We start from the raw sequence: 51,932 nt of genomic DNA on the forward strand, positions 1-51,932 counted from the left end.
CGTCATAGACGAATTGTATTTGGAGTAACGTCGAGCCCATTTCATCTAGTAGCTACAATCAACCAAAAACATTGGTTGTGTGAATAAGTAATTCTTTTCCTAAAATATATATTATAATTGGCTCTACAATCTTTGCTCCTTATTAATTCCATAACATCTGGCGACCGTGACTTAAAAATAAACCCGAACATGGATTTGAAACGGAAGCGTACCCAATGTAGGAGAGAATTCACCATCCTTCCGACAAAATAGAAAAGGCCATTGAAGGCAAAAGAAGATACTGCGGCCAATTTTTGAGTTATTGTCGGAAACTGCTTCAGAACCTTTGAGGTAGAAGCGGCAGTTAAGGGGGGAGTGGTGCGCGGCTGAGGACTTCGACGAAGCTCTTTTTGAAGCAGACCAAGATAAGTCCATGTTATACAAATTACGTTTGGCACAGGTCAAGTCGATGTGCTCTAAAACCCTACGCGCACAAATAGTGCATCTTCATTATTGTCAGCAGAATCGAGTCAGAAGCCCACAACGGGCAAGCAACGCTGCCTACATTGCCAAAGTTGGAGCTCGTCAAGTTTCGATGGCAACATAAAGTCCTGGCTGCAGTTCTGGGACAATTTAGAAGATAGACGAAGACGCCCACATTGACGCTTGCGACAAGTTTCAATATCTTCTCCAGTCCATGACGGTGAACAGCCCGCGCGACAGCTCGTCGAAAGTTACCCACCTTCTGCGGGAATTATAAAAAGGCAGTCGAAGCTTTAAAGGCTAGATTTGCACGAGATGACGTCCTCATCGAAACGTATGTCAGAGGATTGCTTGAATTGACGCAGAAAAAAGGAGCTGCAAATAATTTAACAGCACTTTACTATAACCTCCAGACGCATCTTCAAGCACTAGAAACACTCGGCGTGACAACTGACAAGTATGCATCATGCTTTTTCCCATGATCGAGTCTGCTTGCCGGAAGAAATTCTTCGTGCCTGGCATCGCACTCACCGGAAACCAGAAATCTGTCCAAATTAATGCTGTTTTTGAGACAAGAAGTGGAGTCGGCGGAAAGAATACAACTAGCAAGGCGAGACTACAATGACGTATCCCTAGTTGAACCCATGCCACCACCGCCTGCTTCGTAACGGAGTTAAACAAGACAAGGATGGAAGGAAAACGGTTCATCATGTGTGTGGTGTGACAAAGATACTCATTCTGCCGTAGAGTGTCATAAGGCGGCAAAGATGACGCTGAAAGAACGTCTAGAGTACATCAAAAGCAAGAAAGCGTGCTCAATTTGCTTAAAAAGCAATCATATTACAAAAAAATGTAAGAGTTTTCCCAAATGCCTGTTCTGTCAAAAAGGCACTTTACAATCATGTGCACAGAGTTAGCGGCGAAGAACACCAACGATACTCAGGAAAAACAGCAAGAGCATAGTAACTTGTCATGCCACACAAAGTCTGCATCATCAACAACGTTGCTACAAACTGTTGTCGTGAAGATTGTGCATGACAAGAAAGAGATGCCGATACGAGCTCTTATCGATAGTGGTGCCCAGCGATCGTACATAACAAGGATTTAGTCAAAAAACTTGGACTAATCTACAAAAAAGGAGGTTCTAACACATAGTTTGTTCGGCGGGATCGAGACGAAAAAAGAGACGTGTCATTTGTATGACATTTCCGTCAAAAATCTCGACGAAAATTTTTATATGAATTTATGTGTTTTAGATAAAGATGTAATTTGTAGTTTTTTACCAAAGTTAAAATGTAACGTATTACTTGGGCAACTGCGTCAACGCGGCATCGTTCTAAATGACTGTACGGACTCTCCTGACGACGTAAGTTTACTCATTGGTGCTGACTATTCTGGCTCACTTTTTACGACAGACTTTGTACAGCTTGAAAAACAATTTGACGGCTATAAAGACGACTATAGGTTGGACTATGACAGGCCCCGTTACGGGAGTTCAGGTTTCATGACAAACGTGACCACTACACTTCATAACCTAACAAGTCTTGACATTTCAGATTTGTGGAGTCTGGAAGCTTTAGGCATTAGGGATCCTGCAGAACAAACACTTAAGTCGACTCGCGATATGGAGGTCATTAAGGCTTTCGAAGAAAATGTCCATATCAACACAGAAGGCAGGTATGAAGTCTGTTTGCCGTGGCGAGACGTCCCACGTCCCACAAACGAACTACGACCTCGCTAAGAAAAGATTAGATTCTGCTATGAGTCGCCTCAAACATTTAGGTAAGATCGATAATTACGATAAAGTATTCCGTGAATGGTTGCAGTTAAATATATCGAAGTAGCACCAGATCAGTCTATCCAAGGCCATTACATGGCGCACCACCCGGTCATAAAGGAGTCTAGTTTGACTACTAAGTTACGTCCGGTTTTTGATGCGTCAGCCAAGGATCGGAACGGAATTTCTTTAAATTCTGTTTAGAAAAAAGGTGTCAATCTTCTCGAAAAAATTCCTAATCTTTTGATAAATTTCAGGAGGAGCAAAAATTGGTGTGACTGCTGACATAGCGAAGGCATTCCTTCAAATTTCGATTGTCCCGGAAGATCGTGATTATCTGCGGTTTCTATGGTGGTCCACTGGCTTCGCTCGCTCGGCTCGTGCGTCGTGATCACAATTAAAACTAACACTCCTCGCTTCGCTCGTTCGTTACCTAAATTTTTCTATATAAATAAGTAAACAACTAGTGCATACTTTATTTATCAACACAATACTACCTCTAAAATACTGGCAGACGTGCATGGTTTTTCACATTGTGCACAGAAATACGTTTGATTCACATAAAAAGAACGGAGCTGATGTTCAAAAGCTTCTTTTGCACTTCTATTTTGAATTCAATCACTAGTTTCGGTTTAAAGATCATTTTGTTGCGACGCCGACATTTTTCACGCGCTAAACAAACACGGCCGGTCAGCTGGTCACGGCCGCCATTGCATACGCAGCGCCACCAGTGGCCAAAAAAGAAACTATTTTACGATGTGCCCGGTATAGAGCTAGGAATATCGACGAATGCGTTGCTCTAATCGATCTGCCGTATTTATTTCTCAGGCACTCGTGATATGCCTGGCCAACGTTTAGGCATATCATGAAATGGGCGGCGTTTCACGATATGCCTAGGAATTTCGTGATCTGGCGGATTTTACGATCGGCCGCCGACATACATACCATTGGAGTATAAAAAAGCTTTTAATAGAACTTAGGTATTTACATTTTATATTACAGTCCGTTATTTGTTAGTCATATGTAATGTTTGACATAACTTTTTTGCTTTGAAACCAGTTATTTTCAAAATAGTTATACAACAAACCTAACCTAACCTATAGCGTGCTACAGGTGAACATTTAAAAATTAATGAAAATGTACGGTTTCAGCGGGATTTTTTTTAATGACTAACAAAAATTATGACAAACATTACATTATGACTTATAAAATTATGGCAGTCGAAAGGCTTTCATGTAGTTATAAATATAAATCTAGGTACATTTTTATTTATGGCTCACATCGCAAGTATTTATATACTTTTGTATTTTAGCCCTAAAACAATTACCTACACAAGTGCATTCAAGCATGGCGTTCTTTCTCTTTCGTAAACTTACTACAATGCATAGCGGAATTTGATATCTCACCGACGGTAAAAATCTGTGCATTTCTGCAAAATTGCAGTCGAAATAATTTTCTGACTAAGCAGTTAAAAATGTTAATACTCCAGGTATCTACTCGTATTTCACTTCAGCACAATTATTATGTTGTAGTATCTTCAAGTCGTTTCTCTGATTAACTTACTCTTTGCAGGACAAATTGGAAAAAGTAATATTTATTAAAGTATCTCCTTATTTATTTAATTGTAAAGCCAGTACGTTATACATTACGTTACGTTATTTTACAGCGCATTGGTGTTTACTGTAATGCTGTATTTTTTTGTTGGAATAAATAAATAAATAGGTAAATATGGATACATGGTGTTACAGCCAGCTCTTAAGCGAGTCAGAACAAACGCGTTGTAAGAGCAAACAATAACAATAACAACTAAATTTGGACGCTGTTATGTAATATTGTATTACCCTGATTAATTCTGCAATGCAATATCGAAAATACAAACGAAACATAGATGCACATTACATATTACACATTTATTACATATTATTATTATATTATTTATTACATATTTAGTGCTAAAAAGACATACATATAATAGGTAAATTTTATTTTGTCATGCATGAAATTGCATTAGGCACTAATTTAACAACACAAAAAAATAATATAGAAATTAATATCAACGTTAAGGGGTTATCAAATTTAACAGGTGGTAGGACCTTGTGCAAGGTCCGCCCGGATTGCTACCACCATCTTGCTCGCTAATCCTGCCGTGAAGCAGCAGTGCTTGCACTGTTGTGTTTCGGCGTGAAGAGTAAGACAGCCGGTGAAATTACTGGCACTTGAGGTATCCCATCTTAGGCCTCTAGGTAGGCAACGCATCTGCAGTACCCCTGGTGTTGCAGATGTTTATGGGCGGTGGTGATCTCTTAACATCAGGAGACGCACTTGCTCGTTTGCCGCCATCCAGTCGAATAAAAAAAAAAAACTACATTTATAAGTGAAGACCGGTATTCACCCCTTATAGTGTTTTAAAGCGTCATAGCATAATTGACAGATTAATAGCATTTTTAATTAAAAATGTCTAGTTTATCCATACTAATATTATAAATGCGAAAGTGCGTGTGTTTGTATGTTTGTCCGTCTTTCACGTCCAATCGCGATTATTGGCAAAGAGATAGTTTAAGGGTCAGAGAGTGACATAGGCTACTTTCTATCTCGGAAAAAATGCACAGTTCCCGAGGGAACAGCACGCGATAACCGAATTCCACGCGGGCGAAGCCGCGGGCAAAAGCTATGTAGTTTTTATAAATATACTTATTGAAATGGGTTTCTTGCCTAATCAAATCTACCTAGTACAGTCAGCAACAAAAATATGGATACAGCCAAAGTGCAAAAATATGTATACACGACCTTATAATGTTCCGGCAATATAAAGTCCTGTGTATATATTTTTGGCACTTTGGCTGTATTCATATCTTTGCTGACTGTACTTACCTATTTTATAAAGTTTTCTTCTACTGCGTCGTTTGTTGTTGTTGTTTTTGGTTAAAATCTTGCAAGTTCATTTTGAGCTACTTCCGGTTGTCGGATTGACTTATTTGGTATAAATATGTAAGTTGGATTACTTGTTTATTGTCTATTCTGCATTGCAAGTGTAGACAATGAAAAGTACAGTCAGCAAAAAAGTTTATATTAAAAATTAAATTTTTAACATAAACTTGCTGTTTACTTGCCATTGCCACTTGGATACATTTACTTTATTTCATAACTAACCGTGACTTAGACAATCGTGGAATATGGTGCATACACATGTAAGACGTGTTTAAGTTTATATTGTGGAAAGGCCAACACTCATACCTACTAATACTTCTTTAATGGTAAAATCATTATTGCCGAGTAGAGCAAGACAAAGGCACGGTCGTAACAATAATTAATAATAATAGTTTTTAGACTTCATTCATGTCAACTATTTACAATTAAATTTAAAAATAAAAATAAAACTCACTACTTTTATACAGTCTTTTGCCCGTGAATTTCCGGTGGAAAATGCGGCGGCACTTTATGTTCGACAATAAATAGATAATCATTAAGGTATTTAATTAATGACAGGCATTAACGCAGTATATAAGACGAAAGGCGAAGACTGCAGACTGCAATCCGAGGAGAGACGCGCTATTGTTTGATTGTAATTAGAAGAACAGTGACGCCATGTTTCTTTTGGTGCTTAGTGTTTTGGTGTGCACCGCGAGTGGGGAACTAGGTAAGCGATATGTTTAAACTACGAATAATTTGTTACCTTTTTATTGTTTTTATTACAAGCTTTTATTTACTCGTTGCGTGCCCTGTTTGTTTCTCTATTTCGGTCAAATCATGGAAGCTAAATTTGATCCACTTCCTCTGGTCCAGGGTTTCTCAAAGTGGGGTACGCGAACCCCTGGGGGTCGCTATTCGACGGGAGGGGGGTCGCGACAAGGTTTACGTGATGGTGGCTGCAAGACTGGCAAGATGATTAAGATTGGTTTTTGGAGTCTTTTTGTATTTTTTATTTCGAATCAAAATTTGTTACTTATTTGTTGTTGTTTGTTTCAGTTTGTATTTTCGTTGGCAAGACGATTCTTACCTATATTTGTTACCTTTTATTGAAATAAATAATATACATTATATTATAATGATGATTGAAATAAAAATAAACTTAGTTTCTCCAACAGTCAATTTTATTACTTTCTTTGGGGGGGGGGGGTCGAGGTAGGGGTTCGCTGTCGTCTAGAAACTTTAACAGGGGTACGTGGAGCCATAAGTTTGAGAAACCCTGCTCTGGTCGGATTGACTTGAAATTTGCCATACCTATGTAAATATAGTGACAATACAATAATTGGAATAAAACCCGAATTTAAATCATAAAATCTTAAAGCACAATTTTCCCACTTAAAACTGAAAACTAAAATTATTTAGTAGGTAAGTACATTACAATTTAAAGACCGTAATAAACAAATAACTCAATTTACTTAATTTAGTTTCTTATTGCACAAAAATACCTTCATAAAGCATTGTTCTCAGGTTGAACTTGAATAATAATTGTATGATATTGAATAGGTCAGTCAGACGACCTTCCGATACTTCCATAATTTCAATAAAAAGTATCGCTCTGTTACAGTTAGACAAACAATTATAAATTGATGATTCTAAGATAAGATATTCTGAAATAGCAAAAAAGAAATTAAATAAGTAAAGTAAAACTAGTAGCTTAAAACTATCCCCCGTGGTCTAAAAGTTTGGCACCGCTTTCTGGTTGAATAGCTGGATATGGTAGAGAGATAGTTGCCGGCCCTTAGGTCTCCAGTGCCCTTAGTGTAAGTTTAGGTTACAAAATTCGTCTCGATCGCGTTCGCGTTAAAATCTCAATTTGTATGCAAACACGAACAGCGCCTCTAGCGGAACGTTTGCGATGTTCGTGTTTCCATACAAGTTGAGATTTTAACGCGAACGCGATCGAGACGTATCTTATAACCGAAAACTTACACTAAGGGCACAGTAGTGTCAACCAGCGCTTTTGCAAATCTTGTAAGAGTCTATGCGCGCCAGGGCCTCATAGACCCAGGCTTACAAAGACGAGAGGTATAAAAATATTAATAAAAATTACAATAATCCATACTAATATTATAAATGGGAAAGTGTGTTTGTGTGTTTGTCCGTCTTTCACGCCGTAACGGAGCGACGGATCGACGTGATTTTTGGCATAGAGATAGTTTATGGGCCCGATTTTTATCCCGTAAAAATGCACAGTGCGCGATAACCGAATTCCACGCGGGCGGAGCCGCGGGCAAAAGTTAGTTTGGAAATAATTGGCCAATAAGAGAAAAGATTAAAACCGATTTCACGCGATATACTTAGAAACCGAGTGAAGCGAGTGGTACAGTCACTAGCACCAAAGTGTATCTGATACACCAAAGCGCGCATAATAATCTGATAGGTCGGTAGGCCACGTCCGATATTTTTGTTCTGCTGTGGCATTAGTGCAGGTTTCTGTTTAAATTACGGCAATCTGAAGAAACCCCTCTTTCCCAGCCCCGTTTATAACGCCGTGCCGAGCGTCAGACTCAGCCTGTATGGTGGCATCGGCGATGAGTGCGACGCCGGTGCTGGCAGCAGGGGTCCCCCAGCTGGGCCTGAGTCCCTTGGACCCCATGACGGTAGACCGGGTCACGTCTAACCAAGCCGGGCTGCAGCTACAGATGACTGACACAACGGTCAAGGGACTGAAGAACTGCGTCGTGATGTCAATGAAGTAAGTGGCTCTTCTGCCTTTCGGGTTTGAGGCTTGTTATTTAAAACATCAGAGGGCTGCTACAAAATTCAAAAATCGAAGTTCGTATCGCACCGTCTCTCTCACTCTCGTATTTAATAATATAAGCTTCAGCGGGACGGAAGATACGAGGTTCGTATTTTGCACGCCACTGCTTTTGAGAGCCAGTTCTGCGCTAACTGCTTCTATAGTAAAAATTACATGCTTTCAATCACGTACACCAACGTTTCCTGAACTAATGGAGTACATTAATTTCTAAATTATTAATTGCCTGATAGATTATTTATTGATTATTTAGTGCTAACGATCGCATCGATTAAGTCATAAAAGTAAAGGGTTATTGAATGGGATAAATATAATAATACTTAGAGTATTAACACCGACCACATTAGCGATGCATCACAAAATTACAGAATCATTTAGGATGGTACGATCATATTTAATTGAAAAGGTTTTCCTGTTAGATAATGTAGGAGTTAAGGAATCAATAAACTTGTGAGATAATGAGTAATGACATTTAATGTCAAAGACAAAAATAATAAACTTCACTTCCTTCTCACATTTTTACGCGCATGCACTCCTAACTTTAAAAAGATCATAAATTCATCACCTACATTTTTTCAGTATTCAGTATTTATTTATTGCAACACCTATTTAAAAAATGTAAAAAATGATGCCCTGTTGGGCGTGGCATTTTAAAATTAACTACATTAATTAACTTATACATAACATATTATGCTATTTTAACCTCATGTATTTTTTAGGAAGAGGTTTAAGGAACACTTATAAATTAACTTTATATAATTAAGGTATCTAAATAAACTACTTATACATTTATCTAGAAATAATATAAACTTAGAACTTTTGTGGTATCACAGAATGAATAGATAATAGGATTTTATATTAGATAGGTAAGTTAAATTAAAAATAAATATATATAAAATAATATTTATTCACAAAGCCTAAAATATATCATAACAAAATACAATAAAATTAAAACAAATTTCGCACAATAATTCCGAAAAAATTAGAACGTATCCACTCTCTACATGTGATAGGTTGTCACGCGTTTTTCAAACTGATAAAAAGAAAATTGAATGCAGCCATTGTTTTGAAATACAGGATCCCAGAATGAGATCTCACTGTCTACAGGGCACAATTAAAATCCACCTATTACCGGCAATTACTTGCAAATGTGACATTGTTCCAATGCTCCGAACAGTTATTAGTTATTACATTTTATTTTGAAAATTGTACCAATTTATTCCAACGCCGGTCACGCGATAAAAAAAAACATTACATCATTGTTTCAAATCCTGCGAACCGTTTTTAGAGTTCCGTAGGCCTACGAGGAACCCTTAGGGCGCCAGACGTGAGCGTTATTTTATGAGTTGTGAGTCGCGTAATTTCGGTTGCGTAATTTCGGTTTCAAAATCAAATCAATCATTTTGTGATTTTTTATTTGGTTATCTCAAGAAAAATATGCTGACGTACAAAATTGAACAACCTTTTTCCTCCAACCCCAACCCAATCATGGATCGTTTGATGTTTGATTTTTAGACAAACTTTTATTTTACTCAGCAATTTATTGGTATACCTAATATATGGACGTATTCGTCCGTGTTTGTTTTTAATAAGCGAGAGATGCGTGCGTGCCAATACCCAGAATTGCGACCGCGGACGTCACAACTCGTGGTCGGAAATGTTTATGCTTTTTGTATAAAAAATGAGTAGGTGTAGGTACATATCTGTTATTTTCTCACGTACTACGCCAGCACGTGAGAAATTGCCATTAACGTCACACACAACGTTACAGTAACAGGGAAATTCATCCAGAGAATCATTTAAAAATCCTCGAGACTAATATTTACTTATGACTTTAAAAAAATAAAAAGCCAACCTTTACTAGTTGGAAAGGCACTTAGAGAAGAATAATTACGCACATATGTGTAATTATGTACATATGTGGTTGCAACTTCGAAACACAGACCGAGTCGCGTGCCAAAGCTAGTATCTGATGTGTATAACCGTCCAAACATTTAGGCTACAGAGAAGACCATACAAATAGATGTATATATATATGTATGTATTTGTACAAAATAAAAGAAACAAAACACAATTGACAGACTTTGAGATACTTGCACAAAGGCGGACTTATCCCTTTAAGGGATCTCTACCAGTCAACCGTAACATAATATAATAGGTCTATATATAATAGGTACACTCGAAAAACATAACCCGCCTGCAGAAAAATATACGCGTGCGACGGATTTTACTTGCACCCGCGCGCGCAGGCGTGCGCCCGGTCCGTACATACACTCGCGTCAGGCCCGTTAACTATGAAGCGCAAAAACCCCCGAAACCTTGTCACTTCAAGGTTCATTATCTCAAAAACGGCTGAACCGATTTTGATAAAACATGTCTAAGAACCATCGCTAGAAAACCTGATTTTAATTAAAAAACCGCATTCAAATCGGTCCACCCGTTTAAAAGCTACGGTGCCACAGACAGACACACAGACATACAGAGACACAGGCATACATAGCGGTCAAACTTATAACACCCCTCTTTTTGCGTCGGGGTTGAAAATTCGAACTTCATTATCTGTCGTCCCGCTGACGCTTATTTATATAATACGAGAGTGAGAGGGACGGTACGACAGGAACTTCGAATTTCGGATTTCATAATAGCCCCCCAGCTAGCGTACCGTAGGCCCTAAAACTTTGCTTCCTTCGGTTTGTTACAGACGCAGCGCGAGGAAGACTAATATGGAGCTCAAATGCCCAGCTGTCCTGCTAACAGGGGACTACAAGCTGGGGGGGAAACTGCTCATCCTGCCGATAGAGGGCAACGGGAAATACAAAATCAAAATCCGTAAGTACCTAGGTACTTAACATCTTTTCCAGTGCGTATGTACATCGTGACTCTACCCTCTGGACAAAGATGAGTACAATGTGTTGATTAGGGTATTTCTAGCCTAGTGATCAAAAATATGTGAACACGACTTTATTAATAACGGCGTAGAAGCGTGTTCTTGTTAAGGTATTTAAATAATAAATAAATTGTATCACGGGACAATTCACACCAATTGACCTAGTCCCAAAGTAAGCTTAGCAAAGCTTGTGTTATGGGTACTAAGCAACGGATAAATATAATTATATAGATATAGATACATACTTAAATACATATTAAACACCCAAGACCCGAGAACAAACATTCGTATTTTTCATACAAATATCTGCCCCGAAACGGGAATCGAACCGGGACCCAAGCTTCGTAGTCAGGTTCTCTAACCACTAGGCCATCTGGTCGTCTAAATTGTATTATATTGTACCTATGTACTAAAGTTCCCTAAGCCGCTGTGTTTCAATAGTGATCGGTTTTATTTTTTTCCCCATTTGAATCTTCAAGAAAATGAAGAGAACCGACGAGCCCCGAGCGATATTGACACTAGTTATAATGTTGTTTAATGTCGTTGCAGGTGACTTTGTAGTCAAGATCCAGTATGAGATGGCGGAGGAAGAGCGTGGCGGCGAGAAGTTCTGGAAGGTGATAAGCTGGAAGCACACCTCGGATGTCCTCACGAATGTGCAGTTTCAGTTCCAGAATCTATTCAACGGAAATCAGAATGCCGGTGAGTACACATCTTAGACCTGCAAGAAAAATCTTGCAAGTTGCATTAACTACCGGCACCACAATAAGTAATAGTACAAGTACCGGCACTTGATTGACCGCTTCAAATTCGTTCGATTTATGGAATAGCGATGTAATCCAAAACTTGCACGAGTTTTCTTGTTATATGGAATTTAATTCTACTAACACACAACACATGTAACTTTTGTGGTATATGAGCTTGACTGTATTTTGCAATTTGTTAATTGTTTTTGGTTATATTTAATAAATATAACTGTTGGAAAGTTTTTGAATTGAGGATTTACTCTATAAATCATACACTGTAGGTATAAACACGCTTATGTAGTTCGTTCGATAGAAAAAAAATTCGTTTAGGGGCATACATGTCCAAATGTCAGAAAGTCCAGGTGTCACATTGTCCATGGTCACAAAGTCCGAAGGTTATATGCCTTAATGTCGGATAGTCCATATGTCGAGAGTCCAGGTGTCACATTGTCCATTGTCAAAAAGTTCGAAGGTTATAATGCCTTAATGTCGGATAGTCCATATGTCTGAGAGTCCAGGTGTCACATTGTCCATTGTCAAAAAGTTCAAAGGTTATAATGCCCTAATGTCGGATAGTCCATATGTCCGAGAGTCCAGGGTTTCACTCATTCTAATTTGGTTTTGTTTACACCTATTGCAATCGAATTGTTTTCGACTCGATCGCCTTTACTGTCAAGTCAATAAGAGCTGCCACCACGTAGACAATACGATAACAATATGGAAAGAGACAATGTAGAATGAAGCCCCAGTCCATCTGCATGACTGGATCAGCTGGTCAATTCTTGTCGACTCGACATGACATGTACGAAGCATCATAGATGCATCTGGATCTTACTGAGAATGGGTCTCAGGGTGTTAGATAACAGACTGGAAATAATGCAGATGAGCAATCTAGCTCTTTAATCTATTTCAGTTATATTTATCATTTAGTTGTGTTAGTCATATTTTTATACAATGAGACATTATGGGATTCAGGCCTTCAGAACTAGGACGTTTAATCCTTCGGACTTTTTGAATATGGACTTTTTGACGCTAGGACTTTCAGACACTAGGATGTTTCATCCTTCGGACTTTTTGCATGGACTTTTGACGCTAGGACTTTCAGGCACTATTACGTTTAATCCTTCGGACTTTTTGACCATGGACTTTTTGACGCTAGGACTTTTAGACACTAGGACGTTTCATCCTTCGGACTTTTTGACCATGGACAATGTGACACCTGGACTTTCTGACATTTGGACATGTATGCCCCTAAACGAAAAATTCAGTCGTCTCCGAAAAAAAAAACAAAATAAACCTGTACGGCGTAAATATTGCGCGACAGATAAAAAAATTTGACCTTTTCTATCGCGTATACACTTTTCATTCTTAAAAGAAGAGTTAACATTACTTGGAATAAATTCTGGAGCAATAAAGAAACCCTAAAGTCAAACCTCCCTATAACACTTAAGAAAAAAGTTATGGACTCATGTTTACTACCCTGTCTTACATATGGCTGCCAAACATGGACATATAATAATAAAATTGAAAATAAAATACAAGTATGCCAGAGAGCTATGGAAAGGAGTGTATTAAACATACGAAGAATTCACAAAAAAAGAAACACAGAGATAAGAAAAACAACAAAATTAATAGACGCTCTGGAACACGCGAAAAAACTTAAATGGAAATGGGCAGGTCATATTGCACGCATGAATAAAGAAAAATGGGCACAGTTAGTAACTTATTGGCAAGGTCCAACAAACAAACGAAAAAGAGGTAGACCGAAAGAAAAATGGGAGGATGAATTAGTGAGAAATGCTGGCGAAAACTGGCTTACTAAAGCAAAGGACAGACACTTGTGGAACGAAATGGAGGAGGCCTTTACCCGTTGAGGGGTCCATATTGAATTGTATTTATTATGAAATGAAATGTTATGTAATTTTTTTTTAGTGTATATGTAATAATTGGTATAATGAAATGATTGATTTGAATATATATGCATGCACTTATGATTATAAATGATGATGATTGATTCAAAATGGAAATAAAGAGGCTATAATATAAATATATAATAAAATATACATTTCATTCTTTAAATATGTTTTGTTTTAGTAACACAGAGAAAGTACTTAAAGACACGCGCGTTCTGATGAACGTATATTGACCCGTCGCGCTTCCCCCATATCCACCTTCACCACCCTTCCCCGTTATCCATATTGATTGGTGATTTGCCTGTTCCAGCTGATGCCATCCACCAGTTCGCTAACAACAACTGGAAGGACATCTACCACGAGGTGGCGCCTCCCGTAGTGAAAGCACTCATCGGCAACGTCATCAAGGAGATTGAAAAATTGTTCCAGAAAGTTCCTATCAACCAGCTCGCGCTTGACTAGGCAATTCTTACAAAAAATATAGTAAAATTACATAACTTTTAGCTTTTGATTCTGCTTCTGTTCATATAGAGGTAGAAAAAAAAACGGCTTTGTTTTCCGATTTATGTGTTTGAGTGGATGTTTCCAATAACAGGAAAAATAAATTAAAATAGAGGTAGGTTTTATCTCATTCCTGAACATGTTAAAAGTGGTTTGATTTTAATTGTATTAACATTGTAACGAACATCCACATGTAAAGAACATCATCACATCATCATCATCATCATCATCGGCCTATCTTAGTCCACTGCTGGACATAGGCCTCTCCAGTTGCACGCCACTGAGCACGATCCTCGGCCAGTCTCATCCAGTTTTTGCCAGCTAACCTGCGAAGATCATCGCTCCACCTAGTCTGAGGGCGTCCTACGCCACGCTTCTACTGATATGGCCGGCCCACTGCCACTTCAGTTTGCTTATCCGGTGAGCTATGTCGATGACTTTAGTTCTGTGTCGGATCTCCTCGTTTCGAATTCGATCCTTCAGAGAAACACATCACATAGCTTTTATAAATTAAGGGTGAGGCCAGACTAGCGTAATTTTTTGAGTTGCGAGTCGCGTAATTTTCGGTCGCGTAATTTCTGTTGCATTCGGTTTTATACAAAAGTCCAATTTGTGCCACGCGGCGACTCAAAATGAGTTGTAGACGTTGTATGAAACCAAAACACTCGCGATTTTTTTATCAAATAGCTGGGAAACGAGCATGTGGGTCACATTGATAGTAAGCGATCACCGCCACCCATGATACCTACAGCATTATTAGTTGCCTGCCTAAAGAGGAGGGGGATAGAGGAGGGGGAAGGGGGAGGGTAGTTGGGCCTCGGATCTCCGACTCACCGAACGAAACACAGTAGCGAAACTACTATGAAGGTTGTATTTAATACGATAAAATTCTCTTTAATATAGAGTCAGTTTCGTGTAAGTAACCTTTTAATTTTCAAAATTTAAAGGTTTTTGTCACTGACCCGTATTATTTGACCGCGAGTGTAATTTAACATTTTAACCGGCAACCAAAAAAAACTGAAAATCGTTCCATATGCGCCACGAAATGCCGACATGGCCACTATGGCACTTTTTACAGCTGTCGTGTTTTACCGACCGTGGCGGTCAAAGGGTTAAGGAATGATCCTCTTTTATTGTATTTATAATAGACAATATTTGTGGAATAATTTAAGTATCTAGAATTTTTCGTTATGATTTCTGTTGCTTTATGTTTTAAGAAACAATTAACTTTACTAATTTGTAACGCATTTTCCTATATTGTGATTCTTGTTACAAGCACTATTCAGTTTTATTTAATTTAAAAAGTAAACCGCGTGTCTATTAGTAGTATAATAGTGCCAATAGATGTAGCTTACCGTTGATTTATTTAATTGTAGTATTTATATCACACACGATAGATGGCGCGTACAATACAAATGCACAAGTGAGTCCAAAGCCAAAAGTTGTTCGTTTATGTGCTTGAAAACGGGTTTTAGGTAGGTAGGTGTATATATCACAAGTTGTTATATGTAGTTATGAATGTACCGTCTAACGAATTAAAAACTAAACACGTTTCAAGTTTTTTTATTATTTTGATTTTATATAAACTAGCTGCCCGCCCTGGCTTTACATTACACGGTGTAATAATTAAGAAAGTGAGACTTAACACATTTTTTAAAATGGAGAGTTTAGTATATTTTTTTATTTTCCATGCAATTTTTCAAACACGTTCCGTACAAATTTTATCTTGCAATTACAAGCACAAAAAAACCGGCCAAGAGCGTGTCGGACATGCCCGAAATAGGGTTCCGTAGCCATTACGAAAAAATTAAGTAATTTTTCTGAGGATTTCGTATTTTATACGGAATCTTCCAAGTTTAGGTATTTTTATACCTTAGGCTGCTATTGACTCATAAACTACTAATAATTCTCAAGCAAACTTAGTCGTTATAGTTTTCCTTAAGTTTCATATATTTACTACCATCCTGATTTTTTTCAAATTTTTCCACAAACCGGTTTAGATTTTAGAGGGGGGACGCTCGATTTTAATGAAAATTTTCACTTTAAAGAATATTTCGCAAACAAATCACTGAATCGAAAAATCATCTTAGCAACCCTAATGATTTTGAAAGACCTATCCAACGATACCCCACAAAATAGGGTTGGAAGAGAAAAAAAAACACAAATCCAAAAGAATTGACAGAATGAGTAACTTATACTGAATCGCTAAATTTGACACTGAAGCGATTCAATTCCCACTCAAGTTAAGCGTCATGGTACGAAAACCGCTTGAAGTGAGTGAATGAAAATATCTGTATCGCTGTCGCTGAACCGTGCTTGAACAGAATCGCAAAAGTAACGTCGTGGTACGAAATAGCGATGCAGTTCAGTTTAGAGCCTTCAGATTCAGTCGTATTAAAAGAGCGTGGTAGGCCCCCTGTGTTTTTTTATGTCAATAAATGTTGTGAGCTTGAGTTTGAATCGTGCTGCGAGGGAGGTATTGGTTGCAACAGTCAACCTGCGCAAGTACGACACGGTAATGTTTGTGGATATTTTAGCTCAGCCGGCCTCAGACATGGCGTTGATGCTAGTCAGGTTGGCTGATGTGACAAGGATTTATTTAATACTAGCTTTTACCCGCGGCTTCGCACGCGTAAACTATTCGGTCTGGTAAGTAGTTGCAATTGAAATGTTCGGGATTTTACAAAATTCCCCTGGAAATTTCCAAAATTTATATCGTGGTCTTCATTGAGATGTGTGTTGCGAATAACTGTACAAAATTCAAGACTCTAAACCCAGTGCTGAAATTTTTCAAATTTTTCCCTATCCAAATTCAAATTCAAATCATTTATTCAGTAAATAGGCCGCAATGGGCACTTTACACGTCATTTTAAAAACTACCAGCGCTTTCGGAAAGACCATCATTGCAGTCATTTTTTTTTCAAAATAAAATAATTACAAATAATACTTAAAACTACAGTATACAATTAAAGAAAAAATTACAAAATAAATAATAATACAGGGATTTACTTATGAGGTCCCTTAGTTACAAAACTATCCTGTGGGAATATCGGGATGTTATTTCAGACGTCCAACTACCTACATACCAAATTTTATGACTCTAAGCCCAGCGGTTGTTATTTCGAGATTTTATCCCTATTCCCTTGGGAATATCGGCGATAAAAGTATCTTATGGTGTAATCCAGGTTATAAACTAACTTTTCGCCAAATTTCATCCAAAACTGTCCAGCCGTTTCAGCATGAAAAAGTAACAAACATACTCACTCACTCACTCACCTCACAAACTTTCACATTTATAATATTAGTAGGATCTATTATGAGAACTTGTTATGTATTTATAAAACAAAAAAAATAAATATTAAATGTCAAAATTAATAAAATACAATAAAAGACAACTTAAACTATAACTACCTACCGACCTACCCGACTAACTTATAAATTTCTCAACTATATCACAATTAATTAAATAATAATAAGTAATAAAAAAACAATTAGATATACAATAAAAAAAACACAAAATATCAAAAAAACCTAAACGAAAAAAAAATAATAATAAGAAGCAAACATACATTTTTTACATATAACTGACCTTGATTGATGCCTATCCCACCTGATGTTAAGTGCAGATGAGGCCAAAGGTGTATCTCACTTGGTTCAGTAACAGCCTATTCACTCTAGCCTTGAAGAGCCCTAGATTGTATTTATCCGGAAAAACAGACGACGGGAGCGAATTCCATCCTAAATAAATAATTAAAAATTATTTCCCATAACTTAATGTTGCCAACATAAATTATGTCGTCTTACTCGCGGAACTTGTTAAACAAGATACGTAGATTTATGAGTTTTGAACTAGTTTGGTGTCCTTGATCCTGAATAAATATTCAATGTTTCGTTAATTACTTGCGATGTTGGTAAGTAGCGGTTTGGTTCCGTATTGGAGTCAAATGTCATGTTACCGATTAGATCTGATGTCCTGTGCTGCTGTTTGTCATTTTAGTGACAAAGCAAGAAGTTTTAAATGTATTTCAAAGAAGAATGGCCGAAAAAAAAAACAATATGGATAAAACAAGTCATGCCCAATAAGGGTCAGTTTACACCGAAACCAGGCGACACGCGACGCCACATTTTTCATTGTCTTTAAATTAATTATGGACACGTACAAGCTAATTGAATAATTGAAAAATCTAAAAGTACTGCTTTCTTCAGAATCGAGAGTGGAATCGATTATATATTATTATATTTCAAAGTAGTTTTTTTTTCGGTGCTGCCTTTTAGCAGAAACATTATTCCCAAATGTTTCATTCGCCAAACTGTTTTATTTTCCAACTTTCAATTTTCTCCGAAACCAAAAAAAATGTTTCTCAGTGTATCTTCTGGTTTTATAGAACAAAGTACAATTAGGTTAAGTTTATTTTGTGAAATTTCCGAAAAAAACATGGTTTCAGAGATGTTTCAGAGAAAATCGTGAGTTGGCAAATTAAACAGTCTCGCAAATTAAAAATTTGGGAATAACTTTTCGCCAAAAAGACATGGAACCATTTTTACCACCCCTATTTTCACTGTGCCTAGTCTAAAATGCATATTAGGGTAAGGCTCACAAGCGTTTTGCCCGCCCGTTCCAGTGTGTTATGAATATTGATGCATACGAACGATGGCCCGTTTCTACTAATATAAGGATGAATACTTCATTTCAAAGAGAAACTACTTGTATCAGAAGTTGACGCAAATAGTTATTGTATGCATAATTCATAACACACTGGAACACTGGAACAGGCGGGCAAAACGCTCGTGAGCCTTACCCTTTATATACTAAAATTGTAAGTAAATATTTAGTTTTTCAGATAACGTCAAAGAACAAAGGTTTTTATAGGCATTTGTTTGACCCTAAACAAAACTCGCTTGATGTGCAAATGTTGTAAATTCTTTTTTTGCAAATCAAATATGTAATACTAATGTCCGAGCCGCGTCATTTACTGACCTCTGCTATGATATTTAGTAAACTTTGAAAGCCTGTACACGCCTTCAATGGTGTGTGTTTGAATTTGAAATTCCCAATCCGCACAAAGCTCGCTAGCACAAGTAATGCAACTTAAATGAAGATCATGATGTTTTTAATGTAAACTAATGATTTTATTTTTGGACTAGCCCGCGGCTTTGCCCCCGTTGTAATTTTTCCAAATTTTCTTTCATAAAAACCTTCTCCTAAATTTAGCAAACAAGACAAAAAAAGAATTACCCAAATCGGTCCAGCCATTCCCGAGTGTTGCGCTTAGTAACACATTTTACGATTAATTTTTATTTATTTAGATTACTCATGACAATTTTGTAGGCATGTTATATATATATTTTGATTAAAGAGGAAAACTTCGGATTATATCTGGACATCTTGTGGTTTTGCGCGTAAGAGGTGTCAAATCAACTAGACGTTTGCCTACTTAGTAGATTTTGCTAAGCAAGTTAATATTTTTTTTTTGACATTTTGTAATATGTAGGGTCAAGTGTCCAACAATGAAACACATAAAATTCAAAATTTCATAAATCTTTTGTTTTGACAGATGGGAGTCTGAATTTTTGACCGGAGTTGGGTGATTTTATTGGGTTTCGGGTGACATATAAAGTATTCTTTAAGAATGTGTAGTAAGTCATCAAAAAAATAAAAAGTAAAAATGGGAAATGTTTCACTGTGTCCACAGTGGTAAACAAAATGAAAAATGCATGAATATAATCAAAACAGTTTTAATTACTTTAACTTTAATCAGTTTCATTCTTTGTGTCCCATGCGTAAATGGTTAATTGTTGATTATCTAGGGTATTTTATATTAACCTCGAATTGTTGCCTGCTAAATGGTGTCACTTTAACACGTGATCTAGTCCACGATAATCTACGAAATATGTTTAATATTAGAAAAGTATCAAATACTTATATTGAATTTTTACCGTAATGCAATGAAAATCTACAAAAAATGGTTCGATGTTTACTTTTGTGCCAATAATACTGAAAAAACTCCGTAGACACGTGCTCCTCCACGTGGACGTGAAGCCGATGCAAACAGGAGTACAGTGGGGTTTCTCAAGGGTGTCCTTACGCGATAAAGTGGACGATATTGCAACGTGGCACTTTAGAAATATCGCAATGTTTCACTGTGTACCTAAGTTTCATTGTTGGACACATGACCCTATCTTGAAAAGTGGAAATAGACATAAAAACACGATGTTTCGTTCCATAAGTAAACAGTTTTGTTTACAAGTTGAAAGTCATAAACAAACATTAATCAGTTAACTCATGGAAAGGTTACTCGCCTTATCCAAGGTCTAGGCCGACCACTAACATTCCTACCGGCATTATATCCCATGCCCTTACGATTAGAAAGGAACGCACTTATACTAATTCTATGGCTTTGTCTCGCTCACTCAACGGTAATAGTTTGGTGTAATGAGTTAACTGAACTTGACACAAAGACCTACGTGCCTGCCAGCACACGACAAACCACTTCATTAATCTCCAGCTGTCAAAACTGGAAGCTTCATTACGAGTACTTAGTCAATTAGTAGGCATTTATTTACTCAAACAGTGGTAAGTAATAAAAAAAAACAATTATAAAGGTGTCCCAAAAAGGACGCAAGATTTGAAATTGATGAAAAACAATTTTTTTTTCGTTATAATATATTTGTATATAAAATCTTGAAATACATAAAATAGGGTTATTTGTGGAATAATACGTCAGGCAAATGCCCTCCTAGGCTTTGCTGGCACAACGCACTCTTTTGTAAAAAATTCTATGACCATTTTGCATACATGCGGCTGAATTTATTCAATGCCGCGTCGAACTTCCTCTTTTAAAGCATGCCATTTGAACGGCTTTTTTTTGACGACCAGTGGAATGAACATCATGAATTGATCCACTCTCCCTGAATTTTGCAACCACTCTGCTCACAGTAGTTGATGAAGTCAGGTCAATATTCCGACCATGTTTTGCACGGAATTTTTGAACCGTACACGCCAAACTTTTTGAAATATTGTTCAATAATAAAAACGCGTTGATCCTTCGTATAACCCGCCAGTTTTACAAACCATAGTAAATAGTTTTTTTTAGGGTTGCCAGCACTAAAATTCAAAAATGGCGGCAAATTGAAATCTTGCGTCCTTTTTGGGACACCCGATACAATAAAAAAAAAAATATCAAAAAAATCTTAACGAAAAAAAGGAAATCATAGTAATAATAAGTAAAAATTTAAATAACAAGTTAAGTAATTAAATATTTAACTGAAAAGCAATAAGTAATTTGTTCCGAACCGAGACCATTTCTTTCAATCCTTCTTTTAGTTTGCCCAATCTAAAAAGGACCGAAGCAAGGACCATATATATATGGTTCTTGGCCCGAAGTAATATTTTTAACTCCCGACGCAAAAAGAGGGGTGTTATACGTTTGACCGCTAGGTGTGTCTGTGTGTCTGTGGTTGTGTCTGTCTGCGTGTGTGTGAGCCATTTTTGAGATACCTATTGAACTTTGAAGTGACAAAGTCGAGGGTTTTCCAACTTTTTGTCGGTTAGATTATAATAAAATATGTCATATTGGTGTGATGTAATTTGTCAGGAATTACTTGTCCTGTGCTATAACAATCCTACTAATATTTGAAATGCATTAAAAAAATCAAAATTTAAAGTGTTTATTTCAATAAAAAAATTGCATAATTAACTTAAATTAAAAAGATGAGTCTCTCAAATTTGTGTGTACAATGTGATCATAATTGAATAATTCTAACATTGCTATACTCCATTTATCTTAAAATTTAAAAGTATGTGCGTGCGTGCGTATAAGATGGTATAAGCGTGCGCCGTCCGTGCGTGCGTGTGTGTAATGATGATAAAAGAACACATACTAATGCTGTTACAGTTTGGTATAATAAGTTAAACTTGACTTCACAGAGCTACGTGCCAGCCAACATGCGCCGTACTACTTCAACAATTCCAGCTGCCAAAACTGGAAGCTTCATTTGCAATTAACTACTATGTATTTACAGTTATGGGAAATGTCATAAATATGTATGCTGTAAAGTCTCGCATTTTATCATGTAGGCAGCCATCAGTATCAGGGATAAATAACAAATAACCAAAAGAGTGGTAATACCGGTTATGTAATTGGGTAGTTTCGTGGGGAAAAAATATTATATACTACTAGGTTTTGCCCGCAGCTTCGCCCGCGTGAAATTCGGTTATCACGCGCTGTTCCCTCGGGAACTGCATTTTTCCAGGACAAAAGTAGCCATTGTCACTTCCTGGCCTATAAACTATCTCTATGCCAAAAATCACGTCGATCCGTCGCTCCGTTTCGACGTGAAAGACGGACAAACATACAAACACACACACACTTTCGAATTTATAATATTAGTATGGATATAATCTGTAGTTAAATTATCAGAAAATAAACGGCACGTTTTTCTTTCGTCAAGCAAACAAAAATTTGGAAAACCCCCGACTTTGTCACTTCAAAGTTCAATATCTCAAAAACGACTGAACCGATTTTAATAAAACATGACTAAGAACCACACAGACACACATAGCGGTCAAACTTATGACACCCCTCTTTTTGTGTCGGGGGTTAAAAATTACAAAGATGAAGTGGGGCAAAGTTCGGGAGGCCGTGACGGATGACACGTCCGTACTAAAAGGTGTCGCACGGAGTGATGGCGAATTTTAACTGGTATATTCTTCATCAGATTTGTTTAATTGACAAAATAAAAACAATATGACCAATTTCCTGATAATATAACCAACGGACTAAGTAAATATATTTTTTATTGAAGACCTTTCTTTTGGCAAACCTATCGTTGGCATAACTTCGCATTTTTCTTATTTCGCAACATTTTTTCCCCCAAATGTTTCACTTGCCAACTCACGATTTTCTGCAAAACAAATAAAAATCTCAATGTATTTTCTTATGGTTTTATAGAACACAGCAGGTTAGATTAGGTTTGTTTCATGAAAGTTCCGAAAAAACATGGTTTCATAGAAAATCGTGAGTTGGGAAATTAAACGCAGTTTGGCAAATGAAACATTTAGGAATCGTAAATTGGGAAAAGGCAGAGAACCAAACGTTGATTTGGGAAGTATTTCGCCCAAATACAAATATGGGATAAATAGTGTGTGAGCTAATAATTTTCTAAATAATTATCGCCGAAAAATTAGTAAACCAGCCCATTCTCCTTTTATTTTCCTTTCTATCTGTCTGTTTTGCCGGCTTCTCAGCTGGAAATCTAGTAAATACCAGTAGAATAGCATGTTTTTTGTGAACAACTGGTTTTCGGCTACTGGTTGATGATCAACGAGTTCAATTTGCATGTTGATGTCATTGGTTTTGTTGTGTTAGTTGTTTCTGATGTTAATTTTGTTTATTAGTGCAAGTTATGTCAAAATGGACCAGGCGAGATCTGTTGATGGGTATGTTTTTCAAGTTAGCTTGAATTCGACTGAACACTTTTTGGCCGTATATTCTAGAGGGTAGCGCGAGGTTGCATTGCGAGGAATGTGATAAACCAATAGAAACGCTACATTAATCTATCCTCGCTCAGCGCAGCTCTAGTGGAAACAGCTCGGCGGAGCAAGCCTATAGGTAAAAGAAAGCGTTCCTATTGGTTCATTCGTGGTAAACAAATTTCTCGCAACACATCCTCGCGCATCTCTGGTGGAAACGCTGCCTAATACAGGGAAAATGCTCCTCTGTGTTTTGGATGTCTCGGGTTACCTATAACCTACAGTTTATTTCCATAACAAAGGTATATAAAAATCAAAAAAAAATATCTAAATATGTTTATTTAATACAGCGACTCAATTGTTTTTACAGATACATGAGTTAATTTAAAGACAAAGATTAAGCACTGTTTCTCATTTGCAGAATTACGAGTAATTGACCCGTGTCACGCGTGTCACCTACACAAGGCCTTAGTGTAAGTTTCCGGTTATAAAATACGTCTCGATCGCGTTCGCGTTAAAATCTCAATTTGTATGGAAACACGAACAGTACCTCTAGTGTAATTATTCGGTTACAAAATACGTCTCGATCGCGTTCGCGTCAAATCTCAATTTGTATGGAAACACGAACATCGCAAACGTTCCGCTAGAGGCGCTGTTCGTGTTTCCATACAAATTGAGATTTTAACGCAAACGCGATCGAGACGTATTTTATAACCGGAAACGTATACGTATTTTATAGGTACCTAATAAGTTTTCTCAAACGAAGTAAAGACTAGGTAAATGTTAATCCAGGGAGAACCGCATCCTAATTTCTCAAATGCGCTCAATGTGCTCAGTGACTGATAGTGTTACCTCAGTCAGATGGATCAAAGATAGAATAGATATGTAGATTGATGTAATTCCGAAAATTGGCGTTATCATACGCCATCGATCTCTCGCCAGTCGCCATGAATGATGCGCGGGAGTTTTCCAATCGTGCCACACCACACGTGCCGGACGAAGCGATTGTTGACTATCGTTCATGCTCGTGCTGTACTAATAAAGCATACATACATAATACTACAAATTGTCAACTATAATATGTGTTTATCTACACCCATATAGTAAATCCTCAATTATGCGTTCAAAAACCATAGGTATAATGACCAGCATTACGACATTGGATTCTATTATGAACACGGCTGTATCGTAATAGTCATTAGGATACAGAAATCTGTATTGTAATGAGATTTCATACATCATTACAGCACGGGGGGGCGCCGCGACCACGTGCAGCAGCAGGTCGTCGCGGGCGCAGCTCGTGGGGCAGACATACCTACCTAGTTCTCGTTAATGCAGGTCATTCTCAATGGTTCTTGAACACATGATAGAGGATTTAATATATGGATATAGATAAAATATTGTATGCAACTGTACGTAATTAGGCCTTAAAACACTCATGTGACCCTATTATGAAACCCACACTCGTGTTTTAACGACCCTTATTACGATACAGTTGCATAAAATACTATTTTTTAGTGCCCAAGTACCACCAAGAAGCAGTCGTGGTAGCGTAGTGGTTTGGCTATGACATCTGAACCATAGGATCACGGGTTCCAATTAGGTCGCACCTCTGAGTTTCTCGAAATTTATGTGCGAAATTAATTCAATTCACACTAGGCCCGCATGGGATCTATGGCCCAATCTTTCTCATTTCAAGAGGCCTGTGCCCTGCAGCGTGACGTATAGAAGGCTGAGATGTGTGTGTCTGTTTTTTGAGTTATTTACTAATTTCCTAAAAAGATGCCATATGCAACAGAAATTTATACGTAGGTAGTTCTCTAGAGTAGTCACGTTAGGCAATAGGCCTGACTTAGTAAGCTAGTTGAGAAAGTAAGATAGATACGAACTTTTCCGACAAAAAACGATGGCAGAAAATTGTTCACTACATTTGACATAATGTATTATTATACGCCGTAGTCGCCTACGTAGGCTAGCAACCTGTCACTATTTGTACCATTTTTGTCAAACTTAAAACTAAAAACCGGCCAAGAGCGTGTCGGACACGCCCAAAATAGGGTTCCGTAGCCATTACGAAAAATTTACGTAATAGTTTTCTAAGGATTTCGTATTTTATACGGAACCTTCCAAGTTTAGGTATATTTTATACTTTAGGCTGCTATTTACTCTTAAACTACTAATAATTCTCAAGCAAACTTAACCGCTATAGTTTTCCTTGTAAGTTTAATATACTTACAACCATTGTGAATTTTTTAAAAAATTTCCACCCACCCGTTTAGATTTTAGAGGGGGGGACGCCCTATGTTAACCCTAAAAATTGCTAAAAGTGGTTCCGAAGCGGTAACGTTACTGTGTGTGTGTGTGTGTGTGTGTGTGTGTGTGTGTGTATTGTAGTGAAACTATATTGTGCTTTGAAAAATTAGCTTTCTGTCTGTTTTCTGTGAATCAAATGCATCCTTTAGAATATCTGTGATTAAAACACGTATGCGTCATACGCCATGCTGAGGGCAGCACCGTAAGCACGAGTGATCGACATAATTTCTCGCTCTATTCGGTCAAAGTCAAAGTGATTTATTGCTCACATGTTGTGATATAGTATATCCAACAGAGAGCAGCAAAATCGATTTTAATAACAAGAAAAACTGCATTCATACATTTCAAAAAAGTGTACTTAGCTCGGGAATCGAACCCGGCCGTTTTGAAAAATAAAACTTACATTCTCATTTACGTATTGTCTTAAGTTTCAGACTTTCCCATACTGACCGATCTAAATAAGCCATCCTGTATACCTACTAAGCAACCTGTGGATTCAAGTGGCAAATTATCGTTCATTGTGGCGTTCTAAGGCTTTTGTTCAGCTGTGGACGCTTCTACTTCCGGTTAATGATAAAGGGCCTTCTAAGGGAGACCTTTGTTCAACAGTGGACAGACTAGGTCTTCCGGCTGATGATGCTATAATATGAATACTATAATCGGCATCAGCGCGTGCGCCGGTTTGACCCACACACCTACAGCGTAGAATCCGAGAACGCCATAAAAGCTCGCGCGCGGCCTTGTCGGCGTCAGAGCTTAAACGCGCCTGCGCCGGTATAATCGATTGTTTATCTTTATCATTTAGTAACAATTTATTAAAATTTAAAATGTTAAGATACTTTTGTTTCATGGCTGTGTTACTGGGGGTGCGGTCCGCTTCGGGTAAGTTTATAAGTCTGTTTTAATAAGGTGTTAAAAAGTGCTCTAATTTCTCGCCGAAATTTCTTTTTCCAAATGTGTCGTTTCCCAGCTGTTCCATGTGGACGAACTATTTTTTATTAATGTAAGTAAGTATAATAGCATTGTTATAAAACTAATCTAACTTATAGAGTTCTGCAAGATAGTCCTGAAATATATCCAGAATAGTTTACAGTTTCAGAAAAAAATCGTTCGTAAATCGTTCGTTGGGAAATGAATAGGTAATCTGGGAAAATATTTTCTTCAAAAAGCCAGGATTCCATAGAAGGTTTTTAAAATATGAAGAAATTATATTAAAGAACAATAATTTAATTAAGATTTTTACAGTTCAACTTATATGTATCGCGAGAACAATTCGCTTGTGTTGCTAGACGATACAAAAATTGGTCGCTTTAATTAAATTAATTTGTTTTTTTACATGTTATACTGTTTAGTTCTTCCGTGTTAATAAAGCTTAATTGTTTTTTTATTTATTTATATAACGAAACAATTAAAATTGCAAAGCGTTACTAATATATATTTTTTACATTTTTGTTGACTACACTTAAATTGTTACCAAATTACATATATGTCTAAGGCCTTACCAAATTTTTAGTAAAGCACCCACTAGAAGTGACTGTAATCAGACTTAAAAAAAAAAAGTTAATGAAAGCTTGCAAAAAACTTATAAAAATGGCCAGTACAATTTTAAACCAAAAAAAGTGATTAATGTAGAGTAGAAGGTACAGTTCGATTTTAAACGGCATGTTTTAAACACAATAATTTTAATAATAATTGTGCGACTTAAATAGTACTTAATTGATAATAATATTCTATTCAGGATCATCTCATTTTTTTATAAAAGTTGCTTTTTTATTTAGTTAAAAACAATCATAATAAAACATAATTAAACTATAGATAGAAAATTTGGCCTAAATCGCCGTCAACGGGTAAGGTGCCCAGAAGGCTGGCCGTATTTCCTCGTTGTATAGCGATACTTGTACGCCTACATATTTGTAACATTTGTTATAGCATTCATAAATTAAAGTAAATACGTCAAATAAAAACTATATCTAAAAACCGGCCAAGAGCATGTCGGACACGCCCAAAATAGGGTTCCGTAGCCATTACAAAAAAATTAAGTAATATTTTTCTAAGGATTTCGTATTTTATACGGAATCTTCCAAGTTTAGGTATATACCTTAGGCTGCTATTACTCATAAATTACTAATAATTCTCAAGCAAACTTAGCCCGTTATAGTTTTCCTTGAAAGTTTGATATACTTACTACCATCCTGATTTTTTTCAAATTTTTCCTCTTACTGGTTTAGATTTTAGAGGGGGGGGGGACGCTCGATTTTAATGAAAATTGCATTTTAAAGTTGAATATTTCGCAAACAAATCAGTGAATCGAAAAATCGTTTTAGCAACCCCTAATGGGTTAAAATACCTATTCAACGATACCCCACACTATAGGGTTGGATGAGAAAAAAAAAAATCACCCCCACTTTACGTCTATGGGAGGATTGGGAGGTAGGTACTTACTCTAAAAAATTTTTTTTTTAATTTTTAGTTGTACTATTTATTGGCATAGTTTACTTATACATCTGTGCAAAATTACAGCTTCTAGCATTGATAGTCCCTGAGCAAAGCCGCGGACGGACAGACAGACAGACAGACATGGCGAAACTATAAGGGTTCCGTTTTTGCCATTTTGGCTCCGGAACCCTAAAAATACAGACCTATACAGATAAAGATTTGAATGAACTAAAATAATTTCCTTGCTCACCCGCGACCTTACGATAGCTAAGCTTATGCAAAATATGCGTGTTCATGCAGTTCCTCCACCTCCACACTGTAAGAACACACACAAATCACACAAACCCATCTATCACCACCACCACACTACACTGACGCGTTTCGAACTCAAACAGAGCTCATCTTCAGAGTGACACAACCGTACACCATGCTACCAGTTGTTAGACTCAGTTGTAACAACAGTTGTGCATGAACACGCATATTTTGCATAAGCTTAGCTATCGTAAGGTCGCGGGTGAGCAAGGAAATTATTTTAGTTCATTGATATGGACCTCCGCAAAGTAACGCCTGATTCAATAAATTATTTAAAGATTTGAACATAACTAAGAAAGTCCTAGAATCTTGCTCTATAATTTTGTTTTTCACATAAAAAAATTGTGTTTATTCCTATTTTCGTATATAAAATTATAAAATTTTACAATAAAAATTTAGTTAAGACTCACAAAAATATAAAATTAAGTACTCTTTTAGCCGAGTTAGGACACCGGATACTGCTTCATGTAAACTTTTAGTTTGTGGAATGAAAAAATTAATATTTTCTTTCTCTTCTAATGATAAACCGAAGGCTAACGTCGCCGTTTAATCCCAACCATTACATCTGGTTCCGCGTGGGAACTATAGCCCAAGCCCTCTTGTTCTGAGAGGAGGCGTCTGCCCAGCAGTGGGACGTATATAGGCTGGGATGGATTACATCTGGCAGCGGCTAAAGTGATGCCAGTAAATGTTCACTAAATACAATTCAAAATATAATAAAGGTTTTATTTTATTTTATGTAAGTATTTTAAGTTAGGACAGACAGGTAGTTTTATTAATTCAATGCTTATTGTTGAGCGAGTAATTTAGTAGCTAAACGTGTCTGAACACCAAAAAATTAGTCGAGTGGATTAGTAAGTAATTTAGTCGAGCCAATCCATTTTATTCTATTTTTTTTAGTAGTCTAGTAGCGAGTAGCACCCCCCACCACGCGTCCGTGCTCACTTGGCCGCCGGCTAAACAAGTCCGAACCTGTCGATTTAGTCGAGTTCATTAGTTGACGTGAAGAAGAGTACCACTGACTTGTGAGCTTTACTCGACTGTAATGCGAACGATTTTTAGGCAGTAGCGAATAGTTTAGCTACTAAATTACTCGCCACTAGACTAAAATACTAGCCTACTCCGAACAAGGCTTTAAAATAAGTTTAAAATTAGTACAGTGTACTGAATAATGTTTTGCTATCATATTTCGGCAGAAATGTTCGAATTTATGTTGCGTTCTCGACTAACTCACTGAAGTTAAGATAAAATACGAAGTTATCCGACAAGATACGATGAAAAGATATTGTTCACTAGATCTGTATAATCCACATTCTCTATAAGTAGGGTTCCTTGGGTCCAGTTTCCTGGATTGTTCTTGACAAATAAATTGTTTATTTAGCGTCTGTTTGAGCTGATGTCAGCGTGTTTGTCTGTTTGCAGAGCGACGCGGATATTTATTGTTACTTTTTATATTACTGTGAAGCGCTGTGTTTATCTATATTATAAATAAATATCATCATCATGGGCCAATTGACACCAATTGACCTAGTCCCAAACTAAGCAAAGCTTGTAGGTACTGGATACTAGGCAACGGATAAACATACTTATATAGATGAATACATACTTAAAATCTGTATAAATAAAAATGAATCGTAAAATGTGTTGCTAAGCGCAAAACTCGGGAACGGCTGGACCGATTTCGATAATTATTTTTTAGTTGCGTTCGTTATTGTCAGGAGAAGGTTTTTATGGAAGAAAATAAAGAAAAAATACAACGGTGGCGAAGCCGCGGGCAACAGCTAGTAAATAAATAAAAATAAAAATTGTTTATTAAAGGTAACCTTATTAACATTCAATGAATATCCAGCGGCCCCACACTAGGCAATGCCTGTCACGTGGCGGCCTGATTCGGTTTTAAAATAAATTAACAATAGGAAAAATTACTTAGTATTAGCCGATTACATAAAGTGAAATATAAGGCCTCTAAATATATATATAAGAACTTAGCTATCAGTTTAATGAAGAAGAGATAAAGCAAAAATGCATGTATTGTGTGTGTGTGTATATGAGTGTGTGTGTATGTGTGTGTGTGTGTGGTTGAGAAGTAAGTAAGGCTACAGAATTAGAAGACATCAGAAAAGCTATGTTACGATCTTTAGCAATTCTTCCGTTTGACTATAGTTAAGATCCTTCAACCAGCCAACAATCTTAAATTTTGCTTCGCGTGGGGTGTTTCCCGCTAACCCGCAGGCCTTCACCAATTTATTATAAATAAAGGGATGCAAGAGCTTAAACACCAATTAAACACCCAAGACCCTGGGTCGAACCCGGGACCTCAAACTTCATAGTCAGGTTCTCTAGTGATTACCCGCCGTTCCGCACGCGTAAATAATCAGATCTAGTAGTTGAATTAAAATTCTAGTATTTTACTTAATTCTTATGATAATACCTTGTGCAAGGTCCGCCCGGATTGCTGCCACTATCTTGCTCGCTAATCCTGCCGTGAAGCAGCAGTGCTTGCACTATGGTGTTTCGGCGTGGAGAGTAAGACAGCCGGTGAAATTACTGGCACTTGAGGTATCCCATCTTAGGCCTCTAGGTTGGCAACGCATCTGCAATACCCCTGGTGTTGCAGATGTTTATGGACGGTGGTGATCTCTTACCATCAGGAGACCCACTTGCTCGTTTGCCATCCAGTCGCATAAAAAAAAATTAAAAACGATCTCAATATCACCAATGACCAAAGAAACTGAAGTACTTAAAGTACAAACATATGGAAATTATTTTAAAATTCTGAAACTAAAACTAAGCATCAATCATTGTGATCCTAGCCGTGTCAGAAAATTTGACACGAAATTGTGAGAAAGAAATTAGCAAGCTTTAATCACGATAATATATAAAAGTTATCATTTCAATTAGCGGTTATTGCTGTAATGTTGGCCAACGTGCAGCGCTAAGAAGTTCTGCACGTTTTCCTTGACCGGCAGGAGCGATATTTTTAGTAAATAAGTGTACATTTTGAACCTTGCCGCAGGTGCCGAGGTCGGATCCGCGGTATTGTAAGGATTTCATTGTTACTTTCATTTGTAATTACACTAGTTTTATCACGCGGCTTCACTTTCCCAGTGCAGTAGGTACCATGATTTTTTTCCACGTGACTCACGCCAAATTACAGGTTTCTGGTATTCAGTCTCTAAAGCCAAATTGGCGTTATCACATTGCAAAAGCTAATTAATAACCAACAATAAGTTGGAAAACCCCCGTCTGTCACTTCCAAGTTCAATATCTCAAAAACGGTTGAACCGATTTTGATAAAACATATCGGTCAAACTTATAACACCCTTTTTAAGGTTAAAAAATCAACCGCCGATTTGGAAAACCACTGTTGAGAAGAATCTGGCAAGACAACGAGGTATAATTTACATATTCCATTCTTGGATCCACTAAACGTTTATTTCCTCGTTCCAGCCCCCTTCATCAAACCCTGCAAGGCGGAAGACGCGGCCTGCATCCTCGCGTCAGCGCAAGCCGCCATCCCGATCCTGGCCAATGGCATCCCGGAACTGTCGGTGCCATCTCTGGACCCCATGGTGCTGAAGCTGGTCACCACTGACGAGGCTGGACTGCATCTTGCGTTGAAAGACAACATTGTCACTGGCTTGAAGGACTGCACAGCCGATGGCGTGAAGTAAGTTCAAAATTAACTACAAACAATTACTTTGGTCACCAGCGACAGTGGTGTAAGCTGAAAAAAAGACCTAAATAATTCTTTCACACTTTTGAAAAAAAAATAGGTAAGTATGATAAAAGACATGGGTTCGTTTTTCTGTACAAAAGATCAAATTAGTAACTGATTGTATTCAAATGCCAAAGTTTGTCTGTTTGAATATGTTTTTTTTTATTCGACTGGATGGCAAACGTGCAAGTGGGTCTCCTGATGGTAAGAGATCACCACCGTCCATAAACATCTGCAACACCAGGGGTATTGCAGATGCGTTGCCAACCTAGAGGCCTAAGATGGGATACCTCAAGTGCCAGTAATTTCACCGGCTGTCTTACTCTTCACGCCGAAACACAACAGTGCAAGCACTGCTGCTTCACGGCAGGATTAGCGAGCAAGATGGTGGTAGTAATCCGGGCGGACCTTGCACAAGGTTCTACCACCTGCAAACATATGTAATTTCAATAGGCGCGTGCGCCTAGAGAGAAATTTGTCTGTTGTTGTGTCCGCTACGCTATACAAGGTACGGTACGGATAAGCAGGGCATGAGATCAAATTTTATTTTCGTCGTCTTGAAAAAAGTCAAATTTAGAAAATAAATATGTTTTTTTCATCTGTTTTCATTGTTTTTTTAGCTAAAAAACACTTTTTTTACAACACTACCCGCGCCCTTAATATGCTATGTCTATGTCGGATTGACTTTAAATTTGGCATACTTATGTAAATCACGTGACAATACAATAATCTATCATAGTAGTGCTTGACATCCTGGTAGTCCAGCCAGGATCGTCTCCGCCGGACGGAACTCATCAACGGTTAATAGTATCGACTTGAAATTTGGTATGCAAATGCAGTTTGGGTGACAATGCAAGTACAGTCAACAGAAAGTACAGTCAGCAAAAAAAGCTTGTATTAAAAATTAAATTTTTATGGTTAGGTTATTTAACCTCCTGAGTCCTGACATTTTATAACAAACTTAGTGCCTAAGACCTAGACTGGTTGACCTGCTTTGTTATTTTGGACATTATTTCAATATTATTAGAATTCATTATTCAATGAACAATTTTTACTTTATAAAGTACATTCGGCCGTTATTCTTAGTATTAATTAATCCTTTATAAAGTAGGTAAGTACGGGAAGGCTTAGGAGGTTAAGACTAGTCTAATAGTATCTAACAGCTATTTTAGAAGATCCCAGTACAAAGTTCATCATGAATGTTTATAAATTATTAGTGACTGCACGACATGGCTAAATAAGTAAACAAAAATGCCACAGTAAGGACAAATTCGCTATCTCTGGTATGCAGTCTGAAACTATCGTGATCCTAATTGTGTCTGCAAAATGTGGACCTAATCACGCAATTGTTTGATTATCGACCTCGTCGACGTGACGGCCATGGCGCCACCCATAAGGCTAAGGTTGAAAAGTACTAAGTACCTACATTGGAAAAAAAAAAGATTGTGACGAAGCGAAAACCTCCTTTTTGGAAGTCATTTCAAAATCAGATTAATTCTTGATTCTTGTCTAAAAAGGCAAATAAGTAATTAAAATAAACTGAACCTTAAACTCCAAAGTAAAAAAGTTTTTACACAGAAAACAGGCATCGACCCTAAGACGTTGGCTGGCTAACTGCTTCCTAGTCTTTTGAGTAAGACAAGCCCGAACCCTGGATTCGCCAAAGGCCAGAATCTTGTAGTAGTTGTGTACTTATCATGTCGGCCTAGGTATATAAACCCTGTATTGATATGTTTACGTTCTACTCTACTGCAAGGCACAAGCTGTGTTTTTTAAACCCAATGCTAAAAGAGGGATGCTATATGTATAAACTCTCAAACAGACAGTCCGATTTCGATACGGTTTTTTTTTCGGGAAAGCAAATTTCTTTACGGTGGTTCTTTTTTATGATTCATTGGAATCGGTTCAGCCTTTTTTGAGATCGACTTTTCTAAGTTGATTAACTAAATATAGTTTTTATTCACATTTCTCTACATGAGATAAGTCTTCTTCGCTACTATAAGTACATAGTAGTAATGCATTACTGAAGCTTTATCCAGCTAACTTGAGTTTCAACCCCAGACGCAAAAAGAGGGGTGTTATAAGTTTGACCGTTATGTGTGTCTGTCTGTCGCACCGTAGCTCTTAATCGCGTAGACCGATTTGAATGTATTTTTATTTATTTGAAAGCAGGTTTTCGTTCGATGATGGCGACGAGTCTATGGTTCTTAGACATGTTTCATCAAAATCGGTTGATCCCTTTTGAGATATTGAACTTTGAAGTGTCGGGGTTTTTCAACTTTTTTCAACTCGACAACTCGTTTTTCCGACCTTTAATCATCATATTTTCGCACCATTTATATTTAAATAAAGCTTCTAACTTGCTTTACCACAATCGTAAAACATAGGAGATAATTTACGGTTACCTACTTCATTATTTATTCAATGCGCTTCTCGATTGTATTGTGGTAGACAATGTCATCGGTCACGACGGTCATTGTCATAGCCATAAAGTTCATATGCATGAGGAAAACGGACAGTTGTTTTTTACGGGCAGTTGGACATGTATGTCTCGAGAAATAATGAATATTTTAATAAAACAGAACCAATAATGCGTGACGCAAGTACGAGTCAACCAGCACTTATTGGTGACTTTTAGGAACCTGCTAGGAAAGTGTTCTTTGACGTTCGCTTAGTAAATGCCGACGCTTCTTCCTACAGTAACCTCACATGGCAAAAAACCACACACAAGACATAGCCAAGAAAAACATTCTAAATACGAACGTGTTGCTGACTTAAAAGCGTCATTTAGGTACTCCTTTAGTCATCTCCTGTGACGGAGCCCTGCAAGGCTACTACGAAACTCGAAACTCGAAGTTCGTATCGTGCGGTCCCTGAGTCCCTCTAACACTTATACTGTTTAACACGAGAGCGAGAGGGACCGCACGACACGAACTTCGAGTTTCGAGTTTCGTAGTAGCCGTGCAGGGCCAGTGTTATGTTCCACATTTCCATCGTCACTCGAGCGCTCACGTGTCGATACACGCCAGCAAAAATTTACCCAAATCCAAGAACTTGTTGCCCAATCCGTTGTTCGACCGGTTGGCTGTCTGTGTATCATCGATGTAGTAACCTCGACACAGCCCTACTGGTGCGACCTTAGCTTACTTATGGACACTGAGGAAGTATGGATGCTGATGCGACAGTAGACTTATAGTTACAACTGCTTTTTATGTTGACGACTGCATAGTGAATCAGACTATAAGAGGTTTTGAGTTTGAATCTTGGTAAGAGCCTACTCTAGCTTGATAAATAATACAAATTAATTAACCTGAGTCAAAGATTTACTTCGTATTTCAGTACTGATATATGTATTTATCTTACACTACGATTATCCGTTGCCTTGATTCGTTTGAGACTAGGTCAATAGTGTTCTGGGTAAAAATATTGAGTTTGTATGTATGGGCGTGTACGCGGTCTTTTCCCTAACTTATGTACCTATCAACTTTTTCATACTAGTTGCATAGTGGATACCTACATAGGTTAGGGCACTGACTGTACACGAAAAGCAGGGTCGGTATTTCCATTTCGGTATTATCCCGGCCGGTAAAGAGTGTCACCCCTTAATACGTCAATTAGATCATCAAATATAGTGCCCACGTATTTTTCGTTTTGTAAATCAAACAAAAAATGAAAAAGATAAATCGCTTCTAAATTTGGGAATAGTTATCATCATCAAATCAGATGTAGGACGTCCACTGTTACTGGACATACCAGCCCTGGATCAACGATTTTTTCGAACCGGGCTAAAACCTTGATGGTGGCGCCCCCCCTTCAGTGTTTGAGAAAAACTGTTAAAACTGCCAATGAGTAGCATTTTTCTTCTTTCCTTCTTCATTTCTTGTCTCAAGGATTTGGCGACCCCATGAGACTGCCGCCCGGGGCAAGTGCCCCGGTTTGCCCCCCCCCCTTTGATCCGGGGCTGGGACATACATAGATTAGGCCTCCCCCATAATCAGTTTATTGAATCAGGCGTTACGGAGGTCCATATCAATTAACTGAAACAATTATTTTGCTATTTTGAACATGAAACTACCGTGAGACTCACTCATATTAAATATATTGACCCGGATAACTCACGTCTTAAATCGAGTTTAGCCCGACATGTTTCGGGCTAATCCGTAGCCCTTCGTCTTTGGAGCAACGCGACTCAGCGGCTGCTGCAACACGCGCACTGCGCGCCGCCGCTCTGCTCGCGCGACTACCCGACGAAACTGACACCGGCACACAACTACCCGCGTTTTCATCATCATTTTCATTACAACTGTCAAATGTAGGGTAGCACACAACACTTACATCGCTCTGTAAAGGTACGTTCACACACACCGATGAGGTACCGTCCAACCACTATCCCGGTTAAAATTCGGACGACGACTAATATCGATTGCTTCACGCACTTTCCGCGGAATGAATAATTTCTCTCTCGCAAGTACAGATACCCTATCAAATCTGATATAGTGCGTCGAATCCGAGTCCATTGAGTGCTCGGCCACAGCAGACCCCTTGTCGTCCTGTTTCCTCATACTGCGTATTATTTTGCTCACCCGCGACCGTATGATAGCTACATTTATGCGAGGAATGCTCCCCATAAACCTCCAGTTGCTTCGGTGCGGCCAGCGCCCACCATGAACACTTCATAGGCATAAATTTGTGCTTTTCAGTAAGCTGTATCAAGCTTGTGCCACGTGAGACAAACTAACCTGAAACATTGTCTTGTTACCAGACTAGACTTGAAGAAAGGCAAACTGGTCGTGGTGATTCGCTGCAGCGTCGTGCTGCGGGGAACCTACAAGCTCAGCGGGCAACTGCTGGTGTTCCCCGTCCAGGGAGAGGGGAAGAATACCATTACGATCCGTAAGTTTATTAATTTCCTGACTGTTGAAGATTGGCAGCATTATTTCTAAGGGGGTGGATTCCCAACACTTGCAGCAGAGAAGTGACAGCCGTGACCACGACTGCTCTGTCAAGAGTATCCGACAAAGAAGATCCATGCTTGTAGATTGAAATCTGTGCTTGTAACTATAGGTTTTATTCCATCTTACAATACAATACAATAACTCTTTATTGTACACCACAATATGTGAGAATTGTTTAAGTTAAGCAATAGATGACGAGCTGTCGGTAGGCCTCCAACAAGATGGAGCGACGACCTGGTTAAGATCGCGGGATCGCGGTGGATGCGAAAAGCACAAGAACGGTCTGAGTGGAGGGCCTTGGGGGAGGCCTATGTCCAGCAGTGGACGTCTTTCGGCTGACATGATGATGATGATGATGAAGCAATAGATGGCCTTATCGCTTCAGATCGATATCTTCCATGCAACCTTTACAATACAAAGAAGTAAGAAACAGATAAAAAAACATTAAACAAATAATGTATACTGTAATAAACAACAAATGTAAATAGATAGATTCATGCAAAAGATGATTCTTATTTATGGTTTGGGTCTTCTGGCCGGAGAGGAGTGTTCCGTCATTGTAGGGCAGCGACGAAGACGGCTTTCAAAAAGCCTGTGTAATTTTTTTTTATTCGACTGGATGGCAAACGAGCAAGTGGGTCTCCTGATGGTAAGAGATCACCACCGCCCATAAACATCTGCAACACCAGGGGCCTACCACTTGCAAAAGTTTGACCGCTATGTGTATCTGTGTGTCTGTCTGTGGCACCGTAGCTCTTTAACGGGTGGACCGATTTGAATGCGGTTTTTTTTATTGGAAATCAGGTTTTCTAGCGATAGTTTTTAGACATGTTTCATCAAATTCGTGTTAGCCATTTTTGAGATATTGAACTTTGAATTGACAAAGTCGGGGGTTTTCCAACTTTTTGTTTCTTAGGTTATTGATTAATAAATCAATACTCGTATATGGTCTAGGTCTAGGTATTGTCTTATCTGCAAGGTGTGTAAATGCACCTTCTTGCACCCACCACCCGGCGCCCGTGCGCAGTCTGATGAATGATGATGAGAGAGAGAGGGAGAGAGAGAGAGAAACATTAAATTTACACATATTCGATACTCATAAAAATACATTAGATGGAAAAAAATAAAAATAACATCGAATAGTATAAAGTGGACCCCACTGAAGCATAGTGTTACGGCAAGCCGCAACGCCGTCTTTCAGTGGGACCCATTTAAAAACTAAAACACATAAAAACATACAACACACTATGACGAAACGAACGCCAGCGGAAGGAAGTTCGCTAAGAAACTTTCAATCCGGAAATAATGGCAACACTGGATCAGTGATAGTGAATACTTATGGCTTTTGACGTTCATTCCAGGTGACATCATCATCAAAGCCAGCACAGAGATCACCAACGTGCCCGGCGCAGACGGACAGACGCACTGGCATATCAACAAGTGGAGGCACACGTACCAGGTCAAGACCAGCACCTCCTTTGACTTCGACAACCTGTTCAACGGGAACAAGCTGCTCGGTGAGATTATTTTCTGTTGTTGAATAACTTAAATACGAGTATTTCGCCGAACCAGAAGACGTAACCTTAGAAAATGGGAATTAGGTGGACTGATGAAGTAGCGAGAGTCGTTTATCTATTGTCAAGACGTTTGTTTGTTTGTTATACGGCAAAGGCAATACACTATATAACCGTAAGGGATTACTAATGTATGTCGAAAATACAAACTGAGACATGGATGCACAGAAAAACCAGAAAAAGAGACAGCGCTGGGAATGGGAATGGAACCCAGGTCCTCAGCAATCCGTGCTGCGTGCTATAAGCCCTACACCACCGCTGGACAGGAATCTAGACACGAATTTTTCCTATGCATACATATCTCATCATGATTCTTGTCCGTAGTTAATGTGGGTGAAAGTGGCGAAAGGCTAGTCTATTTATATATGTATGTATGTTCTTTTGCTTTGGATCGATTTGATAAAGATTATATTTTTCTTCCAGCGGACCCAGTCAGTGCGTTTGTGAACAGCAACTGGCGGGAGGTGATGGAGGATATAGCGCAGCCGATTGTCAAATCCATAGTTGAGCGGGTGGTGATGGCCGTCGACGCATTCTTCGCCGCCGTGCCCGCCGATCAGCTGTTTATAGCGTAGTTTTAGGTTATGTTTGATTATAAGTTAGGTTAAGATAGCTGTAATAAATTATTGTCTTTATGCTTTTGTTTTATTCTGCGGCGTTTAACTTTCTGATACATGTAGTAAGCCCCTCCGTAAGGACCACCAGGTTTTTTTAAACAGCACGCAGTAACAGGGCAGTAATATTTCAAATTAGGTACCTACCTATGTAGATAAAACTTAAAAATAAAAGTGGTGTGTGAATGTTTTTAATATTTATTGCTTCTTAAAAATATCCAGAGGCCTTACTTTAACATAGAATCACAATCGTTTACACAGCTTCTTTCTGTCCCATGGTATAAGACGAGGGTAGAAAGAGATGGCGAATACGATCGCGGACGTCAGTCAGCACGTTAAACAATACGATCTTAGGTAGGACGGCCAAGGACCTCCTATAAGCCGGATATATGTCCTGGAATAAGTGGAATAACCTAACGAACAAAAAGTTGGAAAACCCCCGACTTTGTCACTTCAAAGTTCAATATCTCAAAAACGGCTGAACCGATTTTGATAAAAGATGTCTAAGAACCATCGCTAGAAAACCTGCTTTCAAATAAAAAAACCGCATTCAAATCGGTCCACCCGTTTAAGGGCTACGGTGCCACAGACAGACACACATAGCGGTCAAACTTATAACACCCCTCTTTTTGCGTCGGGATTTAAAGACAGGACGGTTGCAGCCCTATTTGATCTACTACGGTCAAAGTACCTACTCCTGTCAAAGAACTTTGGGGCAGTGCACTGCACACAACGCCCCCCATACGGGTGAGCGGCATATACTTAGAGTGATTCTTTAGTGTACTTAGCCTCTATAATAAGTCTGCAATTACTAGTTTCTAAGTAAAACCGCAGAATAAGTAATACTTAGTGTAAAACCAAATTAAAGTGACGAAGTAGGTATTTATGTTAGTACCTACCTAAATTATGAGTACCTATGTCCGCATTAAATGTCAGTGGTGCATGGCATTATATTATTATAATTTAACAAATGTAAGAGGTCAGCACATTACGTAAATTAAATGTATATCTAGTCGGAAAAATGTTAATTCTATTTTATATAACGTGCCGCCATCTAAAGGGTAATAGCGTAACTACAGAATAATTTTGCTTCTCGACAATAGATGTCGCACAAATAATGATAGAGAGATGTTGTCTTGTCGATAGTAATTTGTTATAGATAAAAAAAGAATTTCATTTTAAATTAGTTATTTTTATTATATGAATTATATATTAGGAGTGATATAAATTGCGAAAAATAACGCCATTACCGTTCATTTCATTATAGTTTTTTTTTGAAGGTGAGGTGTCAACGAAATGTCAAAAATGTTAGAAGTCCGTATTGCAGCTAAGAACCTATTTTTATTTTAGCATCTAATTTGACAGCAAATAACAAACCAAGCCTCGAACTCATTAATATAATTTGGAATAGAAATCGCAAATAAAGCGAAGAATGTCACCCAAAATTAAATAGGTGTCCCATAAAATTAAAGGTGTATTTATGTGTGAAAAATATTAAACACTCATAATTTTACGTGCTGTTATTAGCAAAGGTGCTATTTAAAATGTTAATATACTTTCCGATGCGTTAAGAGAATAAAATATAGTAAAAGATCATTTATAGGTTAGGTTAAGTGTTATTAATTTTGCTCCTTGTCCTTGCTCCGGCAGCATAATATTCATTAGTCAATATAAAAATGTTGTGTCCTGAAGTCTTCAATTTTCCCTGTCCGAAGGTAGTATCCTCATCTAAAAATTATGAAAACTGCGAGGCAGCAATGAAAACAATAAAGATGAACTATTTTTATAAAAGTTTGATTGTGACTTGTCCAGATGAAATGCATGTTCCGAATTTTATAGAAGAAATGATCACAGAAGACACAGACTACTACAAAATAACGAAGTGTTCAGTTACAGAATTCATAGATGTCAATTTCATTGATAATTTTGTGAAAAAGGGAAAATTGTATTGCATTACGGCAGACAAAAATTGTGTTGTGCAAAATTGTGCCGCAGTAACGCCAGATGGTGTACTAACGCTTCACATTTTGGACTTTGTTTTTCAAACATTAGGCCTGGAAGGCAAAAAACAACCACACAACTACTTTGAAATAAGAATAGACCTAAAAAACCTAAGACATACTGATAAATTATATTCAAACTTATGTAAGTTAGAGACATTCAACTTCTTTGTGTACTGGGAGCCTAATAATGAAGATGTATGTCCATCATCAATAGCAAAGTATTTTTACGACAAGAATGTAAATGTGACCGTCTGTCCAATCAAATTAAAGCATCTTTCACCGGATATAGAACAAGTACCAGCTTTAGAAGACGTGGACTCTGATGAAATGACAGAATGGATTGGTATGCTGGCTCACAATGCTGATTTGAATCCAACAGAAAACTACATCAGTTCATATAGTCAACCAGAAAGTGAACATGCATTGAAAACTACTAGAATAGCCCTTCTTATTTCAAATGGAATGTTTACTCCTTACCATCTTGAACGTATTTGCAAGAAAATTGAAGAATATGTTGCCAATAGAGAGCTGAATAACTTCTGGGCGTGTGTCAGTATCCAGAGCTTTGAGAACAGTCTGTGGCAATGGGGCCCGAGTAGCCCTAGAATGTTCCAAGCCCATGACTCCACTTGCAACCTGTTCTTCAGTCATGCAGGCATTATTGAATATAGTATAGGTCAAATAAAATATTCATAGCATTTAGTTAGTTTTATTTTTTGTCCATAATTGTTTCCAACACACACATATTTTACTATTTTCATTACCTAGATGCTGTGATAGTACGATATTAGCCTAATTATATATTAGTATATAGGTTGAGGTTATTTGATGGTGGCAGCATTTTACGCTTCGACTGAAAGTATTGGTTTATCTAAAATTTGTAGTTAGGTACTAAGGCCAAGGTAACCACCCCCTAGATCCCTGGAAAATCCAGATGCATTATCGAAAACAGATTTCACTATATTTTTTTGTCATTTTAAAACTAATTTACTTTGTTTTGCTAACTTTTAAATAGTTAAAACAGTTGTTTTGAAGAAAAACATTTCTTGCCAAGTTGCTTGCGGCGTATTCTACTAGGCTGCTTGGCAATATTCTTTGCAAAGCGCTGGTAGTATAAAAAAATTATATGTAAAAGAGGCATTTGCAGAATACATTTTGCTTACGAGAGGGGCTCTGCAAGACTGGATATTCATAGATACCTACAAATAACCTTGGTGCTTGCCCAGTTTTGTTGATAAAGGAAAGTTTGCCCTGACAGAATAAATACTTTTTATTGCTTAAAGTAACATTATTACATTCTCGATATATTGCATTATATATAATAAATATTTTATTCCTATTCCTAAATCACACCAATGAGGGCTATCGCGTATGAATTCGCCACTAGAGGCGCTAGTGTAGCGTGAGGTCTTCGAAATGTCAAATCTCATAGTTTTTGGGTGAGCTGCGCGGGTTTATTTATAATTAGAATTTTGTGAATATTTTGCAATATCTGAAATTAATTATGGCAAATATGCGTTCCGGGGCAATGAATGTCTGTGTTTTGAGACAGCTTTGTCTTTCGGAAACCTTTGTCCTCCCTTTTTTCCAAACAAAACGGGGACTATGCAACACTGTGGCATGCTCGATAATTTTATGGTACAGTTTTAAGGTGTATTAAATATGATTTTAATCTAAACTTTGTTTTCACGCCCATAATAACAGACTTTGAAAGCCATACTTAAAAACCTCACGCAACAGTGCGCCATCTAGTGAGACAAAAAACAATAGCCCTCTTGAAACCAAATTACACAGAAAAAAAAAACAAAAAAAATTTCTTTCATTTATTGAAACAAAACAAAAATTGCAGATCCGATGTTCCCTGCACCGATAAAAAATAACAGAAATGCTAGGAATGCCACTGGCTTATAGATAATCGAAAGAACATCCTAAATATTTAGTTCACGTTTGTGAAGACCCGTTGGGTTGGGTGGTTGGATCCAACTTTAGTCGGACTTGGCGAGGCCGATGACGCCGCAGGCGATGCGGGCGCCCGCGTTGCCGGTGGTCTTGCTGAGGTCGTGGCCGCCGAGGCCGAGGTCGTCGGGATCGGCGTGCACGACCAGCGTGCGGCCCACGATGCTGTTGGGGCCCACCAGGGAGATCTGAGAGTCCTGGATGCACACCTGGAATGTAAATGTAAGGGATTAGAGGAAATCAATGAATACCCAACCTATTTGATTGCGACTCCCTTAGGAGGCCTTTTGACCGCCATGGTCGGCAAAACGCGACAGCTGAAAATCGTGACATAGGCACCATGTCGGCATTACGTGATGGCCTAGTGGTTTGACCTATCGCCTCTCAAGCAGAGGGTCGTGGGTTCAAACTCCGGCTCGCACCTCTGAGTTTTTCGAAATTCATGTGCGGAATTAAATTTTGAAATTTACCACGAGCTTTGCGGTGAAGGAAAACATCGTGAGGAAACCTGTACTAACTTGCGAAGCAATTCAATGGTGCGTGTGAAGTTCCCAATCCGCACTGGGCGCGCGTGGGAACTATGGCCCAAGCCCTCTTGTTCTCAGAGGAGGCCGGTGCCCAGCAGTGGGGCGGATATAGGCTGGGATAGATGGATGGAGCGATATTCCATTTTTTTTTTGTCGTCTGTGGCCGACCGTGGCGTTCAAAAGGTTTAAGGTTTTCACCGCTACTTTCTGTCACACGGTGCAGGACTAATGGTAGAAAGTGATGGTGGATGGGAACGTGAACGTTAGCGCGTTTGACAATAAGGCCGCAGTTTACTCTTCGAGTCATCATCATCAGCCTATATAACAGTCCACTTGCAGGACATATCGTCACTACTTTGAAAAAAGCTCGTAAGTACCTCCAAATTGATACTTTTCTAAATGAGCTTTATTTTTTTTTCTTTCCGCAATGTGGCGATCTGTGAACTCAACACAATAAGCCACTTCTTTGTCTTTTCATGTGTCTTTGTCATGTCAGAAATACTCCACTGAGCATCCCTTCAAGTGCTGTCATTGAACCTGCTTGGTAGAGCAGGGACACTGCTTCTTCAGTCTGTTGTGGTGCACGCTTCTTGTGCCTTTCAGTTTTGTTGCCAATTGATTTATGTGATTTGATAATCTGGCCTAATACGATTTGCTGCTTAATGAGGGGCTATCGCGTATGAATTCGCCGCTAGAGGCGCTAGTGTAGCGTGAGGTCTCCGAAATGTCAAATCTCATAGTTTTTGGGTGAGCTACGCGGGTTTATTTATAATTAGAATAACTTTGTGAATATTTGCAATATCTGAAATTAATTATGGCAAATATGCGTTCCGGGTCAATGAATGTCTGTGTTTTGAGACAGTTTTGTCTTTGGGAAACCTTTGTCCTCCCTTTTTTCCGAACAAAACGGGGACTATGCAACACTGTGGCATGCTCGATATTTTTATGGTACGGTTTTAAGGTGTATTAAATATGATTTTAATCTAAACTTTGTTTTCACGCCCGTAATAACAGAGTTTGAAAGCCATAGGTACTTAAAAACCTCACGCAACGGTGCGCCATCTAGTGAGACAAAAAACGATAGCCCTCATTGATTTATGTGCTTTGATAATCTGGCCTGATACGATTTGCTGCTTAATTGTGCTGATATTTAAGTCCAAGTGTATTAGCTTGTTACTTATGTAAAAAGGTATGCTCAGCTTGTCCTCAACGTTTTATTCTGAAATCTTTGTAGGGTTTCAATATTACTGTTGAACTTTATGAATATGATTTCAATAGTCAATTTTGTTGACGTATTGATTTGAGATACGAGATTTTTTCAAAGTAGTGACGATATGCCTTCCCCAATGAGCGCCATTACATCTCGTCTTCGGCTCGACGCATCCACGCAACTTTGCAGGGCTCAGGATGTTCGTCCACAGTCCCATTTTGCCATGCAATTCCTAAATCGTCACCTTCCTAACTCGTCCACTTTATGATATCGTCCATATCCCATTTTGTCTACATTCCTATTTCGACCACAGTGTCAACTCGTCCACTTTCATAGACTACTAGGTCAGCAGTGCCAACTCGTCCACGTTTAGCAGACGTTGTCTCACAGATATGGTCAATTTAAGCGTTTAAATAGCAAAATATCCCGAGAGTAATTTGCAAAAAAGCCCCTTTAATGAATAATGCATTATAGAGATTTATATTAGCACTGTGTCTAAAATGGAATGTTGACGAATTGGCACTGTGTCGAAATAAGACTGTTGACGAGTTGGTACTGTGGCCCACGTAAGAAAGCGGACAAGATATATAGGAAAGTGACGATGTGGGAATGTTGGCGAATCAGAACAGTAGACTGTATGAGAATGAGGACGATTTAAGAGGGTGACACACTAGAACTGTGGACGAAGTCATCCTGAGCCCCTTGCAGATCGTCACCACCTGGCCGGGAGCTATTTAAGTACAAGCGTTACCTTGGTGACGCCGCCGTCTGCGGTGGCCTCGACGTTCCCGAGGTCTCCGACGTGCCGCACGGCGGCGTTGGGCGAGCCGTGCTCCTGCTTGCCGGGGTTGAAGTGCGCGCCGGCCGACGTGCAGCCGTTCGTGTTGTCGCCGAACTCGTGCACGTGGAAGCCGTGCTTGCCCTGGGGACAGCCCCACGGGACGGTTACTTAGAGTACAAGGTACACAATTTGCATTTGCAAGTCACAGATAAAACATAGGTAGGTACCTAACTAATGAATAAATGTTTATCAACAATAACAACTATAAAATGCAAAGGACCGGTCGTTAGAAACTTGTTGACAGCCAAACTGCGAAGATTGATGTTTATTCCCGCGAGTAAAGGGTAAACCCAAACAACAAATCACAGGAAAATGTACAAATGACTTGTGTGGAAGCTGTTAATTAGTGCTAGGTAGTCATCTCATCTCATTAACCACAATAGTAAAACCATTTACCTCGTCCAAAACGAATTAAAGCATGCTTTACTTCTCTCATTTTATGCCATAATTAACCCCCGACGCAAAAAGAGGGGTGTTATAAGTTTGACCGCTATGTGTGTCTGTCTGTCTGTGGCACCGTAGCTCTTAAACGGGTGGATCGATTTGAATGCGTTTTTTTATTTGAAAGCATGTTTTCTAGCGATAGTTCTTAGACATGTTTCATCAAAATCGGTTCAACCGTTTTTAAGATACTGAACTTTGAAGTGACAAAGTCAGGGGTTTTCCAACTTTTTGTTGGTTAGGTCAGGTTATTTTAATTTTATTGTTTAATTATAATTACTTATTAAGCGTCATGAGGATAGGTAAATGAAGCGTTTCTATTGGTTCATGACAAACACATTCCCGCACATCATTGGTGGAAACGCAGCCTGAGGCACAGAACTCTAAAAACCGGCCAAGAGCGTGTCGGACACGCCCAAAATAGGGTTCCGTAGCCATTACAAAAAAAAACAAGTATCTTCACGACAGTCCTTTTGTTGAGAAGCGGTATACCCGATCATGTTGAAACCAATTTTCGTTGAAAGTATTTATTAAGCGTTACCTTTCCATATTTTTTGGACAAACGGTTTACAAGATAGAAATCTTCACTTCACTTAACCATCTTTCTTTTTTATGAATTACCTAACGGTGGCATCTTTATTGGTTAATGTTAGGTATAACTTTGTTAGATCTTAGTTTAATTGTACCGTTTGTGGCCAAATAAACATTAATCAAAAATGTTATTGAGAAACCTTAATATCTTTTCAAAAGAGCTGTCGAACTACGTGCCACACGTTGGTGCGAGTTAAACTATTTTTTTTAACAATTTCTGTTACGTGTAATTTAACTACAAAACTAAATAGCGGCTTTTACAAGACATCTGTACTCCAACTTTCATTGATATACATCTTGTAGTTTTCGAGTAAAATGCCTGTGACATACGGACGGACAGACAGACAGACAGACGGACTTTAAGGGTTCCGTTTTTGCCATTTTGGCTCCGGAACCCTAAAAATGGCGCCTTCCAATTATCTTCTACAATCTACAACTACTATCAAAGTAATCTACAATCAAAGGTACTTCAGATTCACAGGCGTGGAATCGAACGCACGAAAAACAACAGTCATGCTTATTAGCTTACACAACCGCTATCACACCGCAAGGTTATTGTGTCAGTAGGTACGTATCAATGACGTCGTGTCTTCGAATTTATTTACATACCTACATTTTTTAATACATCACCATAATTAGTTTGTTTCTAGGTGAAATTAGTTCAATCTCTAAAAAATATATTTACAAATCTATATTTTAAGCTTTGGCCTGGCCCGCGTGTTCATAGTAATAAATGAGTCTGAAGTTTATTTACGACAATTTCTTGATAAATAGGTAAACGAGACTAATACCTAGCGGAAATGATTACCAATTTATTTCCATTTTTTAATTCGCCAAATTTTTTTTTAGCTGTAGCATTTTATGTTAAACTGTACTACTGATTTTCTAAACTTGACAGAGCGGAAATTCACTAATTTTCTTAAAGATGTACATTGATTTTCATAAGGAAAGGAATTGGGTAGACTTGAATTGGGACTTTTGACTTTTAATAATCCTTACTAATATTATAATGCGAAAGTAACTCTGTCTGTCTCTGTCTGTCTCTGTCTGTCTGTCTGTCTGTCTGTCTGTCTGTTACCCTTTCACGTCGAAACCACTGAACCGATTTTGATGAAATTTGGTATATAGGTAGTTTGAACCCCAAGGATCAACATAGGATACCTTTTATTCCGGTAGAGGGCGCCACCGCGCGATAACCTAGATTCGCGCAGACGTAGTCGCGGGCATAAGCTAGTACTTAAATAAATACACATTGATAGTGGAAATTTACAAAGCTAACACCGAAATTTCAAACAGATTTAGAATGGCAACAGACACACAGGCTGCATTAGATAAACAACAATATAAACATTAGTTACATTGTATATACAATGAAAGACGTAATCTACTATGATTAGGTCAATCAAACACCGTTGCTATGAAAATCTGTTTAAAACTCAATCATTCACCTATCCTATCTTATACATTTGTAGTCAGTCAAGCATTACCTAGGCTTTTTTTACGTACAACGACACCTGTCGGTCAATAAAGTAACTGTCGTCTAAAACATACTACATACTACCGTATTCCGTACCACGTCATTGAGTCATTGAGTGACACAACACAAATTGGGCGTTTAAAAAAGCGCGTTTTGGGAAACGCACATTTCAGGAAGCGAGACAAAACATCTTAAATGGTGTACACACTCGAAGCACATTGAGAACATCGGTAATCTTGGATCTTAAAACACATTATTCCAAAGCAAGACTTGAATATGCCTAGTATGTACCACCTCTAGTTGAATACACTCTCAGATTGTATTCGGTTCGGTAGCAACAAAATCACGAACAAATAGGGTAAATCGTCAATTAATGGCCACTTTACACTAAAAATTTATTCTAGCCAACCAGAGTACAATTTTAGTACAAGGTGCTCAGTTATTGAAAGGTGGCCAGTAAATTGAAGATTAACCCTACTACCAAAAATATGACATGGAGTTGAAAGACAAGGTTCAGACTTCAGATATGGGACCATGAATAGATAAATTACTTGTTGTAATATGCTAATGTCATGAACTCTTCATAACCTCCTGAGCCCTCGCATACTTTATAAAGGACCAAATAACACTAAGAATAACGGCTGAATGTACTTTGTAAAGTACAAATTGTTCATGTTCATGTCTTATTTTTCTGGTTTTTCGGTGCATCTATATTTCAGTTTGTATTTTCAATTTAGGTTTTACGGGATGACCGTAACAGAAAAAAAAATGGAATGGAAATAAAAAATATAAAAAGATACCAAAAAACCAATCTTGATTTACGTGAAGGTAAATTACAAATCGAAGTCCCTATAACAAATAAGTCGCTGATAAGGTAGGCGATAGGCATCGTAATGTACGGTCTGGTACACACGGACCGCATTCCAATTGCAATCCGGCTGTAAAATGGCAGAACTACATCAGAACTGCGTAAGAACTGCACTCCGACTGCCTAAAATGGCAGTTGGAATGCAGTCCTCTGACAGTCGGGTCCAGTTGGTGCAGTTGTACTAACTGCGCAATAACTGCATCCAAACTCCCATTTTGCAGCCGGCTTGCAGTTGGATGTAATGTCCCTCTTGTCAGGAAATGCAATGTTGTATGGCAATTTCTTTGAAAGAGGTTTCGCAGAGGGCTGCGATTCAGTTGATTTAACAGTACAATTAGCAAGATAGCATATTTGTGAGTTTAACATACTATGATAATAACCAAGTACAATATAATAATTAAATTGCACTCCAGGTTCTCAAGATACAGGCTCAGCCTAGTTTGAGGACCGCCAGATATTTCTTTGTTGTATAATTTATGTCTAATGTTTTAAGCAAATAAATGATTATGATTATTATTATATTTAGGATTTCGTAGCCAAAAGGATGTAACTCATGTGGTTTCATGCTGCCTGTCTGTCTGTCCTTATATAAATTTAGTTGGAAGCTGTTGGGTGCATATTTGAGTTTTTACTCCTCAGGTCAAACCTAATTCTAACTACATTTTGTAATTATTATTAGAGATGGGCCGAAATTCGTTTTACATTCGTTTTGAGCCGAAGTTCGGCATTTGGCCGAAATTCGGTTTAAATGCCGAACATTCCGTGTTAGAAAAAGAATCTACTTGTACTATTTCGACTGATATTAAAAGAATGTCTGTCATATCAGTTAAATATGCAACAAAATGAAATAAACATAGCACTTAATCTTTTAATAAAGATCTTGATTAAAATTCGTAAATCGAATTAAAAAAAAAAAAATTTGTTTCATTTTTCACAAACTAAACATTGAGAAACATTCAAGTATTTTAAATTTATGAAAGGCCCTTTTCAACAATCAAATTTAACAATACCTTCTTATCTACCTATTTGTATTAAAAATTTACTATAAGCAGGTTATTGAACCAAAGTTCGGTAGAATTTTTGATTTTTACTAATACTAATTATTATACTGCCATTCTTTAGATAAAAAGCTAACTTGGAGTGTTGAGGATGATGAAAAGAAAAAATATAAAAACGTTAAGTTAACGTTACACTTAGTGAACGACAATTTCAAGGACTTTTCTTTAAGTTACAAATTAAAATAAAACATTTTTAGTAGCATTTTGCACAGTATTTTCTTTGAACTTACCTTTGTTAGTCCTTTTACTTCACCAGACACCACAACAGGAGCTTTGTCATCCTGAAAATCAAATCATTATAAAGTATGTTGTACATTTGGCTTGTTTTGTTGTTGGAAGCCAAATTGATCACCATTTGAAATTATGTTAAACATGTCAAGGCTGTTGAAACAATAGACATTTGATGATATTATTCAATATGCCTAATTTTATAAGATTGTAAACATATAAGATTATATTTAAAAATAAAAGTAATTTGACAGTAAAAATGTGTTTATAAGATAAAAAAATTTAATTTAAGTTAGAAAATTTTATTTAGTTCAATAAGCATGCATGAAATTTACCAAAAACTAATATTTCCAAAAGTATCCCATCCACACAATGTGGCTAAATTTTCAACAAAGTCCACTGAGAATTGAATCATAATTAATGTTCCGTTTATCTCATGGATCGTGTTTTTCCACTTCAAATAATTAATGAATCATGTTGCCTATGCAATTCATAACAACACGCTGGGAAAATCTTCTAGAATAATTTTATCCTACTCAACCGGTCGACGTAGATAAGAAAACAATGCATCTAATGTATCTCTACAGGCGGCATTATATTCCCAAATCTAATGTGAAGGATGACCTAACAATAATTGAACGATTTGTGGACTTCCAAGCTTATTAAATGTATAATGCGACGTTTAAGTAACAAAACCGGACCTCACCTTTTGATCGAAGAATACCGTGCCGCTTACATCGCCTTTAAGTACGCAGACTGCTTTAATAGGCATTTTGTTGTGATGTTTCTGCAAAACAGTAATTTAATTCGATACAATCAACGCCGTTTGACGCGAATTAAATTTAAAATGTAATTATTTTACTATTTTTTAACACTGGACATTCGTCTGTCGTCGAACCAGGGGGGACAGTCGCCTATACCGTACTAATTCATGTCGATAGCGCCGCCATCGCCTTTATTAACCTAAAATAAAACAGATTGTTGTCCGTTTGTTTCAGATAGATGTCACTAAAAGCTTGAGATCACAAAATTTTATTTATTAAAAATATTTTGTCGTTGATAATTACCGCAAAAAATGAACTTTATTTTCGAAATTGACAATCGTATTGTAATTTCTAATATAAAAGTCACATAATTGTATCCGCTCAGTCGTTACAAATATTTTTGTGTAGCAACCCTCTATGTCAGGCCAGGCGTCTATTCGCGCTCAACAAGGAACAAGATGGCTACGTTGCAATCGAAACTCGTGCACATCGTCCACATAAAAAGTAAAGACAGTGCTGCAAACGGAAAATTGAGGCTTTTAAACTTAAGAAGACTGAATTCA

General features: G+C 37.9%; 4 protein-coding genes across 5 annotated transcripts; 3 read left to right on the forward strand and 1 right to left on the reverse strand.

The window, feature by feature from the left end:
• The first annotated feature begins 5,664 nt into the window (after nt 1–5,664).
• On the forward strand, nt 5,665–14,159 carry LOC141436224 (protein takeout-like). Its single transcript, XM_074099112.1, has 5 exons — nt 5,665–5,876; nt 7,682–7,901; nt 10,666–10,793; nt 11,401–11,553; nt 13,821–14,159. Exons 1-5 carry the CDS (start codon nt 5,825–5,827, stop codon nt 13,970–13,972), a joined length of 705 nt encoding a protein of 234 aa, XP_073955213.1. The 5' UTR covers nt 5,665–5,824; the 3' UTR covers nt 13,973–14,159.
• A 12,377-nt stretch (nt 14,160–26,536) lies between these two features.
• Nucleotides 26,537–39,426, forward strand: LOC141436439 (protein takeout-like). The gene is made up of 5 exons (XM_074099426.1): nt 26,537–26,678; nt 31,995–32,214; nt 37,025–37,155; nt 38,579–38,734; nt 39,215–39,426. The coding sequence occupies exons 1-5, from the start codon at nt 26,624–26,626 to the stop codon at nt 39,364–39,366; spliced, it is 714 nt and encodes a 237-aa protein (XP_073955527.1). The 5' UTR covers nt 26,537–26,623; the 3' UTR covers nt 39,367–39,426.
• A 1,001-nt stretch (nt 39,427–40,427) lies between these two features.
• Nucleotides 40,428–42,104, forward strand: LOC141436438 (ribonuclease P protein subunit p40-like). The gene has a single exon (XM_074099425.1). The coding sequence runs from the start codon at nt 41,082–41,084 to the stop codon at nt 42,102–42,104; it is 1,023 nt and encodes a 340-aa protein (XP_073955526.1). The 5' UTR covers nt 40,428–41,081.
• Nucleotides 42,105–43,217: 1,113 nt separating this feature from the next.
• LOC141436440 (superoxide dismutase [Cu-Zn]) lies at nt 43,218–51,496 on the reverse strand. 2 transcript variants are annotated; one of them, XM_074099428.1, is made up of 5 exons: nt 51,468–51,496; nt 51,312–51,392; nt 50,608–50,658; nt 45,853–46,023; nt 43,218–43,573 (listed from the first exon to the last, which is right to left on the reverse strand). In XM_074099428.1, the coding sequence occupies exons 2-5, from the start codon at nt 51,375–51,377 to the stop codon at nt 43,394–43,396; spliced, it is 468 nt and encodes a 155-aa protein (XP_073955529.1). In that variant the 5' UTR covers nt 51,378–51,392; nt 51,468–51,496; the 3' UTR covers nt 43,218–43,393. The 2 variants fall into 2 exon arrangements, with proteins under 2 accessions (XP_073955529.1, XP_073955528.1); XM_074099427.1 differs by lacking the exon at nt 51,468–51,496 and having other exon boundaries at nt 51,312–51,449.
• Between the last annotated feature and the right edge of the window lie 436 nt (nt 51,497–51,932).

The sequence above is a fragment of the Choristoneura fumiferana genome, chromosome 16 (genome assembly GCF_025370935.1).
Source record: "Choristoneura fumiferana chromosome 16, NRCan_CFum_1, whole genome shotgun sequence".
Classification (NCBI taxonomy): domain Eukaryota; kingdom Metazoa; phylum Arthropoda; class Insecta; order Lepidoptera; family Tortricidae; genus Choristoneura; species Choristoneura fumiferana.

Coding starts and splice junctions, on each gene's coding strand:
- LOC141436224 (XM_074099112.1), top strand. CDS start 5,825: ATGTTTCTTTTGGTGCTTAGTGTTTTGGTGTGCACCGCGAGTGGGGAA. Junction 5,877..7,681: donor CACCGCGAGTGGGGAACTAG/GTAAGCGATATG, acceptor CCTCTTTCCCAG/CCCCGTTTATAACGCCGTGC. Junction 11,554..13,820: donor CAACGGAAATCAGAATGCCG/GTGAGTACACAT, acceptor TGCCTGTTCCAG/CTGATGCCATCCACCAGTTC.
- LOC141436439 (XM_074099426.1), top strand. CDS start 26,624: ATGTTAAGATACTTTTGTTTCATGGCTGTGTTACTGGGGGTGCGGTCC. Junction 26,679..31,994: donor GGGGGTGCGGTCCGCTTCGG/GTAAGTTTATAA, acceptor TCCTCGTTCCAG/CCCCCTTCATCAAACCCTGC. Junction 37,156..38,578: donor GAAGAATACCATTACGATCC/GTAAGTTTATTA, acceptor CGTTCATTCCAG/GTGACATCATCATCAAAGCC.
- LOC141436438 (XM_074099425.1), top strand. CDS start 41,082: ATGTTGTGTCCTGAAGTCTTCAATTTTCCCTGTCCGAAGGTAGTATCC.
- LOC141436440 (XM_074099428.1), bottom strand. CDS start 51,377: ATGCCTATTAAAGCAGTCTGCGTACTTAAAGGCGATGTAAGCGGCACG. Junction 46,024..50,607: donor AAGTAAAAGGACTAACAAAG/GTAAGTTCAAAG, acceptor GGCTGTCCCCAG/GGCAAGCACGGCTTCCACGT. Junction 43,574..45,852: donor CAGACGGCGGCGTCACCAAG/GTAACGCTTGTA, acceptor TTTACATTCCAG/GTGTGCATCCAGGACTCTCA.